Here is a 72,089-nt window from a genome sequence, read left to right as displayed (position 1 = left end):
TGCAGAGCTCTACGCTGTACTCATATCTTTTCACTCACAGTGTGTTTCATAGGAAATATTTTCTTCCCCATAAAATGTGAAATGAATCAGTGTTGAGCAACTGCATGGCCTATTGCTTACTCCAGCTACATGAAAAAGAACCACTTTATTTACAAAACATGACAACGTTGACCTGAACAAGATCCCTTGGAGGATCGAAACGTTGAGCTGTTTTGCAAATAAAGTGGTTCTTTTCCATGGAGCTGGACTATTCTCAAGTTGAGCCAGCCCAGTACCATGCAGAGGGACAGCGCCTTATGTGTGTCTCTCTTTCAGGTCGCTCAAGCCATTGAGCCATGTAAACAAGTTGACCACACAAAAAAACCTGACATCCTTGTCTTTGTCGCCCAGGCTTAGACCCCGCCGGTCCCACCTTCGAGCATGCAGACAACCAGCTAACCCTTTCATCGGACGATGCCCAGTTTGTGGACGTCCTGCACACCAACACCAGGGGCTCCCCAGACCGCAGCATTGGCATCCAGAGGCCAGTGGGCCACATCGACATCTACCCCAACGGAGGCACCTTCCAGCCAGGCTGCGACATCCAGAACACTCTGCTGGAACTCGCATCGGCTGGCATCAGAGGCCTGCAGAGTATGTAGCCCCACACAAACACACGTGCACACACACAGACACTATTAAATCACATAACTGCAGTATATGCACACAGTAATACACAGTACAAATCTGGAGTGTTACTGTGTGGATAGCAGATTCCAGTCCAGGAACTCCCTAATTACCGTGACAGCCCGGAACCAGTAAATCAGTGGTCATACATAATATACTGTAATGTCTAGGCTATTATGTTATGGGATATTGTCTTGTGCAATATGATATATAAGCTCTTTGTAGAATTACAGATAACTTATAAATCCACTTCTGTTATCAATCATCGTCTGCTCTCTATGTCATCGACCCGATGCAAATCTCTGCTCCAAGTGAGACGTCTGCTGTTACAATGCTGTAAATTGTAACAGCAGACAGGTTTCACTGGAGGTTTGCATGGTGTCAGTATGTAATTTGCCTCCATAAAAAAGCCTTCAAGGGGTCACATGCTTGCCTCCAGTCAGAGCAGACCAGCCCAGCTGGGGGGCAATTGCGATATGTCATAGGCATGGTCTGTACAGTATAGTGTAGGTTTTCACATGGGTCCTCATGTAGCCATCATCACAGCCACTGTGAACTGATCCAAGCAGAGTGCATGCAGTAACAGGCCAGTGGATGAAGCCATCGTTTAATTGTGAATTTCCCCACATAAGTCACAAACACTGTCAGCTTTTTGGCTGCAGCCTGGATTTTCCTGTCATTTGAAGGAATGTCATGAACAGGATATTAAAATAATAATAATCTAATCTAAGAAAAGTCATACACTAGTCATACACTAGTTGAATATTTATTAGAACATTTTGGTTGATAGTGTAAGACAGCTTGTGGGTATTTAAAAATGTCTTAGATAGTTTTATATATCTGTAACCAATACTTTTTACTCAGGCGTGCAAAATACCTACCAAAGCATGAATACAATAAAAAAAACTATCTACCATTACACATGCATTAATAAGATTTAGGACATTTATTTCGTTTTGATTGTGCTATATCTGAAAATGGAAAATGTAACAAAATGGACCCTTATGGGTCTATTTGTAAACTCTCAACTCTAAATGAATTTGGCTGTGTGTTGTATTTCTGCCTGGTTTTCAAACCTACACTGTTTGGTCACACAGATATGGACCAACTGGTCAAGTGTTCCCACGAGCGGTCCATCCACCTGTTCATTGACTCGCTGGTAAACACACAGCAACAGAGCATGGCCTACCGCTGCGCTTCCAAGGAGGCCTTCAACAAAGGCCTGTGTCTCAGCTGTCGCAAGAACCGCTGCAACAAACTAGGCTACAACGTCCACAAGATCCGCGCACCCCGCACGGCCCGCAGTACAAAGATGTACCTGAAGACCCGCGAAATGATGCCCTACAAAGGTAAAAGACCAGGAAGATATTGGCTGTGTAAATTAAGGTACTTTTAAATGAAGTATACAATGCCTTGAGTTTGCGTCAGTCAAGGGCAAAATTACAAAATGTTACCCTATTTATGATGATGATAATAGTAACAATAAATAAATAAATAATAATAATAATAATATCTGTAACAGTTGTACTCTGTAAACAGAGCTACCAAACTATATTAAGAAACTATACTTAACACATTTATGTATGTGTTTTATGCTACATTCTGTAATAGAGATGAGGGAAATGAGTTCATGTTCGGCCACTGCAGATAAGTATGTCTGGATTTATGGGCTTTGCAAGAATTACAGAGAGTTAAGTTGACTCATGTTAATACGGTAGCTAAGTTGGAAAATCCTCAGTGTATGAGCTGCTATTTAAATATTGTTGTTGTAGTGGTGGCTGCTTATGAGAAGAAAAACAGCCACATTCGTTTTATATTGGTACAAATATTAAATAATACAAGGGAGGTTAAAAAATACACTTTTTGTAAAACATACAGATTTTGTACACAAGCATCCACTCTGTATGTATATTTATTGTATGCAATATACGTAGGTGTAGGGTAGAGTGGGGCAATAGCAAAGCAAAGCAACCCAAAGAATAAAGCAATGTTTGGCATGCTGGTCACATGGGTAGGAGGTCAGGGGTATCTCAGCAGTTACGTAGGTAACACGACACCACTGCACATGATTCGTTATAAATGGAAAGTTACTGGAACCCGTTCCCAACTCCACAATATTTCCAAATTTCATTTGGGTCCATTTTTACAATCCAGTATAAGGATTTTACTGTATATTTGCTGCAGCAGTAGCAGTAGCAGCAGCAGAAGCAACAGCAGCAGCAGCAGCGGAAGTATAGTTGTAGTAGTAGTAGTAGTAGTTGTTGTTGTTGTTGTTGCTGTTGTTGTTGTTGTTGTTGTTGTTGTTGTTGTACAGTGTAGTGGTATTGGTATAGTAGTGGTAGTTATAATATTAAAATATCAAATTATAAAGTAATATCATAGCATGAAGTAATATCATTGAAGAGTTTGACATGAATACATTTAAGACAGGGGTGTTATAATGATCAAACATGCATCAGGTAACTTCTCGCACACATAGAACAAAATAGGCTTTAAATATTTCCATTTGCTACATTACAAGGCTAGTGTACACACAGTGCTGACGTGCACAGAGTGTACTTCCAGTTTGGACTTAACTCAGTGCAAAGTGTCTTCGCAGTCACTGTCTGCACAACCCTGTAATGTATTACAGTCTAACTCTGAACTCCTTTTTTTGTTCTCCGTGTGAGAGAGTTCTCCCTGGCTGCATGTAACTTTGTCCCTGACTACTGCACCAGAGAAGAAGACAGTTTTTAAAGTTGCAGCTCAGCCCTTACACACCAATAATAATCGAACATGTCGTGTAAGCTTAAGAATGTTTTCTAATCAAATGGCTTTGGAACATTTTAGAGATAAACACAGTCAAAACTAAAGGCAGTTAAACGTAGATTACAAAAGTGCTTAAAAACAAAATAAAGTATGAAACCAGATTAAAACAGCGTTGATGAGCACATGGCGATGGCACACGTTAAAGCTTTAAGCTATAATAATGTTACTTAGTTGTACACGCTTCATGTGCTCATGTGGAAATATACTAATAGTATGCAGTGGGCTGTGGGAAAGTTCTGTCTGTCTTATGCCTTGTCTCTCTTCTGCTCCTAGTTTTCCACTACCAAGTGAAGGTGCATTTCTTCAGCAAGGACAAGCTGAGCTTCACAGAGCAGCCACTGAAGGTGTCTCTATATGGAACCCTTGAAGAGAAGGAGGACATTCCTTTCAGTATGTAAGTACAACAATAAATAGTTTTCTGAATAGCTAAGCGGTGGTTGAAAGGCATGTTTCATGCTATCCTCTAACTCCCAAACGAAGATGAAAAAGACATTCCTGTTCATACATACATAAATTGACTAATGGCTCTTTTTGACTACAAAGGGTAACCCAGAACCTTCCAGAACATGAAACGTCCCAGAACATGGGGAGTTCTGTGATGTTTTTTTTAATTTACGTATCCATTATAATCAGAACCACTCCTGAAAGGGGAGTTACGCCATAAAAAATGCTGAGTTCTGGGTTCCCATAACTCAGGTTTAGTACCACCTCCTGAGCAGGGCCCAAAGTAGGTTCTAAAAATCTTATCTGAAACCGAGCCATAGCGTATGTATGGAAATAAATCCAGAACCCTTGAAATATGTTTCACGTTACGGTTCACTTAGTTGTTGTAGTCGTAAAGAGCCAACATATATACTTGCATCTGCACGTGTACGGGCATATCTCTATCAATCATCAGCTGACCTCTATACACAGCAGCGTCATTAGTTTGACCTTATGGCTTTTGCCCTGACCCCCTACAGACCTGCCTTGAATGGAAACACCACCGTGTCCTTCCTGCTCACCACCGATGTTGACATTGGAGACCTGATGATCGTCAAGCTGCGCTGGGAGAAGGACGCTATCTTCAGCTGGGCAGATTTGTGGGGCAGCAGCAGGTTCCACATCCGTAAACTGCGCATCAAATCTGGGGAGACCCAGTCCAAGTAAGAGACTTGTTACCACCTCCTTCCACATGACGTGATTACTCAACTCTGTTATTACACCAGAAGAAATGTGTTATAAAGCTCAATGATGAAAGGATATTGCTAATGTTGACCAATTGCTGGTCACAGATTAATGGAAGAACACAGTATAATTGCATAGTATAAAAGGTATTTATGCTACAGTATAAAACATGTAGTAAGATTACAGTGTCTGCATAATTGGAAAGATGTTATGTACATATTTATCCACTTAAACCCTATACTTTGTTGACCAGGGTTCCCCAGGGGTCAGTACTTGGCCGACTTCTTTTTTCCCTCTACACCAAAAATCTATTAAAAAAAAAAGAAAAAAAGTCACAATCTACAAGCTCACAATGCACTGTGAGCTTGTAGATCGGCTATGTTTGCGGAATGTTTGCCTATTATGACATGCCCAGAATAGGGACGGTATGGGTTCAAGTGGTTAAACCTGAGGTTTTTAATAGTTAGGTATACTTAAACTGAATTGTATGTTTTCAATAGTGAGGTATAGTAACTTTAACCTGGATTGCCCTAGATGTTAAGTGGTGTCATTCAGTGACATTAACTTCAGTGTGACATTCAATGTGATTGCAGGGTGATCTTCTCGGCCAAGGATGGAGAATTTGCCTACCTCGTCAGGGGAGGGGAAGACACTGTCTTTGTCAAATCAAAAGAAGCCTATATGAGTCGTAAAGAAAAACTGTAAGTCAACGAGTACGCTGTAAACTTTCAAAATATAACTTTTTTTTTTTGAAGACTGTGGCACATCATACAACACTAAAATAATGTGATCCAAGAAACCTTGTAATGCAAAATGAATAGTCCATAACCACATATACTGTATCTCTATCCAGGCTTCACAGAATGAAGATGGAGGGCAGCCTCTTTGGGCAGAACGAGGCTTGAAGACTCACTTGAACGCACCTCATCATCATCATGCACATTACCCACCTCTACATTCATAGCCAAAGCTGGACAGAAAAACACTGGGAACTATTTTCAAGAAACGGAAACATACAGGGTGTTGGCATGAGCATAATCTATTCCTTCCAGAATCATTACACGTCACATGCAAGTGCAACCTTCAGAACCTCCTCATTGGTGCCGGGGATCAGTCAGCTCTCATGTTTATTTTGTCTTCCTGGAAAATGTTACAACTTTTATCATAATGGTGCATATATTTTGCTATTACAGTCTTTGAGTAACTATTGCTGCATTTCTTTTTAATCACTTGTTTATTCTCTTGTATCCCTTGTATATGTATTGTTTATACAGATTTTGATAAATTTAGACCACTCAATAGGTTGTGTTTTGTTTGCCTATGTGAACTTGGTACATCATTTTATACATACATGATGCAGAGTGATAGGCATAATTTTGGCACATCTTTTTATTTTTCTTCTGCAAACTGATCATTTTTTTGTTTTTGTTTTTATCTCTTCCTAACCACTAACCGCCAACAATCAACAGGGACCAAAGATGTTGTTACTATCTACTGACTGGAATATAACAATGATCTTTGTAAATATGTGTATTCCTTCAATCAGTATTATATTGTATTTGAATACATTTTATATGTATTAATTTCAGATGTCTTGAATCCTTACTTGTTCTCGCTAGCATTTGGTTATTGCGTTGGCACTGGTCACTTTACCCCCTGCAGACAATTGGATCAAGTGCTGTCCTTTACAACAGGGCTGGGCCTAATTTATGCTCCATCGCATGACAGCATTGCGCGCCAAAAACGTTGTGGATGCCATTGTGCGACGAAGTATGAATCGGCTTTTACACATTCTGTGTTTTTTTGTTCGTTTTTAGTTGGACACCCTGATTGTAACGAACTAATTTCTAAAACATAATATTATCAGATTAAATGGCTTACCTCACCGATGAAGCGCGGTCTAAACATCATGCCCTTGCCTTTGGAAGGTCAAATGTTACAAGAATGGCTGAAAATAAATATTCAAGCCTTTGCAAGCTCTGATAGACTGTCCTACGTAATACAACTGAAGAATATTTCATATTCTATTTATTGAATGTACTTGTACATATTTGTATATTAAGCTGTAATATATTTTGTCAGATTTCCATTGCTGTCTTTTTTTTATAGATTGGAGCATTTTGTGATTTCATGCGCAAGGTTTTGGACAGATCAATCAAATTGGTTTCCGTGCCGGCTGCTGAGTGCATATAGTTTTATGAACTGAAATGCAGTGCACTGTATGAAGAAAGAAATAACTTAATATTTCAATAAAGTGAAGTCATCACGCATCTTGATACTCCTGGCTACTCATGTTACATGAAAATTCCATCATTTGAAATGTGTTCATCCTTATGTGGTAAATCCACATTAACAATTAATATTGACCTTTTTGGGGATCTGTTTTAACTACTAGTGTAGTATTGAAATCTTGTCCAATAGCAGTACCTTTAATATGTATAATGATATGCCCACATGACAACATGTCCAGAGTAACAGATTTCATGCAATAGGTTGATATTGAAAGCGCAAAAAACAACAAATGTTCGGTTATGAGGGTATATAGGTTGACAGCTCCTGCACTCAAAAGTACAGTAGGCCCTATGTGTTGAAAAGACAAAAATACAGTAAGTTAAACATTTACAGATTATTGAGTGATGTTTAACAGATTGTTATGGTTGTTAGCCAAAAAAAAGGTTTCTTAATTTGAAAGACTTAGTACTAGGAACTCTACCATCATGAACTGATTGTGCAAGGTAATTGAACAAGGACTTGTTACTTGAGAGCCAGACAGCCAGACTGGCATCTCACAACTTGAGTTTCACAGCACATACAGACACACATGCAGTGGTGTACGAAGTACTCAACCCCAGTACTTGTATCAAACTTTAATATACCAATATTCAAAAGTACATGCTTTAAAAAAATACTTTAAAGTAAAACGTACAAGTAAAAGTACATTTCTTTTTTTTTTTAATCTAAATGCATTGATGTAATGTTTGGCCGCAATTCATTTATAGAACCTTGTAACTCCCTGAAACCACATGCACTGCATGCACTGACATGCTTGCTTGTAGAACTACTACACTATATAGGCTTTTCTACAGTAGTTGTTCCTAAAGTCTAGGTCGGTGACCAGGGGTGACAGAGACTTATCAAGGCCCCAAGACTTGAACAACCTGCCATTGGACCTCAGCTAGCATAATAACTATTTTTAAATCTCTTCTATTCCTATAGGAAAGTCTTTTTAACCCTGTAATAGCAATACTTTCGCGCAACGGTGGTGGTGTTGGCAATTGCCTAATTTGTTGTTACTGTCTTGTAAATCCTTCACAATTTGTTGTACAATTGCTTAATTGTTTGTAATCTTGTAAAGCTGTTTTTGTTAACATTGTTAAAAAAGGTGCTAAATAAAGTTGCATTATTATTATCATGGTCAGTATCATGATCAGTATCATGTCAGTAGTATCAAGACTTTACAGTTGTTATGACCCTATAGGGTCATATTATGTATTTTTCTGTGTTGCCCTGTGTATATCTTTTTCCCTCATTAGTGTGTGTGAATGAGTGACTGATTGATTACCAGCTGACGTGAATGAGTGGTTGGCTACCAGGTGGACCCTACTGATGATTGGCTCCTGTGACCAGGCTCACCTATAAAGGTGCCTGTCTCAGTCTCCCTGATGTCTTACACCACCCCAGTCTGTTTTTTTTTTGGTGTTTTAGCCTGGCCAGTATTTTAGAAGTTTCAATGTTAACATGGTAGTCTTGGTAAGGTAGGGGTGGGTGTCCTTTCTTTTGTGTTCTTTGTTTGTTCAGATGTTTCTTTAGTTTATGTGAGGTAAGATATCTGTGCTTTGTTTTGGGTTTTGGTAAAGGTAATACTAGGGTTTTGTTTTGAGTAGGATTTTATGTTCAGGTACCCACCCTGAGGTAACTTATCCATGTTTTGGTAACTTGTAAAATAAAACTCTGTACTTTGGATTTTTAAACTGGTGTTGGCTGTCTATATTTGGGAACTGGGTAGGAGGGAGTCCATTTTTATGTTGCACCTGGTGACCCCTAGGCCGGGTCGTAACACAGTGTAAAAAAAACTAAAGGAAAAGCTTTTGAGGTAGGCTTTAATTTATTTTGCTGTTTGTCACAATAGCTAGAAGATGTTGTGCGCTCTCTGCTGACGAGTTGAGCGAGTGACTTTTGTTTCATTTTACCATGCACAAGGGGATTATCACACTAAGCCTTTGTTTCAACACAAGCTGGCTTCTCGACCCTTATCAATCAAAAAAGCTTCTAACCCTCCCAACAGACTATTGCTGCTAAAGCCAGACAAACTTACAGTAGGCCGTTTCAGTTATTTTATTTTGTCAATTGAAGATGATGAGTATTGGTTATTACCTTTTGGCATGTGTCCTCTCTGACTCGGCTGGATTTGGATTTGAGCCCCCAGTCTCCCACATAGGAAACCAAACATCTAACGGTCTAACGGTCTAAAGGTGAATATCCCTTGAGGGGCATACTGTAAGGAACTGTGCTGGAGCAGCATGGACTGTTAAATGACTTTTTTTTATCAAAGGTGCGAAGCATAAAAAGTCGTCACACTCAGCATCTTCATCAGAGTCAACCGACTCAAAAATATGCTGTGACATAACATGCTTTTTTTTATTTTTATTAAAGTGCAAAAAGACTGACATTTCAATCTCACAGCATCTCCATCAGAGCAATTGACCCTGACCCAGATCAGTCTTTTTATATTTTGCACCTTTGACACACCGGACCTGCTATTACCTGGCTAATGCGTGGTGGTACTCCATTTCTTCTCGGGACATATTGTAAGCTTCTGGTCCACAGTCAGGTAAACATGCAGTAGAAAGTAAGGGAGTTGCAACTGTAGAATGTTTCAATTCTGATTTCCTATTGCAATGATGCATTCGAACAGTGACATGTAACCGGCGCTGTTTGTATCACAGCTCATATATTTGAGTTCAATTTTATTTTCATGTACAACATGTGTGCTTTGGATGGAGTGCAGGGGTTTGGGTGCCAAAACATTGGGCAGTTAATGTGTAGTTTGTCTGTGCCTGGCACCCTAAAAACAGGTTATGCAACACTGTATCGACATACAGTATGACATAAATATGCTTTGTACCTCTAATTCCTTGAGTTACGGACTGATTCCATGGAAGAGATTTCCACTGGGATGTATAAAACAGGAAAGGCATTGAGCAACTCTTGGCATCCAGAGTCAAGGGAATTAATTGTGGTACAATTAGCTTCATATTGTCCATAAATTGAAGAAAAAATTCAAGCTAATTAAAATAGTTATGAGAAATAGTGCCTCTTTCAGAGACGAAGGTCATTTGCCAGTTCAAATACTAACCAGATAACAAAACTTAGACCTAGATGTAATACCTGAAGCATCTTTGGATTAGCATAATTTATATATGCAGTATCGATAGAGATGAACTTGAGCTTTGGTCATTATGGAAACAATCCCGCAGGGTTTTGTGTTTGTGATGGACAAGTGTTGTTGACCCCACACAGATGACTTTTAAAACGTGTTGTAGCCTGCATTGTCATGTGCTTCGCAGCCCCATCTCTTTCCCATAATCTGGTTACAGACATGCGTGACTAAACACTCTAGCACACATAGCCTCAGTAAGTTCATTGACTCTCAAATAATCTTTGAAACAAACAGTGTTCTTGCGCTTTCAGCAAATGCATACATCTAGGAATAATAAACATTGTTATGATGAAGAGGGCTTCCCTGCCTGTCACTAATCATAATAATCAACTTAAATTATTTGTCGGAATAGAATTACAAGAAGTGGTGACAACAAGTCATTTTACAATGTTTCTCATCTTGGCGACTGATATTTGTAAAATTCACTGTGGGTTTGGTTGTTGGCCTGGTTTCCTGAACATGTTCTGTAACAGGACTTTCCTAGACGATGTACTGGATAGAATTGTGTTGATTCCAAGTGCTGCTGGCACCGGCAAACATCTGCAGTGGACTTATCATGAAAACAAATTACATCAGTCCTTCCCAGTCCCTTCCCTCCATGAGACAATGGAATCCCAACTGCAGCAGGTGTTTGTCTTCCTAATTACTGTACGCTATTGTTGATTTACAGGGAATACATTGTCATGTTCCTAGAAAAACTGCAACACGTCCAGGACAGCTGGACTGCTTTGGCTACAACGTCTGGCGGGATACATTTTTGTGAGCAGTGTGCAATGTATGTATGTGTGTGTGTGTGTGTGTGTGTTTGTGCGCGTGCGTGTGCGAGTGCGTGCGTGTGTGTTAAGAGGCAGCTTGGGAGGGGGGTGTTGGCGAGGTACTACTACAGGATGTTTTCAGAACAGCCTGATAGTTGTGTGGCAGTGTAGTGCACTGAGAATAGTACATTACAAACAAACAAACCACGTCGTCGTCGCAGTGTTGTGAGCTTATAGATCAGCTATTTTCAGTGCACAACACTATGCACAACCAAGTATAAATCAGGCAGAATTCATTGGAGTCCAATGTTTGTTGACTTCCCATTCTGAGAGACTTCTGGCCTGTGTCTGACTCTCTTCATTGGGATACTTTACGTAACGTTGCATGCTGTTGGACAATAATCAATCAATGACTTTTTGATACATATTTGCCTTGCAAGATGGCATGTGATACCTGGCTGGCGGGTTAATACTAGTATACTAGTATCCTAGACATGTGAGTCGCACAGATATCAGCCCACTGCTCAATGTCAGAGGTCAGTGACAGACTGCCAGCGTTGATAGAGGAATTCAAAGGCAGGCACTAGGCAAGTACCACATTTATGCTGGACTGTGTTGATTGGCCAATTGCCAAGTATTTCCTTATGAGAGAAGCACCATTATTGCAATACAGTGATTGATGATGTTTCATAGGAGAATGAGACTAGCAGGACACTGCCAAAGACATCAAGAGCTGCTAGCCAGCAAATTGGTGTCGTGGGAATCAACACACGGGCATCGGTCACAAGGCCGTCCCACATCAACATACGATGGATGTACTCAAGAAAGAGCGCAAAGCACAAACGAGCTGGACAGATGTATGGAGAACCAGGATGACTGGAAGCGACGATGGAGGGCTCGTCTGAGGAGGACCTAGAGAGATGAGGAAATGCATGGACTCACACAGTGACTTGTTATTTTTTTGCCTGCAATGGATTGCAACGGAGTGCAATGGATTGATAATTAAGTGCAGGGGAAAGGGTAAAGTACAAGGCATAATACCCTCTGTACCCATTGTCAGCATACCACAATGGGTACAGCTGTCAATGTACCCATCTGTCTGTGTCCCCTTTATGCCCATACTGTATATGCACTGATCCAAATTTCCTCTCTACTTCTCAGAGCAGAGAGACCTGAAGACTCTTTGGAGAGCCAACCATGTCAGTGACGTTGTACGTTTGCTACTGTGCAGAGGGCCCCATCATAACATGTCACTGTTGCTCAAGGTCTGCAATTAAAACCCCACATGACCTACTTCCCACACCTGGACATGTTTAATAACTCAGTGGTTCTCAAAGTGGGGTCCGGGGACCCCCAAGGGTCATTGAGGGGGTTCGCAGGTGATCAAAGTCAGTTTAACCACCCTTAATATACATTTACAAGGTCACAACGCGTCGTATCGGCTATTTAAAAAAATATCTTGAATGAATTGGGGAAAATTGGACATTTTACACACCCATCTTGTATGGGGGTCCCTGGCACAAAATGTGTTCAGATGGGGGTCTGTGGCCAAATACTTTTTAATGTGGGGGTCCTTGACATGAAAACATTTGAGAACCACTGTAGTAACTGGCCCTTCAGCCAGACATAACCATGGGTGTGCAAACTATAAGAAAGGTTATGCTGCAGAGTGTCAATAGTGGGCACCTCAAAGTATAGTTGCCTTTTGGTCTAAACAAATATGATATGGAATAATATGATGGAAATTACTTTTCATTAATTTCTTATACTTCTAAGGAAAGGGAAGACTGTAGTAAAGACAACATGTTCATATTCATCCTATAAGAAACTTATTTGAGTTGAATATCTAAGATCTGATTCAAATAATACCCTATTATTAGGGCCCGAGCACTGCACCAGTGCGAAGCCCTATTGATATTGCAAAGATTTTTGTTATTCTTTGCAATAATGAATGTTTTGAGGGCCTAAACGTACTCAACAAGTTGCACAACTTTTCACACACATCACAAGTGGCGAAAGGTACGTACATTGAAGCCCCACAATATGGTTTTACCTACACAGCTCGTTCATGTGTCTGGCCCCAGCCGTAATAAGCTGCAGTATGATTACTGATTGGCCAGCATGTCCAATGCGCTTCACTGCACTGCTCCCTCTCGGTTATGGGGGCTTGCCTAAACCCAACAGGAAGTTAGCCATTTTGACTTTGTTGTGGCGTTTTAGCGCATTTTTTGCTATTTTAATAGGTCGTACTTTTACGAACTCATCACAGGAGGATGATTAAACTCGCTCAGTGTACACAAGAGAACTTAACGATGAAAAGTTGTCAAAAACATGCGTTTTCATAAAGCGGCATAACCGTGGTGAAGTGTCAAACTTCCTTGTTTCACCGGAAAACAGGAAGTGAAAATAGCCGATCTACAAGGTCAGGTTTTTAGTTTTTTCTATGTAACTTTTGAGCTGATTGCCATACAGACTTGTGGGTGATGTCCTTGACTCAGATCACAGTCCATATTCTTCATTGATTTTACTTGGCTCCGCCCCCTCTTCTGATAGTTCCTATTTTTTGCTATAACTTTTTAACAGTTTGTCGTAAAGAATTGTGAGTCGTGTCACTTGATTCGGTTGAGAGTCCTTGTCCTTCATTGGTGTTACTTAGCTCCGCCCCCCTTTTTTGATTTGTTGATATTTGATAGTTCCTATTTTTTGCTATAACTTTTGAACGGTTTGTCATGTAGACTTGTGAGTCAAGTCACTTGATTCAGTTGAGAGTCCTTGTCCTTCATTTGAGTTACTTAGCCCCGTCCCCTATTCTGATTGGTCGATATTTCATAGTTTCTATCTTTTGCCATAACTTTTGACCTGCTTGTCCTACAGAGTCATGAGTCACCTCACTGGACTCGGTTGAAAATACTTGTCCTTCATGTCCTACAATGTCTCTCCTGCTCTTCATAATTCAGATATGCTGCATTTTCAGGTTAGGATACAAGTGAAATTGGAAGTGATGACACCAAGAAATGAGCAGACTGGAACACTATAAAATTAAGCTGATAAATGGGTACTTTCTCCTGATTGGCTGACATTTTGTCACCTACCTGAAAATGAATTTTCTGTTTATTTTTGGAGCTGGAGAGACTGTTAGCCTACTGAACAAACACTCTATAGCAATGATTAAATGAACAAAAAATATCACTTACTCTACCTTTAATAATAATACTAATACTAATAATATAGGTGAATAACTATTAATACAGGCTAATGAAGAGTCAGTGGTTCCAACAGCTTCTACTCAAGTCATAAAACAGTCTAATTATTTACTCTAGACATGTTTCCACAGCAACCAATGGGTTGGATCCAGGGAGAGAGGTGCTATTTAAGAAGCACCCAGTTCAATGTGCTTCACACACACAGATCACACTGCACTGCGCGCTACACACGGAATATAAAGCTTCTCATTGTTGAAGTGTGATTGCATTAAGCCATTGTTTTACGGGGGAACTCCAATACTGATATCTTCTCTCCAGGAATAAGGTTTTAAAGAGATGAAAGCGTGGCCAGTTCGATGCCTTTACTTTGTGGTCTTAAATGCGGCGCTACGATATGTGACGTCCTTGGAAGAAGAGCTGACGGATTCTATGTTTGGTGAGTTGAGTTGCCAGTTTGCATACATGCGTTCATATCGATCATTTGGCTCTGGTGTAACTAAAGTAACTAAGTACATTTACTCAAGTACTGTACTTAAGTACAATTTATATTATTTATTTATTTTACTTTACTGGAGTATTTCCTTTTTTCTGTACTTTTATTTCTACTCCACAACATTTCAGAGGCAAATATTGTAGTTTTTACACCACTAGAATTATTTGAAAAACTGCAACATATTGTGAGCTTGTAGATCTGATATTTTCAAAAGATTTTCATACATTTGAAAACTTGTGAAATGGGACATTCTGCATAATGAGTACTTTTACTTTTGGTACTTTAAGTACATTTTGATACCAATACTTTTGTACTTTTACTTGTAACATAGTATTTCTATATTGCAGTATTAAGTAAGAAATGTGAGTACTTTTTCCACCTCTGATCATTTGAAAGCCATTGTGACAAGTTGGCTACTTTTTATTTATTCACATTTTGTACAATGGACTCCGGTTATAAGTGCCTTATGCATCAGAATAGCCGTGATTCTGCTATAATAATAGCCTATATACTACAATAATGATCTGTTTATTTTATTTTATATTTTCTATGCTATTGTTTCTAACTTTTAGACAACCCCAGCCCCCCCTATAGACTACTATAATAAAGTGACTGACTTGATGGAAAAGGTATATAGTTTATTGCTTTCACACAAATGCATAATTGCCATTGCACATAATCAGAAAAAAACGTACTTAATTTTTTTCCCCTCAAAGGGGTTTGCAATGCATTGTACAAGTGAAATTATGAGTATAGTATTATTAATGGCTTAGCTCTTAAGCCAGTTGGCTTGCCTTTAACCCTTGTGCAAGTTGTTGGGGGTGTGTTCAGTCCCTGCCCCCAACATGTAGCCCTCCAAACTCACCCACCACAGCCCTCCCCCTGTTGAAGAGTCAGCTGATATTTGGAGAAGGGTCCGTCTAGACCCCATTGGATATTCGGGGGAGGGTTTGTCAGTGAGGTGGCAGAAGCATATCTGGAACAAACTTTTAGTGGTTTCCATGGAAACATGTCTGGTCAAATGAACCCTTGTTACCTCCATGGTCGGCATGTTGTCTGAAGACGGAGGCTCATTTACTGAGGGGCCCCACAGCCTGTCAGACAGTCACTCATGCGTCTCTTGGCTTTCCATCAAAAGGACAATGAGCTTAGATTCCCACATTTTGACAATAACATAAGATGGACAAGAGCCTATCTCTTCTCTTCTGATCTCTTCTTTTTTCTTCTCTTCTCTTCCTCTTTCTTTTCCCTTCCCTTCCCTTCTGTTCTCTATATTCTATGAATATTCAAGAGACAAGTGTCAACATGCAATGTTGTACACAGACAACTGATTGGTGTGCATTCTTTCATGTTAGGTAACTTCCTGGACCCTCTTAAAGACTTGTTTGACCATAAGGATGAAAGTAACGGGACCATTGCCAAGTTTTCTCTGCGCAAACCATCGCAACCTGACGATGACCTGTGCTACATCGTCCCAGGCAAACCAGAGTCTCTAGCTGCTTGTACCTTCAATAGCACCTCAAAAACCTTCCTGGTGATCCATGGCTGGACGGTAAGATCCTTCAAACCTGTAGCAGCATGTTCCTACAATTAGTCATAGAGCTTGGATTGCTGTAAATGACTGCGTGTGGGCTTCGCTAAAACACCTATGACTGGCTAGTATAAATCGTCAACTACCCCCATCAGAATAGAGGTTGCTACAAAACATAAGGAGAAGATAAAGACTTACTTTTATTTACTGGCGCAACGTTTCGACCCTTTCAGGTCTTCATGAGGCAAATATCATAATGACAGACAAAAGGAACATATATACAAAAATCATTGGCTTATGATGATATATAACACCTGGGAGTCAGAGCACAGCACCCTACTCCAAAATACCCGTCTCTCCACCCCTCAGAGGAGTGCTTCAAAACATAAAACACAAACTACACTCAGATGACGACATACATTACCTTTAACAAATACACCTGCTGGTGCAAACCCTTCCCCCACAGCAACATCTCTTGTTCTGTCTCTCCATTGTGACCCTTGAATTTTGAGCTTCTCGACCCAAAATGTATTCATCGACTTGAGGAGGCCTACTGATCATTCCCACCAAGTGTAATGAATGGCCTCTAATCGAATCTAGATTTTGACCTTGACCTTGATTACCTGACCTTAAAATATTTAAACTCTGGGTACACAGATTAAAACGGCAGACGTGAACGCGCAGCGAAGAATAGACGCTCAGCTCCTCATCACGCATAAATAGTAAATATGTGATGCTCCCATTGAATACTATTTAAAACATGATATGCTGCGCTTTGGAAAAATGTCTCGGTGGACACAGCCCCTAAGAAGAGCGACATCGGCACTGGGTTATTTACTGATTTGTCCATCATCTCAACAGGTGAGCGGTATGTTTGAGAGCTGGGTGACCAAGCTGGTTACGGCGCTGTACGAGAGAGAGCAGACGGCCAACGTCATCGTAGTGGACTGGCTCAGTTCAGCCCAAAATCACTATGTGGTTGCGGCCAAAAAGACCAAGGCAGTGGGGCAGGAGATCGCTCACTTCATCGATTGGATGGAGGTCAGTTACAAGCAGTAGTTGTTATCCATGCCTATAGTTAATTACTGAAAATAAACAGCCAACATACGTATTAAAGACATTGTATAGAGATAAAGATATTATATATATTTGAATATGTTTTTGGGGCTTTTCTGCCTTATTTGACAGTACAGTGGAGAGAGACAGGAAACAGGGAGAAAGTCAGGGAGTGACATGCAGCAAAGGTCCGCAGGGCACGGGCCTGTGAATCGGGGGGCCCCCCATCTTAAAATTAACGTAAACTTTGTTTTTCTCAAGGAGACCACCAACATTCCTCTTGAGAATGTCCACCTGATTGGTTACAGCCTAGGAGCTCACGTAGCAGGATTTGCTGGAAGCCACGTCACCAGTAAAGTTGGGAGAATAACAGGTTATTATTATTATTATTATGTAATTCTTCTGGGTTTTGGTTTATATTTGTCTTGTTTTTTTTCTGACCAATCCCCTCTCTCTCTCTTCAGGTCTCGATCCAGCAGGTCCAGACTTTGAAGGAGAGCATGCCCACATGCGCCTGTCCCCAGACGATGCTCACTTTGTGGATGTTCTCCACACCTTCACGCGGGGCTCTCTGGGTCTCAGCATTGGCATCCAGCAGCCTGTAGGCCACGTGGACATCTACCCCAACGGAGGAAGTTTCCAGCCAGGCTGCAATATGAGGGGGGCCCTGGAGAAGATTGCTAACTTTGGAATATTTGGTAAGAATTACTTATCGCTCAGTGTTAGGAATTCATATCTATGGACTACAATAATAAAGCAGACTGATCTGACATTGAGCCTCAATGTCAGTTTTGCAGTCCTGGTTCTCAAACCTTTTCATGTCAAGGGCCCCCAAAATGATATGTGTTTTCCTGCGGACCCCCATCTCAAAATGTTTTGTTCCAGGGAACCCCCCCCTCAGAAGCAAATGCACATACATGTAGGTGGTTGATACAGTACAGTAATGTAAAAAAAAATCGACAGCTTTCAGCTACTTCATGCTCGTCATCACTAATCCGCCTCTGCAATTAACATTGTTGCCTTCAGTCACACAATGACTCCATTCATGTCCCCCAGTTGAAAATGAACAGACTGCTACTCCCAAACATGTTTGAGGCAAATTTCTAGCAGGATCTTTTATAAAAGGTCAAAAACATTGTTAGTTTTACTGTAGGGCCCATGACCAACCATAGGCTGAGATGTTGAGCATTTCCTTCTATACAATAAGGAAAGAAAACAGAAGAAGTGGTTCTAATATTAGTTTTCTGCTTTGACATATCCAGTTATTTTTTGTCATATTGTTTACTGTCCAATTTAACAGATGTTGTAATTTTATCATAACATTATGAAAAGCATTTAATAATGTGTACTAATTGCATTACATCTCATTGGATAGTTTACATTAGCCTGGGAATCAGACACATCTGACAGTGCAAAAAAAAAAGACCTCTGCGATTTGGGTCTGGCACCCGTTGTGAATCCATTTCCTGCTCCAGAAGTCTGGGGTGACCAATCAGGGCCCAGTATTCAAATATGGGAGACTGTAATTGGTAGTTGGTTGTAGGTCTAACCAATTGCGTCCTGAGCCATTCTTTTGATCCCGCCCCTTGTGAAAAAAAAACGTCCTCATAGAAGCACCAGATTCATATACACGCAGTGATATATTCTGGCCACGCGAGGCTAAGTTTACATTAGTTTAAACGTTTGAGTACATTGTCACACGGAAGAAACAAACACATCAAGGTTTTCTTCTTCGTTTCTCCTCAGCCATCTCTGACGCGGTGAAGTGCGAACACGAGCGTTCCGTCCACCTGTTTATCGACTCTCTGCTGAATGAGCAGGAGGCGCCCAAGGCCTACCGCTGTGGCAGCAACGACATGTTTGACCGCGGCATGTGCCTCCGCTGCCGCAAGGGTCGCTGCAACACCGTGGGCTATGACATCAGCAAGGTCCGCAAGCCACGCAGCGTCCAAATGTACACCAAGACACGAGCCTCCATGCCTTTCAGAGGTTAGTATCTAGGCTTTATCAAAGGAAGAACAACTAACTAGATAGTTAAATATCAAACTGCAGAGTTGTGTTTTTAATACAATAGTGTCTGTACATACTGTAGTTTCTTTTCCCCAGGTCTGATGCCTTTCATTCTTTACAGTGTATCACTACCAGCTGAAGATTCATTTCTCTAGCAAAGTGAACCACTCGGAGATGGAGCCCACGCTGACTGTCTCCTTGTATGGAACCAATGGAGAGGCTGAAAACCTGGAGCTGAAACTGTGAGTACAGTCAATTATGAAAAGCACCGTTGTGAATGGAATCTTAAGTTATCGGTGTATGAAGCTATTTGTGACTGATATCACATAACAGTAACACTAGCTTAATTTCTTTCCAATCCTACTGTTTCTATTGGCAGAAAGGATAAAATAGTGACCAATAAGACTCATTCGTTCCTGCTGGTGACAGAGAAAGACATCGGTGATCTCCTGATGCTCAAGTTTAAATGGGAAGACACTAATGGCTGGTCTGCCTCCAACATGCTAAAGACGGTATCATCCTGGTGGTCTGGAGAATCAGACAAGGACGACCTGGAAGTCCACAAGATCCGCATCCGAGTTGGCGAGACGCAGCAGAAGTACGTTTACTTTGCATTATGAGGTTTTGATCATATTTTCATGGTCTTATTTTATTAGTCAAAATGATGTAACATTTTCGTCTAAATGTTCTTGGTTCACTTTAGGTTGGTCTTTTGTGTTAAAGACCCCCAGGCTCAGAGCTTAACACAGGAGGTCACGTTTGTCAAATGCAAGGATGCATGGAGGATTCCAAAAAGGTGACTGAATCTCCACAAGCCAATGAAGAACACACATTTTCAATTATTTACTCAAAATATTATTGTTAAAAAAAGGCTTACTTAATTTTTTTTTAATGTTTTTTCTCTCCCATAGAACAACCCCGAAAAACCACTAACACTGAAGACAAGGAGCAAAAGTTGAAAGCCCTCCTTTCCATTGCAGCACTTACAGTAGTAAATACTTTTTACACTTAAATTATACAAAGACATGACCACCTTGTATATATGTACAGGTATATGTGCTTTATTTAAAATTTCGAGTATGTGAATATATTTTATTAAGAAGAAGTTGTTTTTATGACATAAATCTGTGACCGCAATGTGGTACGACATTATACTAAATGCCGTCTTCTTTGGTGTGTCTTCGGCACTCCCAAAAGAAATGCATATTATACAAAGTCATTGAAGTCTCAGATTGTGAGATGCCAAATGGCCGACTGAATATACTGTACTTGGCCTACAGTGTAAAATACCTCTGATTTCACAGTCCTGATGACATTTAGCTTCCCTTTGTTATCCATAACTCCTACAGACTGTTATTAGCTTAACACAGAGTTAAAGGGCTCTCTGCATGCAAAAGGCCCATGCAAACAATCTGAAGCTTTTGCACACACACACACACACACACAGAAAAAATGGATGACGAACATTTAAAACGATCACATACAGTACTTCTCTGCGACGTCTCACACACCTGCAGTACTCTGAAATTGGGGTCCGATGAGGGGCTGTGATGATGCGTAATTCTTTCAAACGAACCCAGTTCGATTCCTGCGATCTTTCAGATGTGTTCAAAGCGAGAAAAGAAATTCTGTGAAATTCTTTAGGTGTTTTATGCAGTAGCGGGCCTTTTCTCTAACATTATGAATAATGTACGCTATCTACTATACTTAACATGTCAGAGCATTCACCACTGTCGTCCCCATCTCTACTGGTGACTGGGGGACCTGTGTCAGTGTGCCTTACCACAAAATGTTCAAGAAAATGTTCCAGAAGTGAATTGTTGCAAAATGAATCTGTCTTAACAAATGTTTCATGGCTGTTATTTTGTATATATATTTTTTATTATAGTGTTATACAGTGAGCCCTATGGTTAAACTATTCTCTAAGACTGACTGATTGGCAAAGTCTGAGATGCACATTACTCAAAGAACTGTGATGCATTCGTTGAAGCACTTGGGGATGTAAAGGTGTAGTTTTATACTCAATATGCAATGAATATTTATGCAGCATCTTAACTGGTTAACAGCCAAATGTGTTACTATGAATCTGTTACCTCTAATAAGTGGCTACTATTTGCTCAACCTGGGTTCAGTCAACTGCAAAAGAAACCCATGAACCTGAAGGTTATAGCTGATTTCAACATCTTCACTGTTATAGTATCTTCAATGAGGTTCTTTGCCTCCCTTTACTGGCTTCTGTGCATGTAATCTGGTACTATTTTTTCTATATTTCCATATGTATAGTTCTATACAGCTGATGCACACCATTCTGTAAGCATATTTAACATGGCACTATAGAGATCTGTACTGTAATCATTGTGGCTTATCTTCCTCATTTTAATTCACTCTTGAAAAAGTGGAACTACCATACTATTGCACTGGAAGCTGAGGAAAAGGTTACTAAACCATGTTACTTTATTGTACAGCACATTCAATGTAAATAATTATAGATTTTATGGAACACGCTGGTAGATATATATTTTTACTTTTGGATGGATATGTAAAGTGTTTATTTCTGTGAACCGTTGTATATACATTCTTGTAAATATGTTACTGTACTGTTAAAAATACTCTAATAAAAGAAAACTTACCATATTAAAGGTTATCGTGATCCTGAAATATGTTGTGTAGAGAATCATCGTCTCAAGGCAATAGGTCATATCCAAAAGGAATCATATTTGGTCTGTCAAAGTCTGTCTGTCTGTCTGTCTGTCTGCCTGCCTGCCTGCCTGCCTGCCTGCCTGCCTGCATGTGTACACAGCTAATCTTACAGACTACTTGGCTGATCAGCATCATATTTCTTGTGCACTCTGATAGAATGCCTTAATAGAGGACCTTAATTACCGAATATCTTTCAAATCGGTCAATGGCAACCACAGTATTCAGTCATTTTTGTGATTTAATAATCACAGAGCAATCATCTCCAGGCTATGGGATACATCTTGTGCGAGGCTATAGGCCGGAACTAACCAATCAGGCGCAAGCTAGATACTTTATTAATCCCCGAGGTAAATACAGGTGTCCCATAGCTCATACAGACATGAGTTAAAAACACAAAAAGGGTACAAAACATCACAAAACATAAAAAGCATTAAAAGCATAAAAATGTGTTGGAGGGAATAATCTTTTGTTATTGCACAGACCCATATATAACTAAAGACTAGTCCAGTTCATAAGTCTGTAAAGCGGCTGGTCGTGGTGTTAATAAAACACCTAATTGCTGTCGGGACAAAGGTTTTTTGACGCCGTTCTTGCAGCGCAAAGAGATGAACAGTTCTATTGTGGCTGCTTTTGGGCTGCCAGGATGTTGTGGAGAGGATGACTAACATTATGGCCTGCATCTTGTTCCGTGTGCATCTCTCCACAACAGTCTCCAATGAGTCTGGTTCTTGTTCAGCCGCTTAGCATCCTTGTCCATCTCATGGTCTTAATAGCCAAGAGATGGATTTAATATATTTTTCCTTAGTCTTTTCAAAATAAATATTTTTACTTATTACTCCCTGCCAAAAGTAACTTGTTATAACTTTTCCGTTACTTTGGTTAAATGTGTACCCTCATTGGAGTGAAATGAATACTGTCTTAGACTGGGATCAAGTCAATTTGCAGGTTGCTAGCCCTAGACAGGAATTCGGATAGATACCAAGCTTTCCCAGACATGTAGCCTACTGCGGAGCGACGCTATTTACAAGGAATACACTTGGATCCATCTAGGCATGAGAGCTAGTACGTAGTTACTCTTGGGGAAAAGTAACTGTAATATTATTACTCAAAATTATGTTGGAAGGGGGGTTGGGGGGCTAGGCCAGTGGGGGCCTACCCCCAATGTGTATATTTTAATAAAAAATGCATAATAAAATGTTCCTTTTGTTCAGAGTTTCCTGCCATAGGGTGCAACACTGCAAGTGCCATCAGAATGAGTTTACTGTTCGTCATAAGCCTGTGCAGTACACTACTGTATGGAGTGCAAAAGAAGTAGTCGTGCTTGCTTCTTTTAGTTTGTATTACGTTCATATCAGCTCGTTGGCACGCTTTGGCAGGATGCTCTAACTACTTTATTATCTGTATGTCAATTTGGAAAGATAAGGGCGTGCCTCCTGGCAGAGAGTTGTGCACTAATGTACGCACCTTTCTAGTTAAGGCTCTTAGATTACATATTAAATATCAATGCATTTTTGCAAATATTTCATATTTACTGTACTGTCCCTATAATTGTATCCTTAATAGAATGAACAGGGTTTTCTCCAATAAACCTGTAACGTATTAGCATTAAAGCCAGAGGTGAATGCATGTGAACACTAAGATCTCTAGAGACATGTAGGCTGTCATCAAGGCCTCAGCAGAAACACAATCCCACACGTCGGACAACTGGAACGCCCGTCAGGGCTGAGATTAGCGCGTAGGTTCAAATAGCAGCAGTACACAGAAAGCACAGCCCATGAATGGAACGGAAAGTCCCATCTATCTAACTCAGAGTTTGCATGGACAGGTGGCTCTAAATCAGGAGGTTGCTGGTATGTGGCCACCACGGATCAAAGGAGACAGACTATTTGATGACGTCTCTGAACAGACAACCCATGACGTGAAGACAAACGGAAAGGCTAGATGAACAATGAGCTATGGAGCTACAAACAATTGGATGTATGATGCTTCTGAATATTATTTAGTAACCCTCATTTTAATTATGTGGAATATGGAGGAAAAAAGGAAATATTTTGATTCGATCTTCTCTAGAATCTAGACAAGCATGTCAAATTCTCAAGCGATTTGCTTGGATTCCTTATGGTAACCATTCAGTTGTAGTGTAGTCATGGCCATGGGTCAAAGGTCAAAGGTCAAAGGTGACTATTCCAAGTCACTCATATCCAGTGTGCGGTGACAGAGGCAGACGGTGCAGCCCATGACTGCAGACAGTGTCAGGATAGCCAAGAGTATAGCCCACCAGTAAGCCTGAGGAGAACACACGAGAGAGTATAGTCACACAAACTGCAGAGGTATTTCAATCAAATGAAAAATGCATTAAAGCTTTATGAGCCTTTTATACTTAGCTGCCAACAGCATAATGTTGGATTCAGTGAGAGATGGCTTCAAAACATAATGTGAAACTTTATTACCACAATGTGACACAATGTTTTAAGCTGAACCGCATCAAACAACCAAACACCTGCTCTGCTATTACAGCATCTATGCAAAGAAACGTTTTTTTGTCCTCAGTTTTCTTGTATTTCAAATGCACTTTGTTGCAAACACAAGAAAGCTATATTCGGCTAACTGATATGTTAGTTGTAATAGAAGTTACACTACAAAGAGATGTTTTACATTAAGTATAAATTTGTCTCACTTGGTTAAACTCTTGAACTTACACTGGTCACTTCTGCTCTGTTGTGGAAATATACCCTCTGTTATCGTATCACTGCCACAATGACCTCTACCTAACCAATGGTAAACACAAGTTATGACACTCAGCAACAGGCGAGCATTATCTGGCCATAACCCATGGTATCTTAAGCATCTCTGCCACGTTAGCTAAGATATGTATTTGAAAATGAGTCACCCATTAGACAGGGTCAGCAAAAGGGTGGTCTATCTGGGCTCCTGAAGTGACGTGAGGGGTTTCTAAGTAAAGCTGAGGCCTGACACATGTGGTGCCTCTAGAACCAACGTGGACATTCCTGATTCTCTGCACTCCAAGTGCAACAAAAGCATGAAGCCAAAGAAGTGCGACTGGAACATCTAAGACATATGAACAGTCAAAACAGGAAGCTGAGCTGAGCCGAACACGCATCTCAACATCTGCTCTGAGGCCATCAAAGCTCTGCAGTCATTTTTAATGTGTGCTTCCGTGGGGCTGCATACTGTAGGGCAATATCTGACAACCTCTGACCTCATGGCCATAAAAATAATTAACACATCATTCTTCACCGAGGAGGGTCATGCTGCTTGTCCTTGAGGAAGCTTTGCCTTAGTTTTTGACTAAATGGATGCACTATTTACAGTACTCAGGATGATTTAGTTTGTTAATAGTACATAAACACAATTTTAGCTATGCAACATATTTCACAGACAAAAGCTATAACCTTCTATAATAATCATATATGTAATACACAATAGTATGGTAGTGTAGTGTAGTGTATTGTAGTGTATTATTAAGTACTATAAACTCATATGGTTTAAAAAGAGCTCATTGTCACCGCCAGGCCGAAGGCGTGGCCAAGACTATGTTTTCGCCCCTGTCCGTCCGTCTGTCTGTGCACAGCAAATCTCCAGCACCGCTGGACCGATCTGTGTGAAACTGTGCACTCTCACTCCCTGGAGGCGAGAGCAGAACCTTCGATTGCGATGAAACATTGTTGGCCCACAATAAGCTATCTGCCCTGGCGGAGACCTGTGCTCCAAGGAGCACATTTCTCTAGTTTACAGTGAAATTGTATAGGGCCAAAGTTGAATCAAACCAAAGGCATAATCAAGCAATCAGACACCTTCATCCACTCTCCTAGATCATCAGCAAAGTCATCGAGGTGACTCAGGTGTAGGAAGGAGTTCTTCAGCCTGGCGATGGGGCCGTCTGCATCCAGCAACCGACACACGTTGATCTTGTCACAGTAGCCACGGTTCCCTGAGCATGGAGCTCCGGCCACCAGAGCCACAGCCTTCCTCTGGAAGTGACGGGACAGCACAGAGGATGTGGTGCTGGCGCATGTGGCAGGTTGGTCTGTGATAAACACACATTCAAAATCACTTAACCCCTATATACATAGTCTATACCAGAGTATATACTGTTGTCCCTCTCCTTTTTTCCCTCTACACTAAATATCTTTGCATAAAAAAGCCAATCTACAAGCTCAAAACACGTCGCAAAGCGATGTCTTGTGAGCTTGCAGATGTATTTTCCCTGAAGGTTCATCCTTTAAAGTTCATGTGGTTAAAGAACCATATTACAATACTGTATATACAGTACCTTATGCAGTAGCTGCTTACATTGCAAGACATGAAAGATTGACTTTGGATTTTTTGGCTGGAATCACTGCATAACATAATCCATATTTCGAGCAATATCCAGACTCAAAGATGCAGTCGTTGAACTAAATGCAATTGCAATGACAGTGGACTGTTTGTTGTTTAATGGAGATGAATGTTGCATGAGGGGTAAGTAACCACAAAGTAAATTCACACAGGCTGAAGTGCTTTGTCCCCAAACCATAAACACATTCCTTAAAAGGCAGGGGAGGTCGTTAGTTACCAGGCTGCTGGCAGCACATTTGGCATTTCTCCCTCATGGAGTCCCCTGGACAGTCACACTGCTCTAGGCCATGTTTCACACACAGAGACTCAGCACAGTCCTGGGGGTGGGGTGGGGGGACAGGACAAGGGAGCAACAGACAAGACCATGCGTGAGGAGGGAGAGAGAGAGAGCGTGTGTTTGCATTGGTCTCTGTGGGGTCTCCCTGCCCACAATTTCCCAGCGGATTTTCATGCTGTGGCTGAACAGTGTTTGTATAGTACATTATGTACAGTATGTCCCCTCTAAAGTAAACCAGTCACAGCTCCTGTCTCCAGACATCATGAACAGAACCACCCCCCGGCCTTTGGGATGTCTATTTGCAAAAATAGTTCCATATCAAATGTGATATTAATGTGATATTCAAGTTACAGTAGATATCTAAATAATAAAGTTATGCTTGAGTTTGAGCTATGTAAAGTATGATTATTATGATTATTATATATGATTATATATAATACATTATTTGAATCAACATGAATGAAGTCTGTGTTGAGGGCACACCTGTCCTATTAAGTTTTTAAAGGATTACCCCATCTTCGTCTGAGCCTCTAGAGAGCATTCCGATTATACAACGGAAATGTTGAGCAATTTTCCCGGAATTAATTCTGCCTCCCCAATTCGAAGAACAATCTATCACCATAATGGCAGATATTTGGTCACGATGGATGCTTTAGAGGGGGAACATGAATGGTGGTTTTGGGTCACATGGATTTGATTAACCTCTCAACAGGGTGCTGGAATGGTTTGTTTACAATCAAATTAGTTACACATACTTTTAAGCCAAATACACATTTGGAATGTGCCTATATAGATATACAACCATGTATCTGATGAAGGGGGACACTTTAATGTTTAACATGCTGTAGGCATATATATATATGTTGTAAATTGTATTTACAGAATAATTGCATACAATTTACAATTTAGGCATTTAGCTTTGACGCTCTTAATCCTGAGTGACTGACAGTAAGCAAGGAAAACACAAGGTAATACATTAATTCATAGAAATAGTAATCTAGGATCATAGGTAAACGAAGAACCTATCATTAGTCTAAGCAGTATAAAATCGAAAAAAATCCATAATCTGTACATTGAAACTAAACACACTATAGGATGCCAGGTCTACAAATGACCTGGCATCTATATATACACGTGCATAACACTCTTTCAAAACCTGATGATCTAAAGAAGCGATAAGAACTTGGCTACATCAATGCTGACTCAAAGGTTGGGTGGTTGAAATGTTAGAGTTACCACACCCTGAGGTGGTACAGTTACAGTGGCTCTGGTTGACTCACCCCGTTTATGCAGACACGTGTGCCCTGACTGCAGACAGTGAGGTTGTCCTTTGGGCTGGGCTCGGGGCAGAATGGGGACAGGCCCGAACACACACTCTCTCTCTGGCAGTCAGTGGCATCATCACAGAGCTCTCCTGCTGGCTTAAACTCACAGCTCTGACCACAGCAAAGGCCCTGGCTGGGACTAGACAGATGGATGGATGGATGGATGGGTGGGTGTGATTGCAGAGGAAAGCAAAGAGATATGTGCATGCATCATGCATGTAAACATGCATGTAAACACGCGCGCACGCCCGCCCGCCCGCCCGCCCGCCCGCACACACACACACACACACACACACACACACACACACACACACACACACACACACACACACACACACACACACACACACACACACACACAAACAACACACACAAACAAACACAGTGGCGGACAAAGCACAGACAAACGACAGCGGTAGAGGGTAAAAATACAAAATAGTTAGGATCAAAGACAGAAAGTTTCATATTCTCATATGCAGTTTTAATGAACAGCCATTAAGGAGAAAGCAGCATGTTAAACACAACAGCAAAACCTCCGCACAACGCCAGTGCAAAGCTCAAACCAGGACGGCATGCAGGTTTGCAACATCTTAGCAGGAACTTACATCGACATTTCTAAAGTGGATATCTCATTGCATACTTTAAACCTAATATACTTATAGTCATACGCCTGTGCCATGCAGCGAAAGTATTTGTCGGTGCATGACACAATGCTACTAAATCTAACTAACTAACTAACTAAATCAGGTACCAGTGGCTCTCAAAGTGGGGTATGGAGGGGGTTCCAAATGGACCCTTACAATCTGTAACTCTGAAATTAAGACGTTTGAGAACCACAGGGCTACGGTGTGTGTGTGTGTGTGTGTGTGTGTGTGTGTGTGTGTGTGTGTGTGTGTGTGTGTGTGTGTGTGTGTGTGTGTGTGTGTGTGTGTGTCTGAGTGCAGTATACCTGCAGACTTTACCAGGCTTGAGGTGACACTGGACGCCCACAGCTTCATGAGCGCTGTAGCAGCACAGGTCGGTTTGATTGTGACCAACATCACACACCTCACCTTCCTCCACAATCTGGTTTCCACAGATGGGCTGATCACTGACTGGCAATGAAGAAAGCATGGACACAGAATGCACATACATGCAGAGCAGCAGAGGGACACACATAGGTTAACACACACACACACATACACACACACACACACACACACACACACACACACACACACACACACACACACACACACACACACACACAGTACACACACACACACACACACACACACACACACACACACACACACACACACACACACACACACACACACACACACACACACACACACACACACACACACACACACACACACACACACACAGAGAGAGAGAGAAAGACATGTGAGCAAGGTGATGCACAGTTCAAAGAGCAATGTTGTGCACATCCTGTAGTCGCTTGTGCACAACAAATAAGCAACAGTAAAGAGAAGAAACTTCACACAGCACACAGCTTGTATCTCAGAAAAAGGCTTATAATAATGTGCAATACTTTTTTTGAAACGCTGTGTACCTGCTAGTTATTGCACAGTAAACCTTTTTTTTTAGCTACAAGCTGTATGCCGATGTTTCTTCTCTTAGCAGGTGATGTACAGCATTGGTTCTCAAAGTGGGGTCCGGGGACTCCCAGGGGTCCTTGGGGGGTACCAGGGGGTCCTCAGTTAAATTAGTTAATGAAGGATCACAATCATTTCAACCCCTTTGTTCATATTTTATACTTTGGCTATTAAAAAATAGCAGATATACAAGCTCGTAGCGCTATGAGCTTGCACATCTGCTATTTTTGAAAAATCCAGAAAATGTGTACAAATCTTGAATAATTATTTTTAAAAGCGAACATTTGTAACTCAAATCTTTGCTTCTGGGGGTCCCTGGAACAAAATGTTTTGAGATGGGGGTCCGCAGCCTTTTACATATCACTTTGGGGGTTTGACATGACATGAAAAGGTTTGAGAACCACTGATGTACAGCAATGATCTACATGTGTGTAGGCCTGAGGTAGAACCACAGGTAGACAGCTTCCATTCCCCCTCACCTTCAAAGCAGTCATCCATCTTCAGTTTTAGGACCTTGCTGATGTGTTTGACACTACAGGGGGAGAACTTGTCGTTGTTCTCCCGGACCTCGTCCGTGGCGTGAGGGAACATCAGGTATCTGCCTTTGCCTCCGCGAGACCCGAGGTCCCCGCAGCTGGAGCCCTCATCATGCTGGCAAAACAGACAAAACATGGCACACTGCAGCTCAACCGTACAATTCTAGATAGATTAAAATAAAGATAAGCTTTTCACATGTCACAGCAGCAACAGCAACAAGCTTGACACACGGGAGAGGCACAGGTAAGTGTCAGAAACTGCAAGGTTCATTTCCCCTCCGCTCCACAAGGAGACACCACAATGGGATTCAGACTGGTACCTGTGGTGGTGACCTCACTTCCTCCCACTATAAAAGCAGGACTGGATTCCCATTTCCCCCCTTGTCCTTTGTTTCCAAACACATGCAGCCGGCCTGTGTTTCCCGTGTGCTGCTGATGTGGGGTCATCCCTATGTTCCCCGCGTCTGTTAAACCTGGTATAATGTAAGTTCCAGTGTTTTACTTCTAGTGATGTGGATTATATGATTATATTTAAGAATTGATGGACTTGAGTTATATGGATATTTAGATGTTTAATATTATGAAGTAAATACTTGGCCTATTATTTTGATGATATACCTTAATGTATAATATAATTTAAAGGCCATATTTATGTTTGATATTTTATCTGGCATGATATTATAATTTTTTTTGTTTTGTTCTTTGTTTAGAACCATGGCATCATCATGAAATCCAATGTCAACCCTATTCATCATTATCCGGCTAAATAAACTGGATATTTGATTGCAACCTTTGTTTCCTGGTGGTTTGTGGCTCCAGCATGAGTAAAAGTAAAACAGAACAACATAAAATAGTTAAGCTTAGATTCTGGCACTAAATATGAATCAATCTCTGAATCAATGTAGGCCTACTGTACTGTATGTATGTACAGTCTATCAACAGTGGAAAAATGAATTAATATTTGTCTATCAACGATGGAATGAACAACTACAATTTTAATGTGTAGTGAGCTTTAGAAGACAAAGGAGATGACTGACATTGTAATAAGAGTCGATTGCTCTGGTATTCACAGGGGATCGACTTTATTTATTGCTTTGTTCCAAAGCTGGCTAAACCAGGTTATAGGTCAACTGGTAAAAGTGAAAATGCTGTCACCAATGTCCATGACTCAAAGGGAGGTAGAATTTCCAATCTGGGCTGTCATTGTATAAGCCTGGTTTAGCTTTCAAAACGTTCAGGTCAAGAAGCTTTGAACAATAAAAAATAAAACAAAACCATATCCCAGCTGGCATTGTACAAGGCGTGGTTTACTGCCAAAATAAACCATTATATTTCTAAGTATTGAAAAGTTGTATCTTGGCAGGCAAAAGTCCAAATGGATTCAGATCAGGCAGAAAACTCTGTTCCACCATCTGATGAGGAACACAGAAGACAGAACACTGAGCCCCTCGGCGGGTCCAAGACTGACATTGGTTAAAAATCTTCTCCGGGAATAATTCAGTTGTTTTATTGTTCTAATGGTAATTTCATGCTATTGTAGTCATGAACATCTGCAGGGAAAAACACAATTTGTTGTGCTTCAACAACTCCAAATCAATGGGAATTTAAATCAAACTATAATACACCTTAAAGGGATAGTTCACCCCCAAAATGACTTTTTTTTTCCTATCGATTAGTCACCCTATGGAGACTTGAATTCATGGATATTCTTTTGTTTTTATAATTTGATGACTGGCAGCTAGCGGTCGGTAGGAGACACAAACGGCCCTATTCTGGGCGCAGTCTTACCCATTATCCCTAAACTTCTTTGCCATTTTTTACTATTTTGAAAAACATTTTCAAATAGTTGAAACAGCAAATCTACAAGCTCACAATGTGTGTAGATCTCCTTTGTATCTCCTACCAGAACCGCTGCCTACCAGTCCGCTGGTCATCAAATTATTGGCTTAGGAATGCGACAAAAACAAAGAAAATTTCTTTTTTGGTGTGAATAATCGATAGAACTTTTTTTTTTTTGGGGCGAACTATCCCTTTAACACAAAAATACAAGGAGGAAGAAGAGAATGAGAAAAGGAAAATGTTTGCTAAGAGCATTTGGGTCTGTCACTCATCATCTCAGCAGCCTGTTCCAGGGACATTGCATGTACAGTAGGTGCCAGGGAGGGAAGTAGGCCAAAGGGCAGAACACTTCTCGCCCCCCTGCATCGCCCCCCTCCCTCACTACTACCATATATCTAAGGTACCGTCCCCTCTCATGTCTCTGTATTTGGTCTGGAAGGAATGAGACATGCTTGTCAGTGCATCAGTGATACCTATGCCAGAGCCAGAGACGCATTAGCTAATTTATAAAGGCCCAGAGACAGATATAGTGTAGAACAAATTTGTCCAGTACCGCCTGGGAAGAATGTTTAGCCCATGAAAGTGTGAATAACACAGGGAAGGGTGGGAAAGGGCAGATGTGATAGAGGGGGCAGTATGTGGCATTCGAGATAATGGGGGGAAAGGTTGCCTGTCTTTTAACAGCTGTTAAATGTAGAGAACATTTTGTGCCAAGTGGGGAGATGGGAAGTGACTGTGTGTGTGTGTGTGTGTGTGTGGAATGTGCAACTTGTGGACAAAATGAATTAGGCTTGCCTTTGAAGCTTAGGTGAGGGCAGCTATGTTGAGCAATTAGAGGCCAGATTTTCTCTCTTTATCTGCAGTTGAGCCAGGAGCCCCTATAAAATACCCCTTGACTACTCAATTAGGGCAAAGGTATAATGTCCATAGAGGTGCGTCATTCAGAGACAATTTGTTAAGGTGCAACACAAACAACATGCCATGTGGGAAGCTGTGGGGTAAACAGATCAGCCAGATCACAGAGATTGGTCATACTTTATAGTCGTTCAAAACAAATCCCACACTATTTGGCATCTGATCAAGGTCTCACCCAAGGGGGATGGGGCATGTGTGTATGTCCATGGGTGGGTATAGGGGTTATGTGTAGGGCATGTGTAAAGCTGTGTGTATGACTGTGTGGGTGTGTGTGCGTGCATGTGTGTGTGTGTGCGTGTGCATGTCTGCGTGTGTGTGATGTCTTTGATGTGTGTGTGATGTCTTCTTTGCCCCATGCGATTCAGGGTAATGCGTTAAATTAGCCCATTCTTGGCTTGGGCCGCAGCGTGGCGGTCCAGGCACCCTAGGCTGCAATGCCAGCCTGACAGCGTGTCGCGGGTTCGACTCCCGATCCCGACGACCTTTGCTGCGTGTCACCCCCCCATCTCTCTCCCCATTTCCTGTCAGTCTACTGTCATCTATCAATAAAAGGCAAAGATATCTTTAAAAAAAAAAAAAATTAGCCCATTCTTGTCCTGAAATGTATGTAAAATCTAATATCTCCCCCAGTCTATAGGGAATTGCCTTTAGTCTAGCGGTTGAAATGATGGCTTTCCACGCGGGAGACCAGAGTTTGAATTCTGGGCATTACACTTGTTTAAAGGTGCACAGACACAATGTTCTGATAACATGTTTTCTCCATCAATTAATCAGATCAAAACTATGATCTCTGATTGTAAACTTAAGAAATACACTTCAGTCATAAAAGAGGGACACACAAAAAAAACTACTTTTGAATATTGCAAAAGGAGGTATATCAAGACAGTACTGACCGGTGATCCCAGACTGTGACCTAGTTCATGGGCCAGGGTCAGCTGGACGTGTCGGGGTGGCAGGTAACGGCCATAGTTCTGAAGCGTGATCAGGCCTGTATTCAGACTGGAGTTACGACCGTCACGCATGGTCGTATGCTTTGAGCAAATTCCTCCCCAGTTACCTAAAGAGAGAAGAGAGAGAACAGGCGTGTGAATGTAAAATACAGAGCTTTAAGTCGCCAGATTTCACTTAATCGAGTGACAATGTCATGATAACAGCAACATTTGAGCTTTTGAATTATTGTTAAGGGACGTTCACACAAAGCACTATAATTATAACTAGATAGAGTTTTTTAAATTCTAACTCAAGTGGATGGCCACACCACAACTTTACTGAAGACAATGGTGAACATATAGTTATCGTTATTTTGCTTGGTGCGTGCAGCCCTTTATCCTGTACATGGCATCTGTTTGTTTGTTTGTTTGTGTTTTTATAACCATGATAACTTTCTTTCTTTTGGGTACAAAAGATCAGAGGCCAAGGTTACTGTCAAGGTCCAAATTGAGGACGGATGCGTATATTTTCATTAAACTTGTTGGGAATGATCAGTAGGCTGCCCCGGAAACGGGTTGAGGTCAAAGGTCAATGTCACAATCAAGAGATGGAGAACAAGAGATATTGTTGCGGGCAGGATTTTCACCCCAGGTGCATTGTTTTAATTTACGTTTGTGTTTGTTTGTGTTTGATGTTGTGTTTCTGGTTTGTATACATACAGGCATGAGACATGAGAGAGGGGACGGCACCTTAGATATATGGTAGTAGTGAGGGAGGGGGGCGACGCAGGGGGGGCGAGAAGTGTTCTGCTCTTTGGCCTACTTCCCTTTCACACAGTAGACACTGCAGGCAGCGTCCAACCAAACCAGCAGAAAGGAAGAGTACAACAATTAATGTACTCTAACTATGCATTCTAACTATCTACAGTATGCAAATACACTCACTCTCCATTACAGTTTCATAACTGGCCTTGCCCTCCTGGAAATACCATACCTTAAATCAACAGTGGTGTTTTTAGCTGCCGTTGCTTTATTGACTTCTGTGGCCCCCCTGTCGCGGAGGCATAGACAAACAGACAGACCTGCTGAGTGAGCACACCCTATGGCACTTCAAAGCGGACCTAAGGTTTCATATGGCCCTCTGCAGTATGTTTTTGGGTTTACATAATACTCCTGAAAATCACACTTAAAATTGCAAACAGCTGGTCTTGTTCACATGGACGGACGCATGGCAGAGCTGTGACATAATCTTTCAGCTAGACATCCTTAAGCTAGCTTTAGGACAGACAGTTTCAAGGTTATGTCCTTTGATAGGTCTCTGTGGCAAGATGTACGTGGATATAAAAGTAATTTACATTGTCTGCTTGAGGGTAGAATAGGACTGTATGGTCTTTGGGTTGGCCCAAGGTTGAATTCAATTAGTTTGTAGTTCATATGATGGAGCATTAAAAAAACAGGGTCATTTTTGCTTATTACACTCTAGCAGTGTAATATCTCCAAGCTGTGGACATCTAAGCTAAGGTCAAAGGTTTCTGTTAGAAAAATGATTATGCAGTTTGACTATAAGATCTTATACAGTACATCCATGGACTTCCTTCCACCTTTTATTTCCTCCTCCATCAACAACACCTCGGGTCCCGTTGGCTGACTCCCTCCATGCATGCCCAAATAGCTGGTTCAGGCAGGATGTCTCAGCAGTTTCCAAACTCACGTGAGATTTACGTAACAGCTTTTACATAATGAGATCGGTAGAACCAATCAGGTGATTTTGAGGGGGGGGTGGCGGTGCGGGGGTCGGGGGGTCAACATGAGGGTCAACAGCGTGAGGTCAACGTCTGCTCAAGTTACCTGTACAAGTCTGGGCTTACTGACTGACACTGCACAGTGGGGAACCAGCATGTTTTCCTTACACGAAGTGCGCATGTCCAGTGTTCCATCCAATAATAGTGACAGACACAGCCATAAACAAACTGCCCCCAACTCCTCTGGCAGAAACACAAAGGCGTTTGTATTTGACATTACATAATTGTTTTGGTCAGTATTTAGGAGGAGTTCCTAGAAGAACATAAGGGGGATCTTAATCAAATACTCTCCCACGTCAGTGGACAAAGCCAAGCTAGAGATAGGAGCATTGAGCGCACATAATACAGAATAGGCAAAATTGGGGTTTTCGTTTTTCAGCCGAGCTAGCTTTTCCCAGATAGTCAATTAATCACAAACTTTATCGACCAAGTCCTCCGCTTTTGACCTAAAATGCACCCCCCCAATGGGCTATTCAGGGAGCTGGATTTCCTAGAAAGAGCATTACAGAGGGTGTTTTGCTAGTCCTGTCCAAGCTGTGATTTTTGGCAAGGGTATTGGCTTGGCTGAGATGGACCGCGCTTTTGTCCCCCTCCTCTTTCTTTGTGTAGAGACGTCTACTGAAAGGCTCCTATTATTAGCACGCTGGATAAACATACACTCCACACGCAAACATCCTCCCAGATCAGTTACACCTAATGTTGCACACGTTTGTGTGCAGAATACCAACATTCTAACACCTATATGCTCAATCCACTCACCTCATCATAAAATATAAACATGCACAAGGATGAACTCACAAAATCGGACTCACTATCAGACGACGTGCATCGGCTGGCCACAGCATTTTTCCAAGATAATTGCGATGGGGCCACATAAAATACCTTCCCTGTGCTAGCTATAAGATCTACCGAAGGTCATGGGTCTACCTCTACTGAAAATTGTAACGGACTGAAGTCAGTTGGGACCAAATCTTTGAACGTCTGCCCTTTTCATGAAATAGTCTAGCTAGGCAGGTGAATCCAGATCCTATTATTGAAAGTGAATACACTTGTTGTAGACAACAGGGGCAGGCTAGAGAGGAATGTTAAGCCTTGACAACTATTTTGAAATTGACTGTGCATGAGGCAGCACGGCTCCAGGAGGGAGCTCAGAAATGTGTTTGTAAGGTTGACCACAGCGTGCAGATCTTTAGAACCATTGATTCCTTTGTGCTTTATTGTCTCTGTGAGAGCAGTGAGAATACCACATTATGTGTGTCTTGGCATTAAGGTAGTCTACTGTAGTGTGGTCTACAATGCCAAGTGCTTGTCAAAATTGGGGTATTTTCGGAGGTCGTGGCCTGAAAAGGTTGAGAATCACTGGGCTACTGTATGCAACAATGATGCAGGTATAGTGTGAAACCATAAGGCATAACAATTTAAGAGGTGAAAAGTAAAATCGTCATTGTTAATTTAAGTCTTCATAGAGTAAAACTATGTGTACTATCACCCTTCTTCTTGTATTGTTGTTTGTGCTTCTAGTGGACTATAACGATATGGTCTGTGTTTTTATTTATTTATTCAAAACTATTTTATTTGTCCAATCTCTCCAGATTCTTTCTCTCCAGGTTGTAAAATAAAAAGCTTTCTGGGACTGTTACAAATGTGGTTTTATAATAAGCAGACCTGGCAACACTGGCAGAGGGACAGAGGAGAGCGTAAGATTGCATTGGGGATAATGGCTGGAGCAGTCTTCTCTTAAAGGCAGGCGGTGATTGGTTTTATTATTGTAACGCCCAAACCACAGCTATGCATAATGTAACGGGTAGTGCAGGTGTTTTGCGGGTAAGGCAGGTGTCCCAAAAATACCAACTTTTGCACAGGAACGCCCCTTGCTCACTCCTAAATCCTCAAATAGTGGGTTTAGCCAGTATTGGCGATTATAGGGCCCATAGTGTTTTGTATTTGTTGATGACGTGTATTATTGTGTTATTTATATTTATATATTTTTATATTTATACATAGGACCACAATGCAAACAAGTCCCCAGGACTTTTTTGTGTTATCCTTTTAGTCTTAACCCATTAAGACCTGGAACGCATCTGTGTCACTTTTTGATTTGAGCTAAAAAGCGTCATTTTACACTTTGGCTATTCAAAAATAGGAGATCTACAAGCTCATAGCGCGGCACTCGTGCCGCGCTACGAGCTTGTAGATCTGCTATTTTTTGAAAAATCATGAAAATGTGTGCAAATCTTTATATATATGCCTCAGCAAATATAGCTGCTGCACAGGAGGGAGAGGAATGTTACCGATGGGAAAGCTTGAGTGGCGTGGAGGTTAGGGCCCCGATCCTCACCCAGCAGTATCACACTCCTGCACAGCAAAATCCCTGCATTCTGAAAGGTTCACTTCAACACCCTCAGTGTTAAATTAACGCTCAGGGGTTTTTGCAGTGCGGAGAGGTCAGAGGAGCAGTAGACTTGGGTGAATGATGGTCAGCCATCACCATGGTAACCGTGTCGTGGAATGCGGTCACCCGAACTCACTAAGGTGGTCTGTAGGTGGTGTGTGTGTGTGTGTGTGTGTGTGCGCGCGCGTGTGTGTGCATGTGTGTGTCTCAAGGGTTCAGTGCCCTCTGATCACATGCCATCAAGGAGGTCTGCTCTCACACCCCTCAGTTTAGCCAATCACAAGTTGCGAAAAAGACAATGTCATGGAAACAAGCAAGAAGAACCTCCCATGGCGGAGCCCCCCTCCCCCCTCCCACACCCACACACGCACAACCTCACAACCTCAGACCCCCCTCCTTCCAAAACAACAATAACACCACAGTGCGCGCTTTGTCACCAGACCCATGAGGCCACACCGTGACATTAAGACGTGTCACATTGTCTGCCATTGCGGCTGTTTCCATATTGGTTCATTTCTGCAGATTTGGAGTTGTGCGTACATGCAGTCTAAGGCGTCCAGAAAGCAAATTATTATATTAGTGATATTATTAAATATATCACCGGAAAATATAATGTTCCATATGCATGAGTAGTTTATAGAATTTCATTCTAAAACACAATATATCCACTGTAATACAAAATAAAAAAAATAACCAGAAATTCAGGACTCTAAAATAACAGTGATTACATTATAGTGGATCTCTTTAGGTCTATATATTTAGAGAAGATCTATTTACTAATGAATTCCACTGCATCTCAAATCCTTCAGAGAAGACCAGAGGGGAATGCAGCTTCACATGCAAACCACCCAGGAATGTTAATTGAGGAGTTCACTCACGTTGGCTTTTGGTCTCCCAAACCAAAACAACTTCTATATAATAAGCCTGCATTGAGAGTGTATATCTATAGATCTAGCAGCTCAATGGTTCATCAGTATCAATGAAACAAGAAAAGCTGGCATGCTTTGGCCCAGTTTGTGCCCCTCATAAGAAGTACATGTATTCATTGATTCCTGGCGGGAATTCAAGTGTCATAGTAAAAACAACAGTAAGAATGCAACACGGGAACAGGTACGAGCCAATAATAAATAAAATGAAGATAAAATAAAATAAGAATGAACATTCAGGTATTTGTTTCATTTACATCGCCTTCTACTTTTCAGTGAGCACTTAATCTAATAATAAATTAATAATCTAATTTATATATTGTGCATTTACAATATACAGCTCAATTCAAGCCAGTTTGGTGCATTTCTTTTCCCCTAAAAACACCTGCTCTCTGGGGTTCCGGGGATTAAACATTCAAGTGACCTCAATCTGCCTTGGAAACGAGCCTAACATGTTTGTGTGGGTGTAGTGTTGTTGGCGTCTGGCCATATTGTGTTGTGTCAACGCTGGGGATAAAATGAATGGTGAGAGCCAGAGAATGAGTAAATGTTCCCTGGCTCTCAGGATTCACATGGAGACATGGGCTGAGCAGGATAACAACACCAGCAAAGTACACACTTCACAATCTCTAAGTCCCCCACCTCAGAGCCTCCTTACCACACTACATGTGTGTCTATCATTTACTGCTGATACCACATCATCTATTTCAAATTATTTTGATAGCCTCTCATGATGATGAGAGGATGTCAGCAAATATGTATTACTAGACTTTCGGGCTGCTACGCCGGCTTCAAACCTAGTCCTATGTTGCGTTGATAAGAGGTCAGCGAAGTATGGCCATTTGAAGTGTTATACACTGCTATAACATTGCAGTGGAGCAGTGATGCACTTGCAGCACCCAGGTCCACTGTCGTACCTGTGCGACCTTGCGTTCGGGAGGTAGGGGTCTACGACCACTTGCTGGTAAAACCGGGACTGAACAGATTCACTTCCGGGTTGCACCATTCCGGGTTGCTGTGCCTTCAGCAATTACAACCAGTCCCATAAGACCACCTACCAATTTTGAAGCCTTTAGCATACTGGGAACTGGAGATATGGCTGTTTAAAGCCCAACCAATAGGAACACAGAGGGGGTGGGGCTTAAGCAATTACAGCCCGTCCCTATTGGGGCCTTTAGCATGCTGGGAAATGGAGTTATGGCTGTTTAAAGCCAATTCATCTCTCAAGAACAGATTCTGCTCTGCGTTTGAATCTGTCGGAGGGGTTCGTAATATCGCGTACGCACTGGTCTACAAGTGGGCGTGCCTTCAGATCAGGAAGCAGGCCACGCTTTACCCAATCAAATGTAGTGGGCGGGATTCACGTGTCCGTCGATCCTTCCCCACTCGAAACAAACCAAAACTAATTTAACAATAGCGTCCGCAGAGCAGACAAAACCACGGAAAGATACTCACATTTTAACTTACTCTTTCATCATAGAAACAAGTGGGCGTATAACCAAAACGATCCATGTTCTCTGGGAGAAGTGGTGTTAGTGTTCCGTGTAGAAATATTGTTAGTGGGAATGAAAACATAGTCGCACCACCGGAAGTGATGCGCTGAAGGCAGACCAAAACACCGGTTTCCTTGCGCACGGGTGCTACGTCAACTTCCTCCCAGAGCCAACTGAGATAGTCAAAAACAGCAGAGGGCGCTGTTTTTCCTTTTCATTTGGCGATGGGTTCCCAGATTGAAAGCCAATAGGAACACAGAGGGGGCGGGGCTTAAGCAATTACAGCCCGTCCCTATTGGCCATCTAAGCACCCACTAACCTCGCATCACCAGTCTTTCCAACTCGGAGGAAAGCCTGGTCTGCGTTACCAAAGACCCATATGATCCGGTCTAGGCCACGCCTACTGAAATTTGGTTCCCCAATCCCTATTTAAATGGAATAGAATTTCCCTGTGGGATTATACAGACGCTAAATAGTCTCCGGATAGTGCACGCACATTTACATTTAAAAAATAAGCTAAACTATGCCGCCGCATCAAGGATTTTATTAGGACGGACCTATTTTGGGGTGAGACGTCTTTCCGGTTCTGCCCATCCGGCCACTTTCTTTTTTTTTAACTTCCGCTCCCGACCGGATCATATACCCGAAATGGAATGCTGCCCAGGCTAAGCACCCACCAAGTTTGAGGGCTTTAGCATGCAGGTGTGACCCACCCATAATGTGTCACATTTTTGTGTTGATTTATTTATTTTATTTTGTGCTTTGAAATCGTTTTTGGAGCTGTCAGTGTTAATTTATCAGTATGAGTATTAAGCTTGGTCAGTAGAGGGCAGTATCAGAGTGTTTTCTCCCTCATGGGATACTATTACCTGCAGACAGGAAGCTCACGTCATTCCATTGAAAGCAACCAGTCTGAAAACAACTAAAACATTCTGTGTGCTTCTTTCTCCTGTTAAACAGGTTAGTTGTGGTGCACCAACTCACTAAATGGTATCAACGTGATCATTATAACATTAAGTACACGTTCTGATGGTGGAGCCTAACTCTAAAGTGTTTACAAGATGTGGTTATTGTTTGTGAATGAATCCAGTGCAGAACACAGTAGTTTGGCTGGAGCAATAAATGCAAAATGGCGACGTGAGTGCGCAATGTTTACATAGGAACTTCTGATCCTAATTCAGACTCCCATTAAGAGCTCCCGTTTTTGTATAAGTATTAAGAATGTATTTTGGTATATTTTGTGTGTTCTGTAAGAAGTTTGACATGCTACTTTATTCTGTTTGGACATGGTTATATAAGTTGAACTCTCAGGAATTGGTCAATGAACTTTTCAAGTACAGTAACTTAAAGCTGCATTACTAAAAAGAAGAAAAGTATAATTGCTTAAATGAAAATGGCTAAAAGTGCATTAAGTTAAAGGTGAATATTCTTGAGAAAGACAAGACAGTTAATGAAGGTCTGATTGGGTACTATATTGTATGTTTAAGTGATGATGTTGTGTAATAGGTTTGCTATGTGAAAATATATGGAAAAGTATATGGGAAAAACATGCAGTATTGTAAAGGTGATTAACTCCAGTGATACAGTTGTGGTTTAATTGAGTGTTTTGGTGAGTTGAAGACAAAGCAAAATACATTGAAATGATAATACAAAGTAACAAAAGAGATGGGAAACAAAGTAAATGTGAATTTGTGAATTCTGTGAATAATTTCCAATGAGAGCAACCAGTCTGAAAACAACTAAAACATTCTGTGTGCTTCTTTCTCCTGTTAAACAGGACATTATTATCTGTATGTTTGTCCTGGCTACCTGGGACCTGCAACACAGGGAACTGGAGTTATGGCAGCCCAGCCAATAGCAACACAGAGTGGGCGGAGCAATGGTGAACCTGAGGCACCCAGGTGTGGCTATTCTGATGGTAGAGCCCTGGCCAGTGTTGGTGCCAAGTTTGGTGCGGATCGGAGCAACGGTGAGTCTCGCAGGTCCGCATGTTACGTTTGTGGCGTCCAACCACCCACCCACCCACATTTACTCACTAGGCAATTTCAATATAGGATGTATTAAATAATACTCTGTGGCGGGTCACATACGATATTCTTATGTGCATTTGAATCCAGCTTTCCACCTATTATTAGACTGGAGTGTTTGTCTAGAGTTGACAGTAACATACGTAAATATTTTAGAACCAAATCTAATGGACCACATTTAGCCTAAGCAACTACCTTGTGTGCAGCATTGCTACTGTCAGCAGTACCAAAAGTGTGTGCGTGCGTGCGTGCGTGCGTGCGTGCGCGCGCATGTGTGTGCGCGCGTGTGTGCGTATGCACGTGTGCATGTGTGTATCTCACCAGCCTTGCCCTCCCAGGCCAGGCCCAGCACACCACTGTAATCTCTGTTAGTTAGCAGGTAGGACAGACAGTAGTTCCCCCAATTACTCTCAGAGAACAGGCTGAGCAACTTCTCTGGTCCAATGTATGGGCGATGCAGAGGGTTCTTCTTGTCCTCCTCATGGATGACCTGAACGATGACAAACATACATGGATGGATAGATAGAGACAAAACAACTCCACTCTGTATAGAATGCAAGCTTGCCTAACACTGCCCACACTGTGAGAACATTGAGAAAGGAAATAGATTGTATTTCAAGTCATTTTAAACTTGGCACTGGAGGTCTCCTGTTTCCCAATTCAGTGACTTACTGACTTCACATGCCTATTCCAGGAAATCCATAGAGCACATGTAGACACCACCCGAGATGATCCCCATTATGTCTATTACAGGCTATTTCCAAACAATTCCACAGAGCATCCAGTATTCAGTTCAGTCTAATGAAAAGAAATAGAGAGGAACACGAATGCCAGTCTGTGAATTGTGAATGCTCAAGCCAGGATAACTATTGCTATTACCATTACGTTGGGATGTCAGTGGCCAACATCTGACGTGGTTAGTTGTAGGTACGCTCGGGCCTTTGGGACAATGTGACTCAATGCATTCTGAGAAATCTTACTGTTAGGGACTTCAATTTGAAGTTGATCAGTTTGATGCCATCAAAGTCCACCTTGTCGTAGATATCATTTATCGCACGGATATATGAAGCAACCTGCAGAAGAAACACACGAAACACAGAACAACCCTGTGCGTTATGCCTTGACTTTCATATGCTTGCGGAGATGTGTTTGTGTTGTGATTTATTTCCAGGCATGAGTTGAATAATATTTGCAAATGCTTTTTAGGGTTTGATTTTAACCAATATTGAAGTGACAGATGTGTGATGTTTGCACCAGGTTTAGTATTTTTTTATTTTTTTTATTTGCACATTTAAAAAAAATGTTGGGCGTAATATTGGGTTGGGATGTGTAGGTGAGATTTAGAAAACCCTGTGGGGTTTATAAAGTTAAAATACTGTTAGGGACTTACAATACGTAATACAATAAAATAATTTGTACAATAACATAATCATTAATACAATACAATAATTAGTACAACATAATCATGGGAAATTATTTGAAAAGTTATAAAGTTACTATATAGTTTATTTTTTCTGCAATTGAGAACTCCTAGGATGACTGAGAGATTTGGATGACAAATGAATGACTAGCCAAGGAGCTACAGCCTCCGATGCCCCCTGCTGTTGTTTACAGTTCATATCTGATGCAGGTGGGATATAAGTTACAATTTTACAAAGTCAGGTAATCTGCAAAATAGCCGTAATGTGTTTTTCAGCGTGGGTGGCACTGGTAATCACTTGCTCTCAGACGGCGGGCACATGCAGACCAGTCACATGTACAGGTCGAAGTCTATGGAATCACTTTTCCACTCCAGCAAACACCCAAGCGGTATATACACAGTAACAGTCTGCCAGGGATTTTCCATGGCGGTCAATATTGACAACCTGCAAGGTTGGAGACCAAGGCCCTCGCTTCACAGCAGCCCGCTTGTAGTGGACATGAATCATGTCCACTACAAGCGGGCTGCTGTGACTGACAACACCATTTTATCTGTTGACGCTCGTACGTACGTCACATTAACACAGCATCAAAGGGTACAAAAAAAAGGACTGCGTCAGATCAGAGAAAACGTATTGTGAATTATTCAATCTGTTTGGGATGGAAAGAATTTCCACATAAGATTAAAGGCCAAGATCAGAGTTTCTGGTGTACAAATATCTGCTTTCATTCTTTTCTGTTAAAACAAGTCAACAAGTCTAATAACTGTGAGTCCACCCTGTCCACCAGTCCTCAGCCATTACAGGTTACTGTGTGCAGTTTGTGAACAAGTCTGCACATATCACAATACAGTGTTCAGAGGTGAAGCTGCACTATACAGGCTTATGTGCCCTAGTGTTCACAAGAACAATGTTCATTCATATAACTAAGAGACCCCCCCCCCCCATTCACAGCATAGACTTTTTCTTTTATCAAACGTCTACTTTTCTCCCCGATTTTATCATTATGCCAATTCCCCCCCACAGTAGTCCCTGTCACTGCCAATCCCTACTGTTGGTCGGGGGTGGGGGCTACAGTATAGATAGACAACCACAACCATGTGTCTCCTCTAATACACATGGGATCATCATCCACTTCTTTTCACCTGCTATCCCTCCCAGTTCTGCTCCCTGCCGTCTTCCCGGTCAAGCCAGAGGCACCGTGGAGGAATTGAACCCCAGTACTCCACAGTGGCGCCACCCAGACATAGTATTGATTTTCAACTACAATTATGTTTGCTTTTTATCTCACCAGATTTAAGGCTTTCATGGCTGGTTGGTTCTGAATTTGTGATATAGGGGGTGACATCATGCATGTATAGCGGCATGATCGGTTGACTTTTGAGGGGACAGACATATCTTAGATTTTATATGCTCCTTTGAATATAATGGACATTTTTTCAAGTTATATTTTCTTTATTTTAGAATTAAAAAATAAAAGAAAAAAAGAATGACATGCAGCACAGAGCCCTGGGTCAGATGTGTTAAATATATATTTGTTATATTCGTATGATATGGCATTTTTGAGTGCTCGTGGGATTTACGTCCATCTAAAATGGTAGAAGCTGCACAGGACCCATATCCAGCAATGGGACAATGCTAACAAAGTGTAAAGTGTCAGTGTGGAGTAGGGATCTGGGTAACAAGAATAATGTGATCACGTCCCATGGGCCACTCTTTTAGGTTTCACCACAAACATAGACAAAAAGAGTGCATGGCATTGCAGGCAGCAAGTCCAGCAGGCGGTCAACTTTCACCCAAGTCTACTACACTGGTCCTCATAGTTCATCATAAAAGAACTGGCATATGGCCTGACAAGACACACTGACAACAAGACAAGACACACACAGAAAAGACACATTGTCAAATCTAATAGGGTTACAACTTACAAGCATGCTTTTTGATCTGTAAAGAACTGTCACGATCTTGGCCTCTGCCCTGGCTCTCTGTGTCCCTCCCTGACCAGTTTTGCCCCTAATGTGACTCTGCCCTTGCCCAGTGTGTTCTTGCCCTCATTCTGCTCACCCCCTCCCCTCTCTGTGTGGCCCTGATCGAGAGACTGGTTCCACCTGGGAACCCAGCTGTGGCGCATCTGAGTTAATGAGACTGGCAGAGTATTTAAGATGTGCTGTGTGCTCATTAAGTGTGAGTTATTATTACCCTATGCGAATTTTCGCCAGTAAAGAGGTTTCAGTTTGACAATTTATTTTGTTTTTAGATTGTTTTCTGCATTTTGGCTCCTACATTTCATCAGCGGGTGTGTGGTCAAGAGCAGAGGAGAGAAGGTTAAAAAGGTTTATTTGACATTTCACAATTTTCAAGTCAATACGCCCACCTAAGCCAAAGGAGGTGACACATGAAAATGGAGGCGTAATCGTCTACTTCTGTAGCGAGAAAATCTGGCTTTTGTTGACGCCGGGCCTGTAAAAGTATTTTTTAAGGGAGGCCATAACACTACTTAGCTAGACCTTCTAAGCAATTAGTACAGGCCTACTAATAGACTTGGTATGGCAGCAGTAATGGTCTTGCTACATACTGATTGTTGCAATTGAAATGGAAAATGGAAGGGTAACGGAGGAAAGCAGCCAAGCAACACTTGAACTTGCTGAGTTTGCCAAGTGGAGGTGGCAGCAGCCTTGGCACACATGGTGGTACCCTAATGGCCCCATGATCCCTGGCCTGAGAGTAAGAAGATACATGGCCTCTTCCTTGTGCCATGTGCAATGCTATAGCAGCTGTGTGTGTGTCTTTTAGAGGGCTTGGCAGTAGGCCCTTGTGGCTTTATTCACCCAAGTAGCAGCAACAGCTTGGTCTTTTATGGGCACTGTTCTGGCTCTCAATAGACATTAGTGTGCTACCTCAAAACAAATTGCCCTCCTCTGGAGAGCCATTGAAAGTTGGACATTAAACGGGAAGCAAAATAAGAGCAGAATTCCAATGTAAGTGAATATAAACACTTTATCCACATTGGTGGATGCTTATATATTAATGGAGACATAATGACCATTAGACTACTGTAGCTTTGAACCAACAAGAGTTTTGCCTTTTGACTGAGATCACAACATGAGTGTTCTGAAATATTTGAGACGTGTTATCGTAACAAATAATACATGAAAGGCCATGGTATATTGTGATTACATCACAATTACAGGTGCCTTAAATGCCCAGCTGTGGTGTAATACAATCACAACCTTGAGTGTAGTATTGCTTTTAAAACATTGTTACCATTAGCAGCAAGATTCACTATTTATTTTACTAACCAAAACCTAGTATTACACCATAGACCCAATATTTAATCAAGTCTAATCTGTCACAGGTCCTGGTTTCATGATCTACACATGTATTGCTCAATATGAGTCATTGCATTTGTTTTCCAGACAACAAACAATACTCAAAACGCCCATTTCAAGCCAATCATTAACCAAGAAAATTACAAATACTCAAAATAACCAGTGAACTTTTGTCCAGATTCTACCTCTGCCATAAACTTGTATCCACATCCTACCTATTTCATGGATTCTTTTTCCATGTCCTACCCTCACCTCTGTCATAAACTTTCATCCACATTCTACCTCTGCCATAAACTTTCATCCACATTCTACCTCAGCCATAAACTTCGATCCACTTTTTACCTCTGCCATGAACTTCTGTTCATACCTGTGCCATGCAGATTGAGTCCACCCCACAATAGGTTTGTGAATAAACAATTTTTTGTAAATTTTTTTGTCTAATTAATTAATTGCCCTAAAAATAACGGACTGCTTAAATATACTGTAGATCCTTTTTATTGATGTGCTTTAAAATGTATGTTACATTCCCCCATTCACACACTAGACAATGAGAAAAAAAGCATTGATTAATGCTTTCATTTAATACATTGAGGAATAATTGTGAACGAGGAACTGCCCCTGGAACGAAATGGCAGTAACGTCTCTGATTCGCCGGTTGAGTGGAGAAGCAGTAAACATGGCAGGTGCTACCGGCGGACCTCGTCCTTTGTCTGCAGTGTGAATCGTCAAAGGACGCTGTTTTCTGCTCTCTCTTTAGGTTCCTTTGTGCCCAGTGTCCTCTCAGACATGAATTCTACCACACCGCCAGGGAACCGTGTTTGGCGTGACATGTTGTGACACTTATGGTGACAGTTCAGCAGCATCATGCGGTGGCACTTTAGCTTGCACTGTTTGGGCTAATAACAGTTATCAGCCCTTGGGCTGATTAGGCCTATAGTCCTCTATTTGTGATTTTACCACTCTACTCACACAGGGGAAATAAAGGCTAGGTATATGTTATATAGGAAATTAGGTGGAGGGAACTCATGGAGTTCTTCTGTAGCAGCAGTTCCTACAGTTCCTTTTCTGAATCACTTGAAAATTTCGAAAGCGTTTGTGGCCCACCCATCTTACCACTTAACACGGCAGCCTTTCGGCCGCCCATGTCTATTTTAATTATCAATCGATTGTTTTACGGCTTAGACCAGTGGAAACAACATAGTCTACATAGTATCCTATTTGGTCAGTATCGTAATGAAAAGTAATGTTTCAAGGTTTTAAAGAAAACATATAATATACATTTTCTTTTCACATTATTTAATGTTATGTTATCAATAAAGTATTAGTGTTTTGCCAATTATTTGGGGGTCCACTTGCAATATCCCCATGGCCCACAGGTTGGAAAATGCTGTACTATAGCTGTTTTCCTGTATTGGGACATCCCACCATGCATTATTGCTGTCCATAACTGTGGACTAATCACCTGTGCCACAACAGCCTCAACAGTCCTGAACTTCTTATAGTAGAGGTGGTCGGCATGGAGATGGAGGAGGCAGCTGGTCTTTGATTCATCAACGGTTCTCCTGGCCCGGGTGGATGGCATCTCCTGTGGGAGAATTCACACGTGAAGCAACCAGCAAAGGAGAGCACATACTATATGACGGAATACACCTTTTCTGTGTGTGTGCCTCGGCTATATAATCATTTTGACATGTGGAAAGTCATTATCCTTTGTGATTTGAATAGGGTTTGACACCAGATCATGGCTTAAGATCAGAGGAAATGAGCGTTGGATTATGTTCTTCATATCAGTGTGTGTCTTCCATTTTGTCAAGCTGTCTCTACACTGCGTGTGACAAAGTGTAGGCACGTTTCCTACAGGGGAAAATGATATATGTGAGGGTGACAGAAACTGAGAGCTGGCCTGACACAGATATTGGACACTCCACTGGGAATGCCTTCTGTTTGAACCATTGCATGACCTCAGAAGTGACCAACCACTGGAATGATGCAGGCATGGAGCAATTGTGTATTCACACAACTGCCTCAGTATCCATGGTATGGACGAATTGTCAGCCAAGAGATAACAATAGTCCTGATGGAGCTGATAGCCGACCTGACAATCATCTTTACCAGCTGTTTATTGAACACGTTTACAGTGTGGTCCAAGTCACCTGACTAATTTATTTATGACCTGCAATCGCTACTGTGAGAGTTGTGGAAGTTCAGCCGGTAAACAAGCGGATCTGTTTTCACTATATGAGTCACCATGTGGCCTTCCCTTTTTCTTAAATATATTTTTATGACATCTTGGTTGGAACAAGGTAGTGGTAGTGACTCAACAGGCTAAAATAAAAGTTACACCAATGACCACATTCATAATAAGGGAAGTTCGAATTGGTGAATCATACACGCTAGTCAAGTGTTTATGAGATAATTTAGATTTTTTTCAACACTCATTTTGGGTTCAATTTCCTGGGGGGCGGGGTTCATGCCTCTGCTTTTGATATCTCTCATGTCATTAATTGTTATCACCATTGGGGATATTTTATGTTTTATTCGTTCTTCTGGTCAAATATATGGCTATATTTCCTTCTGTGAAATTTAGAATGATATGTTAGATAACATCACAGTTTAATAATGTAATAATATTTGTTTTATGTTAACCACATTAACCCTGACATCCCTATGTGGGCAAAGTTTATTGGTGAAGTCTGGACTGTCCCACCTCTTTGGGTGTTAGGCTCTGGGCAAGGCGCTGGAGACTGTCTGCACCGCAGAACCCATCAGAACCGCTTCCCACGGATGGGGGTACTGCATAGAAACAAACATACAGTACAGAGTATAGTAATATACTGTAGATGTACAAACACAAAACTGACATTTTTTATCTCTCTCTCACATGCTGTATATCCTTCAAATGTCCCCTGAACCCTGCAACACATAGACTCCACTGTTCCAAGTCAAAACTATACGTAACAGATTTACAGATATTTCTTCACATTGTGACAAATGTAATGCAATAGAGTCAAACCTTTTTCACAGCTTCGCCCTTTGTCTTCAGACACAGAAATATTGGAATACGATTCTTTCAATATCGCGTCAAATCACGTCATATCCTGCAGAATGCAACCAGACCAGTATTGGTTGGGTAGCTTGTCAATCAAGAGCGGGGTCGGGGAATGAATGCTATTGGTTGTATAGCTTGTCAATCAAATCATCCCGCCTCTCCTAGAGCATAGCCTACTTTAATGTCAATTTTAAAATAAATGGGACCATAATTTACCAAAACGCATATCATGATGATTGAAAGGAGACTTTAAACTAGCGACTGGAAGCATATAGTATTTATGATAATGTTTATTAAGGTAAGAAAATCAAGTCTAAAGTTCGTCAAAAACCCATCCACTTGTGTTGAGATAAATTCTTTCTGACACCAGCAGGGGTAAAAAAGCGAAACTACAGGCCATTCATATGAACTGTCACTTGAACTCTCTTCCTTATTCGAGTCAATTTCAAAGCAGGAACCTGGGCCCTTGATTCCATTACTATGTTGACGGGAGCACAGCAACAACTTCTGATTACAGCTAAAAATATTATTTTTTTGACACATTGGACAAAGAAGTGAAATGACGAGTACACTTCACCTCGGAAGAATAAGGTACTCCTTAAAAGATAAATGTTCCCTGGCAACACCAATAACCATGCACATCCACAGCATGCACACACACTCATTGAAACAGACAGGCACGCACGCACCGCGCACACACACACGCAAAGCACAGAGATTTATCGACATTCAGCTCTGTCAGTCTGATAATGTCCTTATTGTAAACCAGGGTTGCAACCAGGACACAGGACAGTTTCTCATTGTGCTGGAATAAGCGGCTTACATGCATCTGTGTTTGTTAAGGCGGCTGACAACATTTGGCTGCTAAGTTTTCTTTCTGAGGTCATGTTGGGCCCTTTTTGTCTCGTCCCCGGACGACCAGAGTTGTGGTGGTGGGTTGGTGAGATTACACTTTCCGTGTGTCTGTCTGTGTCGGTAACCGATCAAATTTGAAACACATGAGTAGAGCAGTGCTTAAACTGCTTGTATTCCTAAACACTATACGAATAGCAACCCTCATTTGGAAATCATCTAAGTAGAAGCCATTGGTGGCTGTTGGGTTTCGTTCAAATAGCTGTGATTTGCAGCACCTTGGGGCCAGCTGTCACAGTTTGATGAAATAATGGTGAAAATGCAGTCAGGGGATCATTTCATGTGCATAGATTGGTCCATCATGTTGCACTGGCCAGCCCTCAGCAGTCTATGAAAACGTTTGGTACAGTAGAAATGCTATTGCTTCAGAGGACATGGAGGTCAGGGGCCGAATCTTGCAATTTGTTGGCACAATGCTTATTCAATATACAGTGCCTTTTACAATCATAGAAAGTGCAAAACATAACTACTGTTGATGAAAACGCTATGAATCTGTGTGTGTGTGTGTGTGTGTGTGTGTGTGTATAAATTATATATTATATTATAAATTATTTATATATTATATTATAAATGATAAATTATTTATATATTATATTATAAATATAAAATAAAATATTATAAAATATAATATATATGTGTGTGTGTATATATATATATATATATATATATATATATATATATATATATATATATATATACAGTATATACTGTATTGGGACATTTGTGCCACATTTGTGCCGCGTCGTCAATATAAGAAGTAACATGTGCAATGGAACAGAAAGTGCAAGAGATGGAAGGAAGACGCAGCGAACGAAAGCAACGGTGTGACACAAAACGTGATGTGCGTGGAAAGCAGCACCGCACATGCAGACGGGCATGTATTCCCAACTTGCATCGTTCTCGTCTTGTATGGCCCCGGGTAGGCCAGCTGGTGCCGGTCTAGTCTGATTAAGTTCCCATAATTGGGAGTGCATTTTCAGAGACAATTTGTATTGTGAAAATCTATTGTCTGACGTGATACTACATGCAGCGACACCATCAATGCACTTTTTAGTTAGACTTCTTTTACAATGCATAACACGTGAAAAAAAGTGCAGTGATTTATTAACCTCATGATTATAGTTTAGTTTCGGTTCCAGCCTGATAAATGTAGAAATAAATGTCGTTGAATTTCACAACATACAGGAAAGTCACATGACTTTATAAGCACTTTCACAAGGCAGCGGCTGGCAGAAATGAATGACTCACAGAATCAGGCATCTTCTGCAAGTTAATTAGTCAGTGACCCATACTTACAGTACTTTGAAGTGCTGTGTGTGTGTGTGTGTGCGTGCGTGTGTGTGTGTGTGTGCGTACGTACGCATGTGCATGTTAACATACTGCATGCATGTGTGCATATTTTATGTGCTTGTTGTGTGGGAGTTTGCACAATTTGAGACATGCCTGCTGTCCAGTGGATCAAACGCTGAATGATTGGATCACACCATCCTGCTAAAGCGCTCTTAACCAATCAGAACCAGCATATGTTATGAGTGGGGGGGGGGGGGGGGGGGCTGATGGAATTATTTCCAGACCTCCTTTACTTCCCCTTGTTCTCTCTCTCTCTCTCTCTCAAACACACACACACACACACACACACACACACACACACACACACACACACACACACACACACTCCTAAAATGTTGATGCAATAACTGATTAACGGGGGCAAATTCATTTGAGTTTTTAAGTCTTCTGAGCCTTGGAGCCAAGCCTCGATCTAACAAAGCTATTTTCACTAGAGGTCTTCCACAAGATTAAACAACAAAACTAATGATTGGCCTGAGCTTTACAGATTAATTTGAATTCACCTTAAAGAGCCCCCAAAAAACTGGAACTATGCGCTTGTTAGACTTAAAACCTCTAAAGCCATGAAGGGTATGTTTATTTATTCCAAATGGAAATTCTGTGTTGCATTTCAACAAGACTAGATTCCCAGCGATCATTTGAAACCATTTCCCAGGCTCAGTGCACTATAGAAAACGTATGCCAATGCCAGCCCCTCATCTGACATCAATCAAGGATTCATTCCAGGGTAGTACTTACTGTCCAATACAATAGCCCCACTACAATATACTATTTATCATAAACATCCCTCACAATAAAAAGTAGCCTTTTTTAATTCCACGGGGGAAATTCAATTTCAGCTTCACCCAGGTGAATGACAAACCAAGTTGTAGATGGTTTGGCCTTCAGCCATGCCATAAAAATTCCAGTGGATAAGCGTTCTATTGAAAATATTCCTAGCGTAGGATCATTGTAAAAGTTGATAATCCAGTGAAATTGCAGCAAACCCAAGAGATCCACCATGAGGTATTTCCTAACCAGATTTCTACTATGAAATCCACCACAAAAGGGTGGTTATTTTGCAGTAAAGAATGTGAACAATAACTTTATGGCTCACACTTTCTCACACGTGACCACGTGAACATACTATCATTTTAACGTCTCCAGAGGTTTGAAGTTTCCGCGTATTGCTTTTATGCATAAAAGCAAACAGAAATATATGGGATCACGCTCATGCTGAGCGAAGTATTCCCAAGCTGAACAAGGTCAACTTTATTCAAACTTCTCCTTGACTGTGAAATCACGTGGATCACATGCCTTTTATTAAAAACGTGTAGAAGGGCAGTTAATCATTCCAGCCACAGCCATGGGAGTTAAATATTAAGACATAACCATAATAACATATACATTTCATAAACAATAACAGCATATTTTAACCCTTTGAGACCGGGAAGTGGGAATGCATATCTGTGTCATTTTCTTTGGCTATTCAAAAATAGCAGATATACAAGCTCATAGCTCTATGAGCTTGTAGATCTACTATTTTTGAATATTGTTGAAAATTTGTGCAAATCTTTGAATAATGTATATATATATTTTAAAGCAAACATTTCAGATCTGCTGTTTTTGAATAGCCCAAAGAAATCTAAAAATGACACAGATGCGTTCCCGGTTTGAAAAGGTTAATTGAATGGAGCTTGACAGAGAAAATGATTGTGTGTGTGTGTGTACAGTATGTGCCTATGTCTGAATGGCATACTGTATGCATCTATGTGTGCTGACGTATTTGCGTGTGTTTACGTCTGTTTGCCCTTTGCACATGCAAATGCACGTGCGGGTGTGTTTCTACATTGATGACACAGTGAGCGGGAAGATGAGACAGCAGATTGGGTGGTAAAGCTCCAGGAGTGGTGGAATGTGTTGAGAAAGTTTAGCCATCATTCCCATTAAGTGGCGTGACTCCTCAGAGGAGAACTCATGCACGTGACCGAGGTAACTATAGGGCAGGTACGGATCTGAGCACGGATGTGTGCACTCATACGCACACGCATGCGCACGCACACACACACGCACACACACACACACACACACACACACACACACACACACACACACACACACACACACACACACACACACACACACACACACACACACACACACACACACACACACACACACACAGTTCAGACATATACACACACAGACTGACACTCCTTCTGGTATTGTTTAACTTAGAGGTCTGCTTCTCATCTTTCAGTTTGAAACACACACACACACACACACACACACACACACACACACACACACACACACACACACACACACACACACACACACACACACACACACGCACATACATGGACATTTACACAGTCCGTTCAGCCAAACATTGATTTGAAAATGTTGTTAATCTCTAAGGAGCTCCCTCTCTACATGGACACACAATACCATTGCTGAAGAACATGTTGCAGCTGTTGTTGCTTTTAAGATAAAGTTAAAGTTCAATGTCAGATCAGTACAAACTTAGGATGAATACGAGTTTATTACTGATAGTTTGCAATTTACCAGTAGAAAATTCTAAACTACAATTGCGCTTTAACCTTGTATGATAATTGTATTATTTAATTATTTTTTAATTCCTTAAAATTGGTCAAATAAATGCTATTATTACTTACACACTACATTATATTTGATTCATTGAATTTGTCACTGCCAGTAATAATAAATAAAAAAAAAGAGGGTCAATAATAAATTGAAATGTGTGTTTTGGCATGGGGTTATGAATGGATTGATAACACACAGAAAGCAACCACCGCTGCAATATTATCACATTATTTTCTAGCGCTAGGGGTGTATACCTTCCCAGAAATCACTATGCCTCAAACCCGCGACACGCTGCCAGGCCACCCCGGAGCCCAGGTGCCTGGACCGCCACGCCAGTGGTCCAGGCCAGCCACTGCCAGTAATAGATGAAATTTAAGTTTTGAATTTAAACAACTTTTCTGAAAAACATATCGTCTGAGCTATGCCCACCATTTTCCAAAGAGAGTGGTCAATAATAAGCCCAAATGGCCCAAATTTGGGGTCCTGGCTCACAGACTAACAAACTAGCCTTACCTTAGTTACCACTAAACAAAAAAGTACTGTAGGGAATATCATACAGGAAAGACACTCATTACAGATATGAGAGAGACCCTTTAACAATCTACAGTACACCTCAGGAGGCGGGATACCATTATTCAAGCCCCAACCACAGGAAGTGAAAACTAACACAGAGAAGTGGACACGTTATCTCAGGCCTTCACACACTGATGGTAGTGATTTGGAGATTTAGGATTCAATCTTTCACCATTTCCTGAAGATTTTGGCCTCTGAATGAAAGTGCAGGATGTTGTCAGTAGGAGCACGTCTGCAGTACAGCAAGCTGTGCTGTACGTCAGATGTCACGGGAAGAAAGGCATTGACAGAATGTGAGGTTTTGATATGAGTACTAGGGGGTCTTGGCACAGTGATCAACAATATGGTTCCAGCTAAATTAGTTCCTGGAAATCATCTACTGAAAAACCAGAAACAATTGACATTGTTCTGATCCAGGTTGGGGTTAGGGTTAAGATGAAACACTATACGGGGTTAGATTTGGGGTGAGGGGTTAAGGGTATGTTTTACATAACCTTACATAACCTTAACACACGAACATAACAGAAATACCTGTTTCAGAGCTACCTGGCTGGGAAATCTAAGTGTGTGAAAGCTGGAAGCAACCATTCAGGGTTCTTATCCATTTCAAAAGGCGTCCCTCAAGGATCGACCCATTTCTATGCAGACGACACCATTATTTATTGTATGTGTGCTGATTCTGTCCAGCTGGCAACTGAGAACTTGCAGCTTTCATTTAATGCACTTCAGGACTCATTTAGAGAGCTGAAACTTGTACTTAATGCAGGCAAAACTAAATTTATGTTATTTTCTGGATCCAATATATTCAAATGGATCAATATACCGTAGAAAGGGTTGCTGAATACAAGCACCTTGGAATCTGGCTTGATGACAGATTTACATTTAAATGCCATAGACCATCTTGCCTGTAAACTAAGGCAAAAGATTGGCTTTTTTTTTTACAGGAACAGAGCTAGTTTCCCAATGGTAGGAAAAGCGTTATTGAAGCAGTCTTTCTTTCTGCACGTACACATATGTGCACGCACTCACGCACGCACTCACACACGCACTCACACACACACTCACGCATGCACGCACGCACGTAAGCAAGCACACACACGCACACACACACACACACACACACACACACACACACACACACACACACACACACACACACACACACACACACACACACACACACACACACACACGTCACTGTGAAAGATATGACAGTCCTCAGCAATGAATGCCAGCTGGCTGAAGCATTATCGGGATACATTTCCAGACCAACCAGACTGGGTGTATATCACCCATGGTATCCATCCCCAAGGCCACCCTACGAGGACTCTAATTTCCATCTCTTCCTCCTCTTCATCCTCCCCCCTTCTCTCCTCCGTCCCATCCTCACGTTCCTCCTGTCTGCCCCAACCCTTTCTCTGTACCCCAGACCCTGACGCTCCCTCTAAAGTCACACCACTCAGGTTCATATTTTCTTTGGATGGTATTCAGCTGCCCCTACTCCCCCCCCAAGACCCCCCGTTCCCTCCCCAGAGCTATAACTAGAGTCTACAGTGAGTTTTTAACTCTATTCGCTCAAGCTGCGCAGTAAAAGGTTACGACCGGTTCAGTGCCTTTTAGTAACCTCAGTGGTGGAGAGAGTACTCAAATGTTTTACTTAAGTAAAAGTATCAATACTGCAATGTAGAAGTAGCCTACTCTGTTACAAGTAAAAGTCCGGAATTCAAAATTGACTTTACTAGTGCTAAAATGTTTGAAAATAGCAGATCTACAAGCTCACTGTGAGCTTGTAGATCTGCTATTTGCAGATAGCCTCTGTATAAAATAGGGCCAAAGTGGTTAAACAAAAAAACTAAAAGTATAGACAATTGGAAATATTCCAGTAAAGTAAAAGTACCTCAAAACTTGTACTTATAAGAACAGTACTTGCGTAAATGTAGAGTAAATGTTCTTAGTTACTTTACACCACTGAGTAACCTTGGCTCATTACACCAGCCAAGACCGTTGTGTGTATGGACAGATAACAACAAGGAGATGTTTGTCTGCTCAGTGATTTGGGATTTGATTCAATTGCCAAGAGTGACATTAATCAAACTGGTGAAAGATGACTAGTGGTGAACTGTAACATTTTTCACACCACATCCTCTCCACAGAGCAATGCTATAGTGTGACTTTATGGCTTTAACACACCATTTTGGACGCTGTCTCGCCGCAGATCACAAAAAAAACCCTAAAAGTCAGAGAAGTTGGGGTTTGGGATAAGAGCCACGTTGACAGGCTGGGAACAAAAACAACATGGATGAATAACAATCTCCTCTTTGACAGCGTTCACCATACGTATGGGCTATAGGTTCCCTTGAGCAAGGCACATGAAGCAGCTGCCCATGTGGTCTATAATAGTACTGTGTGGAAATGCGTGCGTGCAAAGGGTCTATACAGTATGTGGCAGGTTTCAGTTGAAGAAAGGCCCACATGTTCCCAGATAATGAAAGCCTTAACCACATGAGCCCTAGCGTTCCTATTCTGGGCACGTCATGATAGGCGAACATTTGCAGAAAATGGGTGAATGTTTTGCAAAAATAGTCTGCAAAAATAGCAGATTGACAAGCTTGCAATGGGTCGCGTTGTCACTCTGTTATTTTGCGACAAAGTACAGTTTAAGTGGTTAAAAATGTGAATGCTGTCTTACCCATGTCATCCTGGTGGTAGATTATAGAATGTTGATTCGTCTGGTTGATGGTATATCTATGAGCCGGCTCTACGTGATACGTCCCGTTGTTTGTCGAGATGGAGCCCTCAAACTGACCTTCAAGCACGGAGCCATGACAGGACGAACCATGCTCACCTATGCAGGACATGACCAGGCCAGAACATAGGGAAAGAGGGACAAACATAGACATAGACATACAATATTCAGTGTTATGTTCATTACTACTGCTACTACTGTTAAAAACACTGCTACTATTCCAATTACATTTACTATCACTTTGGTTGACAGCCAAATCCTGCGTGTTAACCCATTAAGGCCTGACGTTCCGATTCTACTAAATGTCATCTAAATCTGTTTTCTGAAAAACTTACGTTACTATATCAGTGGTTCTCAAACTTTTTCATGTTAAGGACCTCCAAAATGATTATATTTGGCCACCGACCCCCATCTGAAAATATTTTGTTCCAGGGACCCCAAGAAGCAAATATTTGAGTTAAAATGTTTGGCTTTAAAAAATATCCAAAGATTTGCAAAAAACAATCTTGATTTTTCAAAAATAGAGGATCTACAAGCTCGTAGCTCGTAGCTTGTAGCTCGTAGCACGGCAAGCTATTTTTGAATAGCCAAAGTATGAAATAATGGTTTAAGTGGTGGTTTTAATGGGTTCATTTAAATCTGAAAGTGTAAAAATGGACCCACAAGGGTAAATTAGAAGGAGGTATAGTTGTGGTGGGTGACGTATTTCCTTGTCATACATACCCTCTAGTGTTCCTGAGTATAAATGAGAGAGGTCTGCTGCTATGGGACCATGTTCATTCATCACACTGAAACGCTCTGCGAACCCTGTTGCATCTCGCCGCAAACGCAACCGGAACGTTCTAAGGAAACAAACAAACAAGCCAAAGACGTGGACAAAATGCTTTGTAAATGCTACAAATATTTAAGCCCAATATGAATAATTAAACTATGACATTTTTTATTGATTTAGGAACAAGAATAAAGAACACCATTCAATGGAAATGAATGGTGTATATATTTGAACAGATAAGCTGTATATTTAACAAAGCTTTTGAAGCAGCTGCCACATAGTCAGAGTTTGAGAAGCATGCCGGCCACCTGTGGAAAGCTGTGAAGTCCAATAGCAGTTGGTGGTCCTCAGGCTGTGCTCTCCTGGCCCTCAGAATCAGATGTCTCTTGTGGACCTCCTCCCTGTCATACGACAAGCCCTCATAATGACGGATGTAGGGACCAACGCCACTTAAAGCATCTGAAAACGAGGATGAACTATTAAAATATTATTAATATCAAGCATGTCATTCGTGATTCGTTCCAGGTTCAATTCCCCGTTCCTCCTGGCTGCGTGTCGAAGTGTCTTTGAGCAAAGTCACTTTTTTTTGCCAATGGGTTCCCAGATTGCTGAACCCCTAACTAACTAGACCCTCCAGAAAATGTGGGCAAAACTCTTTGATTATGCAGGGGTTTTATGTGTTTTTATGCAGTGAAATTGCGGGAAGTTGCGGATTATGTGGAAAGTTGCAAAAAATGTCCAAAAAAGTACGAAATACGCGGGAAGTTTGCATGGAAATATATGATAATGTGCCCTTTTGGAAAAATAATTACATAATCTGTGTCATTATGCTCGCATTTTTCTGGAGGGTCTACTTACATGCTCCTGATGAGCAGGTTGGTGCCTTTTATGGTTACCTCTGCCATCGGTGTGTGAATGTGAAGAACATTGTAGAGCTTTGAAGGGTCAGAAAGACTATAATAAGGCACTATTTACCACTTACCCCTCCTTGCTGAGTCACCTTCCTTGGTACCTCCATTAATCACAACTGGCAAAACAGAAGGTTGCATTCACGTGGACAGGCTTAGTAAAGTACACAGTAAAATTGTTAGAGTTAATTTAACCCGAGACAAATGTGTACAAATGGACCCAAATGGTGCTACTGTTGTTCACAACATTCCAGAGGGAACAAGCTGAGACATGTCCACATCAGGCTGTGTAAGGACTTACAGCTGAGCTGAAGTGTAGGTCAGGCCATGGCTCTGGGTCAGGCCATCCAATGAGATGCCAAATATGTATATATTCACACATATTTACACAGCCACACACGGATGTATACATCCAAACATCCATGTACATACATACACAATGTCTATACACATAAACACACACAACACCCATGCATTGTGCAAGACAAATATTGCACATACATGTGTCTAATTTATGATTGTTTACACACACACACACACACACACACACACACACACACACACACACACACACACACACACACACACACAGACACAGACACAGACACAGACACACACACACAGCAGACAGTACGCATGTACCCAAACAAAATCTAATGGCATATAAACACACTCAGATCAGATGACGTTCTCTACCTGTAATCCATTCAGTGCAGTGAAGCAGCAGCAGCAGCAGCAGCCAGTACTGGACATTCATGATCTCTGCATTGGTATTCTTTAGTATTCCTCCCTATATATTGTCTCTTTCTTTTCTCAATTTCGCTCCTTTTCTCTCTCTTTTGCGTGCATTCTCTTTTCTTCTTCTCTGTCTCTTATGTGTCTTCACCCAACCGTGGAATGTAACTTGTTGGAAGCTCATGTCAGAACTAAGCATCCAGATACGGGCGCTCTCGCACAGTCTGAGGCATATTCAGACTTGTTTGCTAGTATGCTATGCGTTATGTCTACTTTATGTCCTAAGGAGTGTTCTCTAATTTTTTCAAAGGATAATTACAGAATGAGTCAAGTTTTAAGATGTTGTAAAGGTCACAGATGATGCAATATGTCAAATAACAAAATACGTATCTCCACTGAGGTGGGGCTGTTGCTGATGTGCTAACTGCTTTGCCTCAGTGAAGTTGCAGTAATAGAGTAACACTGATACTAGACAAGTCAATATGAAATCATACAATGAAATTAAGGAAACTGTCTGTCATTTTAGCATAAAACATTTTTCTCCTCAGTGGGTTTGCACCTTACCACCGTGTTTTGTTACTCCCTGTGCCCTATAGACTCTTATCAGGGTCGTAACACCCAATCAATCTGAACTTGCACATCGGCCTTGACCATTGGCATATGCAGGGAGTGAGAAAGCTTATTTAACGATAACACTGTCAAAACTGTTACTCCCTGAGTGGTAATTTGGGCATATATAATGTATGGACTACACAGTATGGACGTGAGAGAACAGCAGTTAGTTAAATGTTCTCTAAAAATATTAGAGCAGTGTTTCCCAACCTGGGGTATAAATGTTCAAATTTTTTGCAAAATCATAACCTACTTTCATGCACCGTCTGGCTGTATGTTGTATGTAATATCAGTCCAAACTTGTCATACATAATGTATGTAGCCTGTCTGTAATTAACAAAGCATCAATTAGTCATTACATTGTTGTAATTCAGCCTGGCATCCCAATGTTGCCATGTCAATCAATATAATTATGGTTAAAAATAGTAATAATAAAAACAATTGAAAAGTCAAAATAAATAAATTCAGAAATAGCGGAAATAGTCTATATATAGGCCTTAAGTGGTTAACATGTCTGAAAAACATAAGTGCATGCAAGAATGCGTGCATGCACATGTGGGGGGTCTCTGCTTTTGTCAGATATAAGAAAGAAGGGGGGCAAGGGAAAAAAGAGCTGGATTAGAGGTTTGCATCAATGCAACTGCAAAGTGAAAGTTTTCTAGAAACCAGTTAGCTTATCCGATGCAAAGGAATGTAATTCAACTACAAATCGACTGAACAATAAATCATGCATCTCTTTTCTTTTTCAAATTCCCTATAGAACAAGGCTAATGTGAATCAGTGGAAGACTGAATTCCAGACCAGTCCTAGTCAATTTGATCTGCATAGGAGATCTTATCTATGACATCTATCTAGCTCCTTCTGAATTCTAGGACAGTCACTCGTGTTTCCGATATGATTGACTGGCACCTTGGGAAACGACAGGGCAATATGAGGTGATTTGGGTCGCGTGGCCCGACTGATGATGATATAACGACCCATAAAAGAGGTTGCTATATGGGTTCAGTTCAGCAGTCTAAACTTAACAGGAATGGTGGAAATTTACTCAGGTGCTGTACTTAAGCACAATTTCAAGGTACATTCACTTTACTTAATGTATGTTGTACTTTTACTCAAGTGAAATTTGGAATACAGACCTTTTAATTGTACTTAAGAACTTTACTCTGTGGTAAGGCTACTTTAACTAAAGTAACACATCTGAGTACTTCTTGATCCCTTGATTAACTGAACTCAACAATAATGTGTTGCTGTTGGGCTGAAACCTTGTATCTCCATAATTCAACTTTCTTTCTTTTTTTTGGGTAAATTAATGCCCTACGTCATCATACAAGAGTGTTGCACAAAATTAATAATAACAAAAAAGGAACTTGTTTTGGACATACAAGGTTTCCGCTCGACAGTGATGAGACATAACGCTTGGCCAGCAGCAGACAGGTTCTTGGCCTTAGATAAATTAGATACTACAGCCTGTATACTATACTACACCAGGTCAATGTTTCACTCCCTGCTTTAGAAGTTCACCTCCTCCCCCCTAACCTTAATCATCTTCTAGCCACCTTCCCCCACAACCTGCCTTGCACTGATTGGTGGAGGAGGTATCACCCGGATCGGAGCTATGACATCACAGACATAGACACACCCACACTGGCATGCACAGGCATGTGTCTCTCTCTTTCGCGCGTGCACACACACACACACACACACACACACACACACACACTTTGCCAGATGGAAAGAACCCTTGCAACAGCACTCTAAATAAAAAGAAGTGCAATTTAACACCATCTTGGGTTGTTCAGCTTGTTCATAGGTGAACTCTTATTAGGTGGAATGTCAAGCATTTGATTTGGTTTACAGAAAGTCTTGCATACACAGTTTCATCTACTACGCTTTATTAACAGAAGAATGTATAAAATAATATATAGCTTCAGTAAATATCATATGTCTTGATTACATGAGTTTGTTGAACCTCATTATTGTAGGCCACCGATCCAATTCAAGAATCCAGAATCAAATGACAGCTGCATACAGCTCAATAATCAGGTACGAATCAAAAACAATGACAGCTGTATTAGCAAGGAACAAGATGACCATGTTCATTCTTATGTCCCACTCTGGAGGGTGGGAATGTGGACAATGAAAAATAAATTGAGCTGTGTAAAAAGGAGACACTCTTTCCCCCAAAATGAACAAGGAATGACTAGCATGTAGCTAATCTTGAAAGTATTTTCGACAAAAAATAAATACATGATTGGTGACACTTACAGTATCCATTGAAAAAAGGTGTGCTGAGCCCTTGTTAAGAGGCCCTTACAACAAAGTATAAATTAGCCTTTAAACTTCCTCATGCAAAGAAGAAAGAAAGAAAGAAAGAAAGAAAATAAACACGAAAAAAGGACCCTATCACCTGGCTCCCCCTTTAGAACCGTCGTTCTTCAGTGTGGAGAGACATGAGGAGCGCAGGTTACTCTGGGACATTGACTTTAGACAGGGAGGTGAATGAAACACAAGCCTTCTCTCGTGGAATGGGATATGAGCTCTGCACTTCTTTTCAGGGGGGCTCTTCACATTTCTCAGTGTATTTCTGCCTGTCTTCAATGCAGCCCTGTTTACCCACCCTTGCACGCACGCACACGCATGCGCACGCACACGCACACGCACACGCACACGCACACGCAAACAAAAACAGAGGTCATGTCTGTTGTACTTCCAAGTTCTGAGAACTTTGCGAAACCCGCAGAGCTTTGTTCTTTTTGTGTGGTTGATGATGAACGTGCCCCCCTGTCCTAACATATAGTCAGTTGTGGGAAAACAAACATCCATATCTACATCCTCTGTTCTACATTACAAACCCAACTCTCTTCTCAGTTCCTGGAGGGTATAATGTTTTTCACATGGTCTTTGCTTATACAATATAGACCAACTTGTAATTTTTCACATTGGGTTTTGTGGTTGCCTGGGAGGATAATTCAAGCCAACTCGACACATGACATCCAATCTGACCCTACAAATGTTTGGTATTCACTGCCAGCCAAGGACTCTTTGGAGCAGGGACGTGCACAGATAGACTCTAGGTGGCGCTAGAGCACCTGCCCTTTGCCCTCTTGACCAGAAGTGCCCTTTTTCAGTTTACAGCAGGGGTCTTCAACAGGGGGTCCTCAGAGTTACTACAGGCGGTCCGCCAAATCTTTGTGTGATATGAATTTTCTTTTTACCATAACCACTCGAAACCTAGCATCCCTTTTCTGAGGAGAACTTTAGCCAAAAATAGCAGATCTACAAGCCCACAACGCCTCGCAGCGCGAGGCGTTGTGGGCTTGTAGATCTGCTATTTTTGGCAAAGAGGTATAGGTGTAGAGGGAAAAAAGAGCAGACCAAGTCAATAAAAAAAGTATAATTTACTTGAGCACCTGCCCTTCAAAATGTCTGTGCACGCCACTGCGCAGGGACGTGCACAGATAGACTCTAGGTGGTGCTAGAGCACCTGCCCTTTGCCCTCTTGACCAGAAGTGCCCTTTTTCAGTTTACAGCAGGGGTCTTCAACAGGGGGTCCTCAGAGTTACTACAGCCGGTCCGCCAAATCTTTGTGTGATATGAATTTTCTTTTTACCATAACCACTCGAAACCTAGCATCCCTTTTCTGAGGAGAACTTTAGCCAAAAATAGCAGATCTACAAGCCCACAACGCCTCGCAGCGCGAGGCGTTGTGGGCTTGTAGATCTGCTATTTTTGGCAAAGAGGTATAGGTGTAGAGGGAAAAAAGAGCAGACCAAGTCAATAAAAAAAGTATAATTTACTTGAGCACCTGCCCCTCAAAATGTCTGTGCACGCCACTGCTTTGGAGAATTAGTGAGACTGTATGAGGACTTAGCAGGATTCTTGTTTCTCTGCGGGTTCATAGGCTACGGGAATTAACCAATCACATCAATCTACTGGCACAACACAACCACCTATTAACCCCATTTAAGACCTGACCCAATTCAGAAAGAGCTTTGCACTTCCCTTTCTCTACAAGCCTGGCGACATAACAATATCCAGCCTGTGTCACGCTCCATAATGAGTGCATTGTATTCTTGGTCCAGACATAGATCCACACTGAGCAGACAGGCAAGCTACTATTATCCATCGCTGCCTGTTTAGTGGATTTGAACCACATTAACCCTGGCGTCCCCTGTTTCATCTAAGAGGTTATCTGGTGTCTGATAGTCAACAATGTGATTCACCGGTATTTGGAGGAATTGTGGTGTGTAAAGTGAGTGTGTGTGTGTGTGTGTGTGTGTGTGTGTGTGTGTGTGTGTGTGTGTGTGTGTGTGTGTGTGTGTGTGTGTGCACGTGCGTGTGTGTGTGTGTGTGTGTGTGTGTAATATTATAGCCTACCTGGAAACCTTTGTTTGAGTTTGTCAAACGTCTGAAAGTGTGCCAAACCTTAGGCAGTAAGTAAGCAGACTTTAAAATGAGTAATACCCGACAAAAGCACCTTAAAGAGTATAGTTTGTTGACTATATGCTTCATATAATAGTATAAAGAATATCACATATTAGTTTATAGGAGGGGGGGTGTGTTGATGAACATATGTAGACATGTATATATATATATGTTTTTTACTCATGTACTGTGGTATTCCTTGAGTACATACACACAGTACAAAAATAGCCTGTGGCTTTTATTCTCTTATCATAATGCTACAGTTATTTGATGTTTGAGATTATTCAAAAACACATCCTACTGCAAGAAGTACCATGTACTTATCAATAGTTTTGGCAGATTAATTAATACACATACACTGTGTAATGTTCTCAAAGGTATATCAAGCCTCACAGTGAGAGCAATTCAATCCAAGTTTGCTCCAAAACAAAATAATGCATCATCTCATGGATAAAGATGTATGATCCATGTAAATTCAGCATGTTCAGCAACATATACCTCTTACAGTTCTAAGAGGTATATTGCTCATGAAGTTCAGTCCAACAGAGGAGTAGGCTACAGTAGCTGATTCATCAGAGCTCTAAGTGTCAAAGTCAGTCCACTTGCAGTGCAATGTCTCCCTCTATAGAGAGCAATTATAAATGAAACCTATGTGGAGGTCATTATTGTGTTTCAGAGTTGTGGATTCGAGTTGCATGATTTGGACTTGACTTGGACTAGGCCTACTCGAGTCACACATTTGATGACTTTACGACTCGACTTGGAACATCACCAGAGGTCATGTCCCTGATTCAGCACAAACATGGTGATGAATGCATTCTACTTAAATGTGGAACGCCCTGCCACCAGACATCAAACGGTGTAACTCCCTAACATCATTCAAACCCAAAAGGTCTTCTAGCTTGCCACCAGAGCAACATTGAATGGCATGCTGACATAAGTGAAGACTTAAATGCTACTACATGAGGGAGGAGGCTGGTTAGTTGATCACTGACAAGCTGCCAATAATGGCCTATCTCTTTCTCTCCCTCTCCCTCTCCCTCACACACACACAAAAAAAATGTTCCATGACATTACCTAATACTTATGATGACTCAAGTGAAAGTCATATAGTCAAATAGTCATATTGGGAAACTTTGACAAATTAGTTATTTGACAGCACACTCTGTCAGCATGTACATTTCCTATAATGACACACAGTGATGTGATTAAAAATGTGGTTTTAATTTACAAATGATCTAATGCCAAACAAACCCTGCTAATAATTCTCTAATAATCATGAAAAAAAAGCTTTCTTTTGATATGTTTATGTCCCCATGTAATCACCTCCAGTTTAGACCAAGCAGATCTAGCATTTCCAAAAGTCAGAAATCTCTCCCCTTTCCAACTTGGACAAAAGGTCATGATGCTACCAGCAACCCAAAACAACAAGTCACCCGAGGTCGTTTACAGAACAACCACAGGCGATATCAGTGAAAGTACGAACGGTCTGTGCTTGATCACAGAACACTAGGGCCAGCTTCATGTGATATGGCTCTTCAGTAAAACCAAAAGATGCCACTATCAGTAACATAAGATAAATGTAAAATTTAAATAAATATATATATAATAAAAACAACAGGTTGTCATACTAAATGACAGCACTGTATGTGTTCAAATCCTTGAATTTGTTTTTGGTTGCTCGTAGAAACTAGATTGAATATGACCTTGGGTCAACCCACAGTCCAGTATTGTTCTTTCTCTTATGGAGTAAAGCCTCAACAACGTGATGTAGTAAATTACGTTTATGACACGATATCCCTTAACAACTAATATACATCATATCTCATGGAGATATGACATTTCTAGAGTTCATGTTTAAGGTAGATGTCAAACTTTCTTGTGAGGGTTGGGAGGGGGGGTTTGTGTTTGTCTTGTGCGTTTGTTTTTTTTCACAGAAAATTAGAAGAGTTCTGTCATTGTTTATCTTCCGGTAAAACTGACTTCTTCAATAAAAATTATGTGAAAATAAAATAAGGTAGATGTCAGCTTTGACATTCAAAGAAATATTAGTAGCCGCACACTGTACTGTATCTCCCTTTGGACAACTCTTATTAGCTAGCAAAAACTGAGGTACTCTTGTATTGTTGTACCGTTTGATAATCTTCAATTACATAGATTTATTTCTACACACCGTTCCATCAGTGTGATAATCACATGACCTTCTGCACTTAAGATGGTGTCTTTGTCATGTTTATTCAGTCTGAAGAAAAGCATGGGCTCGAAATGTCACTCCGTGTTTGTTAACAAAGTTGTCAAAAGGGAACTACAGTGTGTGGTTACTTCTATATATTTTATTTCACCATAGATATGGAGCCTACTCAAGTCTTACTGTAAGACATAGTCTGATTTATAGTTAGTTGCACGCCGGTGTCGCATGCCAAAGACAGACAGCCAATCTACAAGCACACAATCGTGTGCTTGTCAAGTTAGCTTTGAATGAAAAATAATGGCGTTACTATTTAATTTCTCCATCATGCTTTGTCTACTGTACTTTTGTTTCTCCTTGTCCTGTAACCTGTTCCTAACTGCTGTACTTTCTTTGGCGCTTGAATTTACCCTGCAGGATCAATAAAGGTCATATCTTTTAATTTAAGTGTGTCCTGGATACTTGACCCAAGGTTGCTTATAGAGTAATGCAGCTCACTTGCTAATGATGTGGCACTTCTTTCTTTCTACATTTGAGTGAGGTCTCAGGCAGAATCATTTTACTCACTCAAGTACAGTAACTCTGCAGCAATCTGTATGGATGACATTAGCAGAGAATATATTGACAGTAACATCATGACAAGATAAGAACAGGACAAACAAATCACATACAGTGCCATATCTTCATACCAGTGATTATGAAGATCTGCTATTTTTGAATAGCCAAAGTATAAAAGGTTAAAGTGGTTCAAATTATTGCGATGCTATATTAACACATTTTGCTGGGGACCCCCTGGAACGCCCCCACGGACCCCTGGGGGTCCCCGGACCCCACTTTGAGAACCAATGCCATATACTGTACATAAACTCAGCATCGCTGTACATTTATCATACAGTACAACGGTCATGTGCAGTCAGGGAAAGAACATTTACCAAGTTAATGCAGGTGATAGTCCAACCGTGCATTAGCGCAGCAGGCCATGATCTGGTTTTACTGAATGGGATGGTATTGAATGGAGTAAATGTAAATGTTGTATAAGGTCGAAGGATTGCTGTTATCTTTGCTTGCCAATAGGTCAGTGACCATGCAAAATATGTGCTTTTTTTTTGGGTCTATTATGCAACGATGCGTCAGTCTGGGTATGCAGCACAAGAGGTCATTCCGTGTTACTGATTATTTTCCAAGTACAAGAGGCTGGCAAGAGGCAGCAAGTGTACCAAGTCGATATTTCCTCACTATGCAGTCGTGGTAGTGGCAGCATGTGCCGCAGACTGCAGTTGGTCAATGTTTTATCAACATCATTTTACAACCCTAAGTCACATAGAGTTGTACTTTGAGTGCCATCACTCACTATGTGATTTGTTGATTGGTTTCAGATTGTTAAAACTGTCTTTGCTTTGAAAAAACAATGCCATGCTAACTCCATTTTGACGCTTTTGCATTTTCCCCATAAATCAGGGCCATTGAACACCCTTTACGTCTGTGTGTTGGTAAAAAAAATATATTGAACCAATGAAAAGCATTAAAAAGCGCTTCTGACAAAACCAGATAACTCTATTGGATCCTCAAATGTTCAGCTAAACCAGCGAAGCCGCGTTAGCTGGTTTTGCTGACTCCAGGCTCCACCCCCTTTTGACCCCCTTTAGTTCCATTCAACTGTTCTTATCAATGATGAACAAAACCTCCTAACTCCACTTTTTTTCATTTCCTGAAAAATGAACATTTTGGAGTTAGCTGGTTCCTACCGGACAGCAGAGATATACTGTATGACACAGACACATAGGCAGCACAAATGTTATAATTAGGCAACTGCCTCTCTCTAAGTTTGATTTTTCTTTCTTTCCTTGCTCCCTGTCCCCCCTCTTCTGTTTTCTTTCTCTTTCTGGAAATAACGAAACGATGGAGCTTGCACAAAACCTAATTTAAACCACTTTTATAAACCTGTACACCTTTGATGTGACAATAAAGCTGATTCTGATTCTGTTCCACTCCTGTGCACACTTTGATGACTGGAGCAATCCGTCAACCATCACCTCAAATACTCAAACAACACAGCCATACTTGCCCTACTCTAGGACAACCTCTCTGCCCTAGACTATCCCAACACAGTTGCCCATTTTACCCAGTGGCGTGAAGATAACCATCTTCACCTCAATGTCAGCAAGACAAAGGAATTAATTGGTCCCAGCTCACCTCAGCACCCCATTCTCATCAATAACCACACAGTTGAAAAGGTTGACAGATTCAATTACCACGGAGTGACACTGCACAATAGATGAGTCAGTTTCGACCGGCACATTAATGACACAAAAAGGAGCTACCAAAGACTATCAGTCACTTTAACCATTATTTTATACTTTGGCTATTCAAAAATAGCAGATATTCAAGTTCATAGCACGTCACTTCTTGTTGCGCAATGAGCTTGTAAATCTGGTAAAAAGAAATTCTCATGAAAATCAGTGCAAATCTTTGACTATATACATTTTTGTTCAAATCTTTGCTTCTGGGGTCCCTGGAACAATGGGGGAGATGGGGGTCCATGGCCAAATACATATGATTTTGGGGGTCCTTGACATGACATTTTTTAGAACCACTGATATAGCAACATAAGTTTTTCAGAAAACTGTTGCCTCAGGTCTAAATGGGTTGAATTACCCCCCCCCCCCCCCCATATCTCCTCCTATTGTTGTACCAGAGCATTATTCAGCCTATCCTACTGTACTGTTCCACCTGCTTCTTTAACATCTGTTACTAACCGGGACAAACTCACACGCATCAACAGCACCGCTGCCAATTTAATTGTTCTCCTACACCCAACCTGGCAGAGCTAAACAATACATAGAAACCTCAATAGAAAAGGACATCACACGACATCATGCCACACAATTACCACCTCAACCTACTGACCTCTGGGCGCAGGTAAACAACACTCAGGTGCAGAAGGGCTTGCTTTGGGAAAAACATGCCATAACCGCCTTACAAATAGGCCTCACTGTACAGGCCTGATTTGTGTATGGCTGTCTGTCATTGTATGTTACTATTGTGTGCTGTTCTCTAGGGACAATTACAGTAAGTCTAACATCTAAGGTCTAAAGTCGGGCGCGATCTGCGAATATTCCAACTTGTTCCATTCATTCTGTGAATGCAGGGAGCAATGGCACTGGCACTGAGATAGATCGATGTGCGGGGGCATCAGTCCAGCAAAGCTTACGATGTGTTTTGGTACATTTATTGTGATAGTATTGCATTAAGTCTGACGGAAATGAAAAGGAGGGGACTGGGAGGGAATGTTCAGCACAAGGCTGTAGAATGAATGAATGAATGTCTTTATTGCTGTCTCATCGTAGAAAATCCTACAATTTCATACAACAATTAACATAAATAAAAACAGTCCAAATGAACATGTTAGAAAGGGCATTTTTGACAGTTATAAATACAGGCTTTTAAGCCAATGTCTCCTAAGGCTAGAGGAGTAGCCTATCTAGTGCAGCTCTTCAAAGGGTTACTACTGATGATGATGCTATTCACTCATCCAAGCAACACATGAATCTATGCATTAAGTTCCGAAGAACAGCTTGAAAAGTATTGCCTCTTGCAGCCACAAACATTTCACTCGCACTGCACCATCTGGGCCTTTTGAATAACTTGTAGAGGTGTGTGTGTGCATGTGTGTGTGCGCGTGTGTGCGTGCGTGCATGCGTGAGTGTGCAATTGTTACCTCTTTCTTCTGATGAAGATCTGACACCTGAAACATGATGGTAATTAATCATTTCTATGGGAACGTTTTTCATTTGAATGTGCCTGCTTTCAGAAACATTTTGCACGAGTTCAGCACATCCTGTGCTGGATTAAAGACTGGTTAAAGCCTCAAGACTATTTGAATGGCTCCATTTACTGAACTAACATAGCTAAAGGAAACACTTTATATTGTAGGTGATACATCATGTGGCAGACAGTGTGCTTCTGAATATTGATCAGTAGAGGGAGCCATTACATTCTTTCAAGAAAGGAAGAAACTGGGGATGCAAATTATACCTCTATGAACGTGTTCAACTCTAGGCTCTAGACTTCACACGCCTCTATATGAGAAGGAATTGGCTCTGAATGGGACAATGGAGGAGGGAGGGAAATATTATGCCGATCTCAACATATGGAAACAACCACCATTTCCTACCAGGGTCAGTGGGAGAATGGGTGGGGCTCGTACTGCTTAGCACCTCATTTTCTCTGACTCTG

The 72,089-nt window shown here is 41.3% G+C and overlaps 3 protein-coding genes across 3 annotated transcripts in view; 2 read left to right on the top strand and 1 right to left on the bottom strand.

The window, feature by feature from the left end:
* Positions 1-8,055, top strand: part of lpla (lipoprotein lipase a) — a 12,499-nt gene extending 4,444 nt beyond the window's left edge. Inside the window, exons 5-10 of the mRNA XM_084066669.1 lie at positions 391-633; positions 1,764-2,015; positions 3,748-3,868; positions 4,437-4,619; positions 5,235-5,342; positions 5,495-8,055. Of these exons, the coding sequence (XP_083922795.1) occupies positions 391-633; positions 1,764-2,015; positions 3,748-3,868; positions 4,437-4,619; positions 5,235-5,342; positions 5,495-5,546 (959 nt within the window). The 3' untranslated portion in view covers positions 5,547-8,055. The remainder of the gene's footprint in view (positions 1-390; positions 634-1,763; positions 2,016-3,747; positions 3,869-4,436; positions 4,620-5,234; positions 5,343-5,494) is intronic.
* A 6,184-nt stretch (positions 8,056-14,239) lies between these two features.
* On the top strand, positions 14,240-22,014 carry lpl2a (lipoprotein lipase 2 a). Its single transcript, XM_084067723.1, has 10 exons — positions 14,240-14,475; positions 15,888-16,084; positions 16,925-17,104; positions 17,381-17,492; positions 17,584-17,817; positions 18,866-19,108; positions 19,251-19,371; positions 19,509-19,727; positions 19,833-19,925; positions 20,041-22,014. Exons 1-10 carry the CDS (start codon positions 14,376-14,378, stop codon positions 20,060-20,062), a joined length of 1,521 nt encoding a protein of 506 aa, XP_083923849.1. The 5' UTR covers positions 14,240-14,375; the 3' UTR covers positions 20,063-22,014.
* Positions 22,015-22,141: 127 nt separating this feature from the next.
* LOC311052648 (disintegrin and metalloproteinase domain-containing protein 10) lies at positions 22,142-60,852 on the bottom strand. The gene is made up of 15 exons (XM_084067722.1): positions 60,590-60,852; positions 59,294-59,444; positions 58,937-59,055; positions 58,157-58,312; positions 49,705-49,790; positions 48,460-48,582; positions 43,231-43,323; positions 42,572-42,740; positions 33,575-33,738; positions 29,871-30,042; positions 28,740-28,884; positions 27,746-27,929; positions 26,406-26,505; positions 25,645-25,877; positions 22,142-24,115 (listed from the first exon to the last, which is right to left on the bottom strand). The coding sequence occupies exons 1-15, from the start codon at positions 60,648-60,650 to the stop codon at positions 24,011-24,013; spliced, it is 2,061 nt and encodes a 686-aa protein (XP_083923848.1). The 5' UTR covers positions 60,651-60,852; the 3' UTR covers positions 22,142-24,010.
* Between the last annotated feature and the right edge of the window lie 11,237 nt (positions 60,853-72,089).

The sequence above is a fragment of the Gymnoscopelus microlampas genome (genome assembly GCF_963454915.1).
Source record: "Gymnoscopelus microlampas genome assembly, chromosome: 9".
NCBI lineage: Eukaryota > Metazoa > Chordata > Actinopteri > Myctophiformes > Myctophidae > Gymnoscopelus > Gymnoscopelus microlampas.
This window is presented reverse-complemented; position numbering and strand designations above follow the sequence as displayed.

Bases quoted from the DNA above. Each gene is read 5' to 3' on its own strand.
- lpl2a (XM_084067723.1), top strand. From the start codon at position 14,376: ATGAAAGCGTGGCCAGTTCGATGCCTTTACTTTGTGGTCTTAAATGCG. The intron at 17,818-18,865 runs GTAAGAATTACT...GTTTCTCCTCAG, and splicing joins TGCTAACTTTGGAATATTTG to CCATCTCTGACGCGGTGAAG. The intron at 19,926-20,040 runs GTGACTGAATCT...TCTCTCCCATAG, and splicing joins GCATGGAGGATTCCAAAAAG to AACAACCCCGAAAAACCACT.
- LOC311052648 (XM_084067722.1), bottom strand. From the start codon at position 60,650: ATGAATGTCCAGTACTGGCTGCTGCTGCTGCTGCTGCTTCACTGCACT. The intron at 48,583-49,704 runs GTGGGACAGTCC...ATTCTCCCACAG, and splicing joins AGAGCCTAACACCCAAAGAG to GAGATGCCATCCACCCGGGC. The intron at 27,930-28,739 runs GTATACTGCACT...CCATCTGTCTAG, and splicing joins AAGCCTGGTAAAGTCTGCAG to TCCCAGCCAGGGCCTTTGCT.